The sequence below is a fragment of the Nelusetta ayraudi genome, unplaced genomic scaffold (genome assembly GCF_046127955.1).
Source record: "Nelusetta ayraudi isolate G7.1 ecotype Tasmania unplaced genomic scaffold, CSIRO-AGI_Nayr_v1 ptg000028l, whole genome shotgun sequence".
NCBI classification, from domain to species: Eukaryota; Metazoa; Chordata; class Actinopteri; order Tetraodontiformes; family Monacanthidae; genus Nelusetta; species Nelusetta ayraudi.
Window position 1 is genome coordinate 2,769,388 of NW_027466078.1, and position 67,869 is coordinate 2,837,256.

A 67,869-nucleotide genomic window follows, 5' to 3' on the forward strand; every position below is an offset into this window, starting at 1 on the left:
TACAACTGCACCCGCAATGACACAACTGGGTATACGCCCTATGAGCTGATGTTTGGACGTTCTCCTTGCCTTTCGGTCGACTTGGGTTATCAATTAAGCAAGAAAGGCATCAACCTCATTCACAGTATGTCCAAAGCCTCAAGTCCCGGTTAAAAGAGAGTTACAACATTGCCTCACAAAATGCTGCCAAAGCTGCTGGCAAGAACAAGGTCCGTGCTGATTGCAAAGTCAGTCCTTCAAAGCTGGAAGCTGGGGAAGAGGAAAACTCAAGCTCAGTGACGGGTGGGAAGAGGAAATCTACGTTGCACAGGAATCTCCTCTTGTCATGTGGGTTTCAGAATCCATCCACTGAGGCCAGTCCAGTCTCAAGGTCACAAACCCGTCAGCAGTGCCCGATACCCACCAACTCTGATGACTCTGCAGATGATGATTTCCCTCTGGAGACGACACTTCCCAGGTTGGTTCCATGTCCAGTAAGGTTCCGGACAGAGAAGGCTTATCAAATCCAAGAAGCATAATCACCCAGTGTTGCCTAAACCTGTCCTTCTCCACTCTCTTTACCTTCGAAAAGAACCAACTGCCATCATTGATTCCTTGCTAGAGTCCGCCAGTGAGCATTCACTTGAGGAGGAGATATCACGACCTGTGAGTGTCGCCTTGCCTGAATCCAACAAACCTGTACTCCCTCCTGAGCAAGACCTGCCTGAATCTGACAAACTAGTTCCTGAAAAACAGAACTTACCTGGTCACTCAGTGGATCCACCCTGCCCAGTGTCCGCTGAAGTTCCACTCATTGAACATATTGAAGAGTCTGCTCATTCTGAGACCGTCTCTGAACCACCAAACTTTGATCCCAACTCGGTAGATTCCAAAACAGTTCCTCGACGTTCTGTGCGCCAAAGATTACCACCTAACAACTAACAAAATACAGTACAGTTCGCTAGGTAACCCTCTCATCTCGGTTGTTCAAACTCTACTACATAGTTTATCTGACGCCTTAAGGCCAACCTCTACCACTGAATCACCAATTCATGTGGTTTACCATGCAACAGAACGTGCATGGATTTAAGGGGGGAGGGTGTAGCCTAGGGGAAAAAATATGTTCATATATATTTTTTATTATTTATTCATATTTACATGCCTTATGTGCCCCGGTAGCTGTGCCGCACGTAAGCATAAGTGTGGTCATGTGACGTGATTGCGCAACCTTCACAGGTGTTTCACGTTCACTAATCAGCGTGTCCTGGGGTAACAAAGCAAGGAGCTGCGAGCTTTCCAGTCTCTCACCACCTCTAAGAACAGCACCTTTGCAAACTTCTTCAACTCGGTTGTTGGTCTGCTGAGAGTCCGTAGTCACTGCCATGCACTGGTTGTCCGAGGAATTCTTGAGTGTTGAAAATGTGATTAACGTGTTGGCTAGCATAGATGCTAACTTTGCATTTGTTGAATGTTGTAATTAGCTAACGTTAGCACTTCAGCATTGTCTTTATTGTTTGCCGGCAAATGTATTATGTATTTGATTTGAGTTTGTTTTATTCTGGTAATTTACTGGTCCTGTTTGCTTAATCCAGGCCAGGTGAAACATGAACAATTTCGATTGCGAGCTATATGTACTGGGAGAAGAGCTGAAGCCCAAACGTAGCCACGAGTCGGGTAGGAGGCTGATGCAGCCTGTCCCCTCACCTTGGTATAGCTGCTTGTGCACCTTCCAGTCACTCTTGTACATTAACTTCACCGGACAATATTTACATGGACAATTTCCCACATGCATACACTTTCACCAAAGTAAAAGTTTGCATCAGCTTAATGATCTGCTCATGTTCCTGGATTTTGTTTTAAATATTATGCTGTTAATTAATTGCCTGAACTCAGCCAGTTCTGTGAGTTGATTTTCTTTTTTTCTGGACAGGTTATCATATTGCAGCTGTAAAATTATTTTGTGGTCTTTATTATTATTAATAATTATTATTATTATTGCTGTTTTTGCTGTTTATTGTTGTTGCTGCTGTTTATTGTTGTTGTTGATTATTATTATTATTTTTGGGGGGTTGTAAATATTTTGGTTTTGATTTCCACAAACTGCACAATACAGGTATTTGGTAAAATCATTTTGTTTTTTGTTTTAATTACTTACACCAGCTCCAGCAGTCGATTCTAGCTTCTGATCATAGCCCTTATTATTCTATATTTTCCCAAGTTAACTAATTCAAACGCCCGTTACAAACATCTTTGCCAGGTGGGGGTGTCCAGATGAGCTACACACGGACAATGGATAACAGTTCTCAAGTAAGGAGTTTCAAAGCTTTTCTGTAGCGTATGACTTAAAACACATCACCTCCAGCCCTCACTATCCAACAGTGAGGCTGCTGACCCACTATTGGCCCTCATGAGCTACAGAGCTACACCGCTACAAGCCACGGGTGCAAGCCCTGCCCAGCTTATGTTGGGTCGTCAGATCAAGACGACTGTACCAAGAGTCGACAAGGTTCTCTCTCCAAAGCGGCCAGACTTCATGAAAGTGCGTAAAGCAGATGCCAAGGCCAAAGAGACCTACAGGCGCACTTACGACAGGCGCTACGGCATCAGACCACTCCCACCTCTCAATCAAGGGGAGAGTGTGGTGGTGAAACTTGATGGAGAGAAGGAATGGAGTAGGCTGTTATACATCCATTTGATGCAAAATCAAATCTTCTTGTGCTGCCTTCTGAATCAGCACTCTAAGGGCGCGGCCCCACAGCACGGCCTCGCCTCGCCTCGCCACGGTACGGTTGTAGAACGGCCCCACTGGCCGCTACACGGTTGTAGGGGGTGCCGTTTTGGTACCTCAAGCGCTCAGGGCACTGGATTGATTCAGTGTTTTCGTCGATTTTCCCTTTCGGAGCGGGCACCGACGCCAACTCTTTCGACACGGAACTTCCGTGTTCGCGAGTGTGTTCAACCATATTCGCGAAAACGACGAGCGGCAAACGGCGAAGCGCTCGGAACAAACCGAGTTGCTCCTGCGTGAGGCGCGTTAAGTGAGGGAATCCCAGGAGTCTTGAGACGAGAGGAAATACGGATTTGTCGAGAGGACGTGGCTCTTCGCCGCGAGGAAGCCTCGAACACCGCGGCATAAAGTGGTCCTTGGCTCGCTAGGGCAGCTATTTCAAATAAGGAGTCGTGTTTACTGTCTGTTTGTTATTAAATAAATGCTATTTCCCGTTGTATCTGTCTCCTGTTTACTTTTGGTGAAGATATAAAGGGTGAACTACACCTTTACTCTCCCAGAAAACGAAACCAGAAATTATAAACGTTGCCTGCATAAATTATCAACTGTGACTTCAGTGAGGGAAACTGTTCTTTCTTTAACAGAAAAGCAACCACAGACCGAGCAGCAGGTATGAAACAACTTCTACTTTGTCCAACGCTGCGCTGTCGTGTATCGCACAGAAATAATGCCGTCGAAAACATTGTCCCGCTTTATCGTGTCGACTCCGCCCACGGTCTCGTGGACCCGGGGCTGTGGGGACACAATCAAACCGTGGTGAGGCGAGGCGCGGCGTGGCGAGGCGAGGCGAAGCGGTGCTATGGGGACGCGCCCTAATACTCATCAAACTCGCTGTAGGAGAAAATGTCTCCTCATAATCTTCACCCATCTTTTGACTGTATCCCTTGGCAACATATCGGGCCTTGTATTTCTCAGATCGATCAGGATTGTTTTTAATAGCATAAACCCATCTACCCCCCACTGCTTTCTTACCCTCAGGCAAGTTGTTTAGGGTGAACGTGTTGTTCTCTACTTCTGGACTTGTACTGTACAAAGTCATCTACAGGTGTTAGGTTAGTTTTCGTCTGCTGCTCTACACTTGTTTTAACCCCAAATTTTACCACCCTGTGCTTTTGCACTTTATTAGTGTCAGGAAAATAGACAATATATGCTGGACTGTTTTTGTCATACCCGATTAAAAACACAATTTTCACACCTTGGATCTAGTTTTCTTTTGTTTTGTTTATAAGCAAAACACTCTGACCCAAACTTCTGCATTCTAGATAGGTTAGACCGTCTGCCTGTCAATGGTTGAATTGGCGTCTGCTTTGTGCGTTTATTAAAACACCTGTTTCTCACCACAGCGGCAGTCTGGACTGCATAAGTCCACAGTTGTTTTGGCAGATTACTTTCAATTAACGTGCACCGTGCCATATTTGCATATCAAAACATCCCCTGCATTGGTCATCAAATTCATCATCACCATCATCATCATCATTATTATTTACTGTGTGCAAGTAATATAGTCTGTCATGTACATGAATGTGGAATTTCGTACCGTCTCTGTGGATCAAAACGTTCTTCCCTTTCTTGAAGATCACATTGGCTCTGCTTGCAGTGGTGTTTGTGTGTGTGACAATAAAGAGACACGAGACGGCAGTGTATGTTCTGTTGGTGCTGTATTCAACTGACTGCTGGGACGTAACATCGGCACACTTCCGCCCATGCCGCTGGGGCATACCATTGCAAGAGGGGGGGGCAATACCACAATCCCTAAGAAGTGGCTGCTCTTACCGAGAAAATATCTTGTGGATAGGATGGGATGTACAGGGCCTGCCTCAATGTGGTGTTCAGGTGTCTGCCTCTGCTGTCAATCAGACAGACCTCTGCATCGCCACGGCGTTCTGCTACACCCTTGCACCTTGTGCCATCAGCAAGCTCCACACAGTGTGTTTTGGCCTGGAACTCCTTTTCAAACCTCTTGAATTTGGTGAGATCTGTAATGATATGCGAGGTTGCAGCGCAATCAACCATCAGACCCCTCACGTTGACACCTGCTGCCCCCTCGCTCACTCGGAAGGCGTACTCTTTGTCCTGGTCTTCTGTCTCTCCGAAGACTTTACGTGCGTCGTCTCTGCGTTGTTTTCTTCTGCAGTTGAGGTCCCAGTGTGTGGTGCTCCTGCAGTGACTGCACCACAGCTTGCGCTGGCAGGCTCTGGCCAGGTGTCCCTTCATGCCGCTTTTGAAGCGCGCCAGGTCGACGATCCTCTCTGCTCCCCGGTCACTTGCGCTGGCGGATCTCCCTCTCTGCTGCTGCATGCACACCTTCATCCCATTGTCATCTGTTACTGCAGCCCGCATCTTCTCTGTGTCCTCGTAGCTGCGTAGCTTTATTTTAAAGTCGGCAAAGGATATGGTCTCATCACGCTATGTGACATGGACCGCAAATGGAACCATAGCCACCAGTCGTCCGTCACTTAACCAACATTTCTCAAGACTGTGATTGCCGTCTCAGCGCAAATCACATGATCAGTCACACTTTCATTGTCGGACTTTTGATGTGACGTCAGTTCTGTATAAAGATTGATTATACGGCATGGGAACTTGTGACCTAAGGCTTGTCTTGCAGCAAATGGTTTCAACCGGTCACACCGGAAGGAACCAGGGCGCAACTGCTCGTCTCCGTATTTGCAAACTTCCACATTGGTGACCCCGACTTGAGCATGCAGGAGGCTAGTTGCGACGAGCAGCCGGGGAGCTCAGCAGCCTGGCAGACTGCTGCAGTTTCCCCCGCGTTTTTTGCGGCAACTATCAAGCTGCCGGAATTTTGGCAGCACGACCCAGATCCCTGGTTCCAGCACATCGAGGAATCACGTCAGGGTCACCAATGTGGAGGTTTGCAAATACGGAGATGAGCAGTTGCGAGTGGGAGACATACTAATTTATTGGCACCACACATACAGTCTTTTGAATCTTCCGCCACCCTGTGTACACACCCCCATCCTTTCACGTTACTTCCCCTGTGCTGGTGTGAGACCATGCCCCCTAGTGTTCACCACAGATGGACCATTTGGCTCACGGCCCAATAAGGACCTGCTTCCTGATTCACAAACAATGACAATAACGCCCAGGAACCTAAGGGGGAAGAATGGACAGCCAATCACAGGACGACACTTGAGAAGACATTCAAATCAGGAGTCAGATTGTTTGTCTTTGCATTTAAGGACTTTCTTGGGAGAAATGAGTCGGTCTGACTCCGGGGACGGCCAGGACTCGACTCCAGAGATCTCTCCATCAGATTTCTGTAACAAATGTCTTGTTCTTCTTTTCAGATAAAATTATTAAGATTGACTTGTCTACTTTTCTTCATTAAACGAACACGCAGTTTGGTAGCATGATATTAGGTAAAGGAACCAAACCAACAGCCTCCAATTGATCATGCGCCCTGGCTACTTGGCCAAAGGGATATGCCTTTGGCCGACTGGTTAAGCGTGCGTGGCTATTACCTGGGAGTCTGGGGTTCGAAGCCTGCCCCAGCCCTCTGCGCCTTGCCACAGTCACAGCTCTCCCCCTCTTTTCACGGGCACGTCCCCGTGCTTCGCACAGGCTGCCACACAAATGAGGAATCCATGGACCCACCTGTAGTTCTACATGGATCCTGCCGACAACGGCAGAATGTGGCAGAAACAGGCAGACACAGATTCGAAATTACCATGGGCAGAGACAAATTTGAAAAATATAGACACCATTTTATTGTTCTTTTACAAATAAACAGTTGAAAATCTTCATGTGATAGATGGAGTAAATTTTAAAAAAGGGATGACCAGGGCTGGGGCCTTCTGGCAGGTAAAACTAAACTCAGGGAAGGGGTAATTAAAGAAAAGCACCCGTGACACTGCAAACCAAAAAAAACACACACCAGGAGATTCGTGAAGAAGGACCCCCACAGCACCTGTCCACAAAGAAAAGACAATAAAAAGTCAGGCCTCCAGCTATAAACTTAAACTCCCACTACACGCATACAAACACACACACACACGTCAATATACTTCTTACTGTACAAACAAAAATAAACAAACAATTTAACGAATAAACAAAAAAAAAAAAACTCAAGACCCACTAACTTAATACAAATGATCATCATTCAGAATAATAAAATGACAACACTCCAAAGGCGACTGGCTCGGGACAGCCCGCGGTACGATCGCCCAATCATTGAGCGGGAGAGAGAGAGGTTGAAAAACACGGAGCGCGTTCGAGAGAGCCAAAGCAGCAGGGGGTCCAGACGATGAGGCGCTGACTGCGGTCTCACCCGTCCAACGTTACGTCGTGGCGCCTCACTTGAGGGAGCTCCCGATGGGGCAACACGACCCACTGGCGCCAGCCGGACACCACACTGCAGCGAGAACAGTCGTATTACCACACTTTGGCACGTAAATTGGACAGAAGGGGCAGCGGAGCACATTACTGCGCCCTACCTGCGCGCGGCAGGACGCAGCGCCCGCCCTCGCAGCTGACACTCTGGATGGGGAAACACAGCTCAACGGCACCAGCCGTTCGTCACGCTGCAGCAAGCACAAACTGTGTCACGGCGCACACCCGACACTTTAACACTTTAAGAGGGAGCGGTGCGCATTACTGTGCCTTACCTGCGTGCTGCAAACACAGGGTGCACCTTTACAATCCACAGACTCAGATGCCTCGGAGCCAGCGTGTATTTCAAGACGACCCCAACAGCAGTGCAGCCACGGCACAACAACGTTCCCAGCTCTGCCACGCCAGGCCCACAGCCACCACGGTGTGAGCACAGCCGGAAGAGAAAGAACAGGAGCCAGGTGGAGGTGGTTCCCTATGTAGAGGCACGCTCCCTGCCCAGCAATCAAGTCAATGGGCAAACGGAGCACAGGTGCGGAGGAGCAAGCTGCACCCCGGCCACCCCCACCCCCACCTTTTGGATCGTCGCCCCAACGATAGATCCCCAACTAACACCAGGGTCTAAAAACTACCATTTGAGAAGTGGACGGAGAGTCCGAGGGTCAGCCAGTAGCACCGTCTTGAGGACCAGCTGACTGTGGAAGGTGATGAACATTCGAGTGACTACCAGCAGTAGGACGGGTGGTTCGACGCACGGGCTGTTGACTGCTGCTGGACGGGTTAGCTAAAAGCAACGAAGAAGCTTGTGGTAATGGATCCCCACTAACTCCTCCAGACTGGATCCAGCCTGGAGGAGGTGTCACGGCCAGGGCAAGGGATGCCTGTGGGCTTGCTGCAGGTGGCAACACAGCCGTAGTTGGTGGCTGAGTCTTGGACACCAGAAACCAGAGGTCACTATTGGAGGAATCGTCAGCAGAAGCCATCAGCGGGGACAAAGATTAAACCACTGTGGAGGGCGCAGCTAGGACCTCAGGCTGAACCACAGCCTTCAGCATGTCCCTGCGCACATTCCGAGTCCTGTCCGGGTCACCTCTGCGCCTTGCCACATTCTGGCGTTGTCGGCAGGATCCATGTAGCACTACGGGTGGGTCCATGGATTCCTCATTTGTGTGGCAGCCTGTGCGGAGCACGAGGACATGCTTGTGAAAAGAGGGGGAGAGATGTGACAGTGGCGGTCCTGTCACTATGCCTCCAATTGATCATGCGCCCTGGCTACTCGGCGAAGGGTATATCCCTTTGGCCCAATGGTTAAGCGCGCACGGCTATTACCCGAGAGTCTCGGGTTCAAAGCCCGCCCGGGCCCTCTGCGCCTTGCCACATCTGGGTTGCTCTGGGCCCATAACCTGTTAGCAGAGTGCAACTATACAGCGGCTTTGCATTGTGAATCCAAAGAGAAGAGAAGGATAAACACGGACAGGAAACGCTCTGCAGTTTCTCCAAGTCACCTGAATGCAGGTGCAAGGCTTTTTATTAGACACGCCCATATAAGACAGCTGGCCTGTCAATCAAGCAATCAGTCAAATCAGTCAATAAACATAACATTAAGTTTACCTATCATAAACATAAAACCCAAATAACAACTAAACATTTAATAATTAGGAGCACCAACTCAACAGTGAAAACTGATTTTTTTTTTTTTTTTGCAGGAGTTTTCAGAAAGAAATCTTGAGATTGCCAGAACATCCTGATGGCATATTATTTACCCACCTCTAGCGGGAGAGAGACAGCGATTTTCAGTCTTTGGCTGTCGATGACCTCTCTTGTTGCAGGAAAATCTACCGTCTCCTTTTTCAACATTTGTTCAGCAAACTGAAAAAGACATTTCAAGACGATTCCCCAAAGCTGTACCGATCAGACGTTGATAAAAGTATAACACTAAAAAGATTAATTACATGTTGCTGTTTACTGTTTACTTAGTTGAAACCGAAGCGTAGAAACATAGGTCCACCACCTTGCTGAGTGTGTGCGCGCTCCCGCGGCCAGGGGATACGAATCCCATCGGGGGTAACTACCTTGGCACGACACCGGCACCCCGATCTTCTCATCCTGTCTCTGACTGGCCACAAGACTCCATGTCCCAGAGTGCCTTGCGGCTCTGCGCTCCGGTGATGGGGGAGTGAGGGAGAGACGGGGGAGTGAGGGAGAGGTGGGGGAGGGGCCGGAAAGTGGGGGAGCGGGAGGGGCAATCACACCGCCAGTCAGCAGCATCCGGTCCGGACGGACGGAGCCGAGCCGCTTCTCTTCGCAGCACCGTCACCGTCCCGCCGGAGGCGCGTTCCCGTGGCCCCACCTCTTGTGCGTGTGTGTGTGTGTGTGTGTGTGTGTGAGTGTGCAGATTGCGTGGCTTGGCTCGTGCTCTTTGTGTGCTGTGATGGAGGAGGCTGCGGGCGGCGGGCTGTGCGGGGTGAAGGTGATGTGCCGCTTCCGACCGCTGAACGAGGCGGAGCGGACCCGCGGAGACAAATTCATCCCCAAGTTCAGCGGAGAGGAGACGGTGGTGGTAGCGGTGAGTGAGTGTGTGTGTGTGTGTGTGTGTGTGTGTGTGTGTGTGTGTGTGTGTGTGTGTTGTTTTTGAACAGGTGCACTTCCTATCACCGGCTCACGTCTTCCTGCCTTGGCTTTAATGCTAAGCTAATAGAAGGTGTCAGTCAGTGTAACACTGATCATACTGCTGTGTGTGTGTGTCTGTGTCTGTGTCTGTGTGTGTGTGTGTGTGTGTGTGTCTGTGTCTGTGTGTGTGTGTGCGTGTGCGTGTGCGTGTGCGTGCGCGCGCGCAGTGATTGTCATTCATTCACCTGCCCTCAGCAGCTGTCTCGCAGTTAGGGTGGCGGGACAGTGGTCGGAGCCCAACCCAGGTGATGAGGCTGAGGGCGAGGCTACATCCTAGAATAGGGGTCACCTGAACGCCCTGATGGGGCGCCCCCTGCCCCTCCCCTCTGTGTCAGTGTCCCAACATAAGGATGCAGAGCTTCAGGCGTTGTTTAGTTCCTGTTTATTTTCCGTTTGCTTCCTGCAGCTTCCCGTTTGCCTCTTGCATCTTCCCTTTGCAGCCTCTTGTTTACTTCGTGTTTGCCTACCGCAGTCTCCCTCTTTATTGGGGCTGAGCCCGACGACCGACGTGGCTCAAACGTGCTTCGAGCCACGTCTTTCTTTCTTTCTTTCCGCGTCTTTCTTTCTTTGAAGGCCGAAAGACCCATTGTCTTTGGAATGTTTTTTTATTATTATTTACCTTGCGCATCTTTTGCCACCTACAGGCAGAAAAGCAATATCCACAGGAGACAAATCCTTACGGCCAGTACGTATGTCGTAGAATCGTGGGACCAAAACCCACGCAAGCGTGTGATCCTCGGCTACATTTGAAACACTCTGTCCGAGTTTACATCTTTGACAGAAAATGTGCAATTTCGGCTTGTTTGCAGGTATGTGCAAGAATTTTTTTTTTTTTAAATGTCAACGTTTTCTCCTCCTAAACCGAAAATGTTGGCGGCGTGCCATACATTGTACAACATAGCAAAGGCTGTGATCAAATGTATAGAAGGAAAAGGGCAAAATCTCACATTTGACCCCTTTAACCTTGATCAAGTTTATTGAAATTCGGCAAGCAGGTCAGGACTGTTAAAACGTTTGTTTTTTTTTAATGCAACAATGACAAGTAAAAGGGCTCTATAGCCCCACCTACAGGCAAAAAACAATACCCGCACTGAAAAAAAAATCTCACTGCCAGTGCGAATATCCAAACATCGTGGAACCAAAACCCACACATGGCTGTGGTCTACCTACATTTCATTCTCTCAGGCTAAGTCCAACAGAAAAGGCACAAATTGAGCTTGTTTGCAAGTAGGAAGTGAGTTATTTCCACTTGTTTGAACACTTGTCAAAATCAATGTTTGGGTCTTTCCTCGCTGCTTATGAAAACACAGTGGTTCAGACTGCCTAAAGCATCCCCAGAACTTCAGCACGCCAAGAATGTTTTTGTTTTTTTCAGACAATAATGAGATAGTAACATTAATTTGTAGTCTCAGTTTCCGACTATCTTTGACTGCTCTGCATTGTCTCTCAGGGTGCAGCTAGGATCGTTGATTGATCGTTGATGAGTCGTTAAACGCCAGTCACACACACATACATGGACACTTGACAGCTCTGACGAGAGGAAGGGGGGATTACAGAAAGTAGGGGTAGCTCTGTGATGGCCAAACTTAAACCAATGGTGCCACCTGCAGAGCCAAAAACATCTTAAACTAATAATAAGAAAAAAATTATTAAGAAAAGGGTATAATTTAAAGGTGGAGGCAGTTGCGACGAGTGGGCTCAGCCCCATCAACCCTGCCTGCAGGTTTAATGTCCTCTTCATTTCCTCCAGTCTCCTGTTTACCTCCTGTTTTCTCCAGCTCATCAGTGGAAGTTTTCCAGAGCTAACGAGCTGCAGGTCGTCTTCTGTCCACAGGGTGGCGCTTACACACACAGGCAGGCCTCACAGGAAATAGCTGTGATGGCAGAGAACAAAGGAAATCATGTGACTGACAGACAGCTGCAGACCAACCTGCGGCTCCAGGCCCTGATGTGGCCCCCCGGATCAATTATATTGATCAGCATGAAACGTGATGAAGACGTCATAAATAGAGAGAGAGAGAGGGAGTCAGAGAAGAAAAAGCTGCTGTCCGTCTGTGTGTGTGTGTGTGTGTGTGTGTGTGTGTGTGTGTGTGTGTGTGTGACTGAGAGAGCAATCATCTTTGTTACATCTGATTGGTTCAGTCATCTCCCAGTAGGATGCTGTTGCCATGACAACAGGTGTCCCCTTGGCAACAGCACTCACACACACACACACACACACACACACACACACACACACACACACACACACTCTCCTGCTCCTCTGGTCACTGCAGGATTCAAACGCTGAATGACAGCTGAGTAATGTTGCCTTGGTAACAGACAGCAAGCAGGGGGCGGGGCTTCCTGCCTTTATTTTGACGAGGCTTCTACTTCCTGTTACTTCCTGTTTTAGGGGAAGCCCTACGTGTTTGACAGAGTCCTGCCTCCCAACACCGAGCAGGTCCAGGTGTATGACACCTGTGCCCGGCAGATCGTCAAGGGTCAGCAAGAGCACACACACACGTTCATAATACATCTGTAGGTTTCTATTGACACTGTGTGTGTGTGTGTGTGTGTGTGTGTGTGCGTGTGTGTGTGTGTGTGAATGTGTTTGTGTGTGTGTTTGTTCCAGATGTGCTGGGCGGCTACAATGGGACCATCTTTGCTTATGGTCAGACGGCATCAGGGAAGACACACACAATGGAGGTGAGTGTGTGTTTGTAGCTGTGTGTGTCTGTAGCTCTCAGCTGCCCCGCCCACTGACCTGCTCCTGGTCTGTGATTGGTTCAGGGGAGCCTCCACGACGGCCAGCTGATGGGCATCATCCCCCGGATCTCCAGGGACATCTTTGACCACATCTACTCCATGGACGAGAACCTGGAGTTCCACATCAAGGTGATGATGTCATCAACTTTACTTCCTGTCAGGTGTCTCCAGTCAGCCGAGGCTTCCTGAACTTCTTCCGGCTGTGGGTGTAGCTGAGGCCTTCACTGATCCTCCCACTGCCACCTGCTGTCTGACACTGAAGGTCATGTGGCTCTAACCGTCAGCTTCTGTTTTTCTGCAGGTCTCTTACTTTGAAATCTACTTGGATAAAATCAGAGACCTTCTGGACGGTGAGAGTGTGTGTGTGTGTCTGTGTCTCTGTCTGTGTGTGTCTGTGCGTTGGCGACTGATCTGCTCCTTTTTCAGTGTCAAAGACCAACCTGGCGGTGCATGAGGACAAGAACAGGGTTCCGTTTGTGAAGGTAGGTCCCTGGTCACCTGACATGAAGGGCTAAAGGTTCTGCAGGTCTGAAGATCTGAAGATTTGAAGGTCTGCAGGTTTGAAGATCTGAGGGTCTGCAGGTCTGAAGATTTGAAGGTCTGCAGGTCTGAAGATCTGAATGTCTGCAGGCCTGCAGGTCTGCAGGCTTAGACCAGTGTCAGTGACGTGGGTCTCTCCTTGCTGTCAGGGCTGCACCGAGCGCTTCGTCTCCAGTCCCGATGAGGTGATGGACGTCATCGACGAGGGCAAAGCCAATAGACATGTGGCCGTCACCAGTCAGTGCTCACACTGCCAGCATGCCGCTGTACCGTGGATGGCCAGCAGGGGGCTGACCTGCTGTCTTTTCGTCCTGCAGACATGAACGAGCACAGCTCTCGCAGCCACAGCATCTTCCTCATCAACATCAAGCAGGAGAATGTGGAGACGGAGACCAAGCTGTCGGGGAAACTCTACCTGGTGGACCTGGCCGGCAGCGAGAAGGTCACATAATCCACCAGGATAACAAATACACACACACACACACACACATGCACGCACACACTCACACAAACTGGAGACGTACACAGACCAGCTAACCAGGATGACATGAGACCACATGGTCAGCTCACACCCAGCTCCTCCCTCAGTTACATCACAACACTGTCTCTTGGAGACAGTCCAGTCTGGCTTCTGATCCTGGTTGCAGTCTGTATTCTAATTTTAGTTCCAGTCTGGGTTCCTTACAAAACTCAGTTCAGTACATTTCAGTTGGCTCACGTTCCTCGTGTGCAGTAACACAGTCCTGCAGGTGATGACAGTACTGGTGGTGACAATGAAGATGATGATGAAGGTGTTCACCATGTGCAGGTCAGTAAGACAGGGGCAGAGGGCGCCGTGCTGGACGAGGCCAAGAACATCAACAAGTCTCTGTCGGCTCTGGGGAACGTCATCGCTGCTCTGAGTGAAGGAACGGTGAGGAGGAACCAGCGACGTTAGCATGGTAGCACCAGGACCTGTAGTCACTGTGTGTGTGTGTGTGTGTGTGTGTGTGTGTGCAGAAGAGCCATGTGCCCTACCGAGACAGCAAGATGACTCGGATCCTGCAGGACTCACTGGGCGGGAACTGTCGCACCACCATCATCATCTGCTGCTCGCCGTCCGTTTACAACGAGGCCGAGACCAAGTCCACCCTCATGTTTGGACAGAGGTAGAGGCTCCGCCGTGTTGCCCTACCCATCTGTCAGCCTGCCCCGAGGCTCCACTGACCCGGTCTGTGTTCCAGAGCCAAGACCATCAAGAACACGGTGTCGGTGAACCTAGAGCTGACGGCCGAGGAGTGGAAGAAGAAGTACGAGAAGGAGAAGGAGAAGAGCCTGGGCCTGAGTGTCAGTCTGCAGCGGACTGAGGGCGAGCTGAGGCGCTGGAGGAAAGGTTTGCACCTTCGTCTCCACCCATAGCCATTGGCCGACAGACCCCGCCCACTCCTAGTGGTTTGTTTAAATCAGGCGCACCTGTCCTCCAGGTGAGGTGGTGCCTGTGGAGGAGCAGCAGAGCAGCAGGAAGAAGAAGAGCAGTGAGGCGGCGGCAGTGACAGAGAGCTTGGCCCCACCCCCTGTGGCCCTGCTGGACGAGGAGAGGAGCCAGTACGAGGCACTGATCACCAGCCTGTACCAGCAGCTGGACGACAAGGTGAGTCCCAGTCTGGGCACCCAGGCCAATTTCAAGCTGTGAGACTCAGGTGGGCGTGTCTCTCCAGGATGAGGAGATCAACCATCAAAGCCAGACAGTGGAGAAGCTGAAGCAGCAGCTGATGGACCAGGACGAGGTCAGTCTCAGCACCTTCGGTGGCCTCAGGTGTCTGTCCTGGACCTGATTTTCACCTGTGCGTCACACAGCTGTTGCTGCAGGGTCGTAGTGACCATGTGCGCCAGCAAGAGGAGCTCTCGCGGCTACAGAGGGACAGCGATGCCGCCAAGGAGGAGGTGAAAGAGGTGCTGCAGGCACTGGAGGAGCTGGCTGTCAACTATGACCACAAGAGCCAGGAGGTGGAGAACAAGAGCCGCTGCAACCACCAGCTGAACGAGGAGCTCGCCAGCAAGACAGTGAGGCCACACCCCCTGGGGGGCAGGGGTTTGATGGACAGATACCATGAGTTGGTAGCGGTGGTAGCAGTTGGTTGTATGACAGGGGGTGGGGCAATGGAAGTGGGAGAGATAGATCACATGGCACAAGGACGTCAGGATGGTAGAATGGCAGAAGGATGCAAAATTAGGACTGCAGGATGTAGGATGGTAAGGCAATAGGGTAGTAAGATAGGAGGATGGAAGGACAGTAGGATAGTAGGAAAACAGGGTAGCAGGACAGGAGGATCATAGGACGGTCGAACAGTACAAAAGTAGGACAGTAAGACAGGAGGATGGTAAGATGGTAGAATGATACAAAAGTAGGACAATGGTAAGATTGTCATACTCCATCTCAATTATTCATCGCTGACAGTTTTATCTTGCCCAATTTAAATTTTTTAACTGAACCGTACATAATGTTTTTTGTTGTGTATTACTGTCCTCCTGTTGTTTTTGTTTCGGTCGTACTATATTGACTGTCTCCTCTTTAGTGTCATTGTTTACCGGGTTTACTCTAATTTTATGTCTCCTGTGTCCCTGTTTTTCTATAATATGAGCCTTGTGTCCCGTTTTGTGTGTTTTTTATTGTTCTTAACGTCAGGCCAGAGGACTGCGGTTGAAAATTTGCTTCTGGCTAACACTGGCACATTGACAAGAATGTAAATGAATGTGCATTTTTCTCTTCAAATAAAATAAAAAAAATAAAATAAACAAATGCAAAAGTAGGACAGTAGGATGGTAAGACGGTAGGATAACAGAATGGTAGGATGATAAGACGGGAGTAAAATAGGATGCTATGCTCGTTGAACTGTAGGACAGCAGGATGGAACAAAAGTTGGACAGTTGGACAGTAGAATGGTAAGATGGTAGGACAGGAGGCAGGGGGCAGGAGCATGGTGGCAGCAAAAGATCAGGGCATGGTGGTGTTGTTTGGTTGGTTGATGGATGGATGTTGAGCTCCTTGTTCTCAGCTGCCCCTTTTCTTCTTCTTGTTCTGGTCTAGGTGAGTCTGGAGGCGGCACACAGAGAACTCTCCACGCTGCAGGAGATCAGCTGCCACCAGAAGAAGAGGTCGGCCGAGATCCTCAACCTGCTGCTTAGAGACCTTACTGAGATCGGCGCTGTCCTCGGGACCAGTGAGCTCAGAGCCGTGAGTGGAGCTGCTGGAGGAGGTTCTCCACAGGAGGCCGGGGGAGGGCAGAGGAGCTCACTCGGCTGTGTCTGTGTCCTCAGATGACGGAGAGCAGCGGGGGAATGGAGGAGGAGTTCACCACTGCTCGGCTCTACGTTAGCAAGATGAAGTCGGAGGTCAAGTCCCTGGTGAACCGCAGCAAGCAGCTGGAGGTCAACCTGACGGAGAACATGAGCAGGATGGAGGCCACAGGGAAGGAGCTCAGCAGCTGCCAGCTGCTGGTCTCCCAGGTAGCATCTGCCCATGAGTACTTTCACCAACCAACTTGACCTTGTTCTTGACCTGACCTCTACTACGGCCATAGACAATGGAACAAGGTGCGTCTGGTTTCCACCTGCTGACGTCTCGGTTTGTTTTAGCTGCAGGCCAAGATCTCCTCGTTGACCGATGACCTGCTGAAGATGGAGCAGAACAAGAGGAGGCTGGAGGAGAGCCAGGATGCCTTGATGGAGGAGATCGCCAAGCTCAGGGCTCAAGGTCTGGACCTGGTCCCACTGCCAGGCTGCTTTCTGATTGGCACTCATGTCTCACTGATGTTAGATCAAATCACGAACTTCATTCTGGAAGAACATCTTCGTCCTGGTTACTGTGTGCGTGTCTGTCCTCAGGTCAGATGCACGAGCTGACGGTAATGGACAAGGAGAAGGAGCACATGAGCAGGCTGAAGGACGTGGTGGACATGAAGGTACAGGAGGCCACATCGTTTCAGGAACTGACGTCAACACAGGAGGTGACGTCGTCACGGGGAGGAAGTCCCAACCGACAGGTCACGTGATTGGCCCCACTGTGTGTTCTGCAGAGAACCCTGGAGGAGCAGATGGAGAACCACCGGGAGGTCCACCAGAAGCACTTGAGTCGCCTCCGAGACGAGATCGAGCAGAAGCAGAGACACCTTGAACAGCTGAAAGAGTAGGTGGAGGACCTCCGATCCATCGCCCACTATTAACTATCAATCGATCGGTCAGTCGGTCGGTCGGTCGGTCGGTCAGTCACTGAGAGGCCCTGTGGTCTGCTGTCAGCATCAACCAGGTCCTGCAGCTGGAGAACCGGAAGCTGCAGTCAGACGTGGACACGCTGCAGGCTGAGGACAACAACAAGGAGCAGAAACTCCAGAAGTTGCAGTGAGTCTGAGGAAGGTCAGCAACTGATTGGTCGCTTCGACCCAGGTGAGTGATGATGATGTCATCGGTCTCTGTGTGCTCCAGGATCCTGAACGACAAGAGAGAACAAGCTAAGGAAGACCTGAAGGGTCTGGAGGACACAGTGGTAGGCGAGGCTTAGCTCTCTGCTTTTTCTTCTTCTTCCCTTGTCCGTTGTCCCTGGACGCTGCAGACTGTTTATTTCCTCCCACAGGCCAAGGAGCTGCAGACACTCTACAACCTCCGCAAAGTCTTCGTGGAGGAAATTGGAGGTCGGGTGAAGAATGTGAGTCCTGCTGTCAGGAGGAGGTCAGGCGGTCAGGTGGTGGTCAAGTGAAGGTCAGGTGGGGATAAGGTGGTGGTCAGGAGGGGTCAGGTGGAGTTTAAGTGGGGTTCAGGTGGTCAGGTGGGGGTCAAGTAAAGGTCAGGTTGCAGTCAGGTGGTGGTAAGGTGGTAGTCCAGTAGCAGTGAGGTGGTGGTTAGGTATAAGTCAGGTGGTGGCCAATGTGACCCCTTGGCTTCCTGTTCTTCTTAGAGTGAGGATGACCGTGACGAGGCCGGCGGAAGCCTGGCCCAAAGGCAGAGGATCATCTTCCTGGAGAACAACCTGGAGCAGCTCAGCAAGGTCCACAAGCAGGTGGGTTAGCCTGGACGCCAGGCCCCGCCCACCTCTCCCCCACACACTTCACATCACGACGAGTTAAAAGCTAAAAGCAAACCATGGGAACCTTGACAACACAAAGATCGCAAAGGTTTGGATTCTGGTCCTCCATGAGGTCAAAGGTCACATGACCTCCGTGTTTCCAGTTGGTGCGGGACAACGCTGACCTCCGCTGCGAGCTGCCCAAACTGGAGAAGCGTCTGCGAGCCACAGCTGAGCGGGTCAAGGCCCTGGAGGCGGTGCTCCGGGCCGCCAAGGAGGCGGCACTGAGGGACCGCCGGCGCCACCAGCAGGAAGTGGAGCGGATCAAGGAGGCGCTGCGCTGCAAAGGCGTGGCCAGGAGGGGTCACTCCGCCCAGATCGGTGAGACCAGGGTCCGGGTTGGGACACGCCTCCGCCTGGAGGGTTAGCGTTTATTTATTAGGCTGTTAGGGTTTATTTATTTTTTATCTAATTATTATTTGTTTATTCATTTTTGATATTTATATTTTATTTTTTTAGTTAATTTATTTAGCAGTTTTAGGGTAAGGGTTAGTTAGTTCATTAGTCAGCTAGTTACTAACCTGCTCTGTGTGTGTGTGTGTGTGTGTGTGTGCATGTGCGTGCGCGTGCGTGCGTGCGTGTGTGTGTGTGTGCAGCCAAGCCAATTAGAGCGGGACACCAGCATGCTCAGGCCCCGCCCTCCTCCCTGTCCGTCAGGCTGGCCATCAGAGGAGGGGGTGGGGCCAGTCCCCGGCACCACGCCCACCGACAGCAACCGCAGCAGAGCTACAGCCAGTAGACCGCCGGTAGGTTGCAGCGGGGGGGGACAGAGCCACACCAGGGCGGGCGGAGCCACAGCAGCAGGGGGGTGAGCCACAGGGTCTCCTTTGTCTGCACTGACCTTCTGTCATTTCCTGTCCGCAGGGTCAGACTACCTGTCCCTCGCCATTCTCTGGCCCCTCCCACTCTCACCAACTCTGCCTTTACTGGAAGCACCAATCGGCTCCTTCGGCCACAGTCACATGATGAAGGAGCCGGCCTGTGATTGGCTGCTGTGTCCAAAAGAACTCTAGGCTTTGCCTCCTCTGTCAGTGTTCTTATTCTCTGTGTTCCAGTGAGCGCCGTGGTTCTGTGACCTGGAGCGTTCTGACTGTGGTGACCCATGTTAGGCGTGTCCCGATTGTTCGGTGGATATCAGCTGATTGTTTCGTCAGTGTTTTTGCTTCAGTGTTTCTCTGTGGTCACTGTTGTTACCTGATGTTACCATGGCGACGACTCTCTGGCTGTTTAAATAAAGCTCTTGTGGATTGAATTCTTCACACGCAGTGCCTGCTCCCTCCACCTGAGGGCGCATCACCTCCGTCCTGATAGTTTCCTAATTATCAGTGAAATGATTGCTGATCGTTGCAAACTGATCAGATGCGATAGGAAATATCAATGGAGCAGTAAAAGTGGGTGGGGGCCCCTGAAAGAAAAGCTCGTCAGACTGGTTTGCGAGCGGGAGAACCATCTGTTTATTTCACATCACAGTCCATCAGCAGCAGGCAGCACCAAAGTCACTTCCTGTCCAGGCCGAAGATCTGCCTGCTCTCGATCAGGATGAACTCCACGATCTGGTTCTGGTAAACCATGTTGACCGCCATGTTGCCGGCATCCTGCTCCGTCCACATGAGGGTGGGGCCGAAGACGATGCTGAGGCTCTGGGCTGACATCAGGTTCTTGGTGGAGAACGCCAGAACCCTGAGGTGGAACCACATACCAAAGGAGGAGTCAGGTCAGTGGTTGGTCGCAGTGGCCGCCCAGGTGAGAACAAGTGAGTTCAGGTGTACCTGAGCAGGTGGCTGAACAGAACCTTCATGGTGTCCAGGTTGGGTGGCGGCAGCTGCTGGACCAGTTTCTTCACGGCCTGAATTTTCTGCTGGTCCTCCTTGATTCCTGTGGAAAGAATGCCAGTCGAAACTCTGTAGTTAAATGTTTTAGTTTAGCACTGTAATGTAAACATTTTAACTTAACACTGTTGTTTAGCGCTGCAGCGTAACAGTATCGTAACACTAACACTATTGTTTTACCCTGCAGTTTAAACATTATATCTTAACACTGTCCTAAAGCGCTGTAGCATAACTTTGTAGTTTAACAGTGTAATTTAAAAAATATCCCAACACTGTCCTTTAGCACTGTAGCATCACCCCCAATTTACAGCAAAAGCGTCCGCAGCACGTGCGCAGACCGAACGCATTTCCAAGCGGGGCATCTCGCACGGCGGCTCGATCGGTTCATGCGAGGATTGCAAGATCGCGTGACAACCCAGGTTATTTTGTGTCTATTTAAAGAAAACAACAGTGAAACAGAACTATTTTGCTCGTCCCAACTGGGTCTGAAGTATCGCTGTGTGTAGAAAAGAAAAATAATGAAAAACCGAACTGCTGGTATCATCCAAAATGCAGGTATTTAAAGTATACCTGCATTTTGTTCATTATAGTTTCAGGTTTAAAGTGAAATCTGATTTATTTGACAGCCGAACTGAACAGCGTTGAAGCCGATACGTCACGTCGACGTTTTCACAGTAAAATACAGCACATAGACAAACCAAAATGCCTGAATGATTCTAATTCTAGCCTGAAAAAATAAACAGCCACATTTTTACCAGGCACTTTTGGTGCAAATTGGGGGTAACACTATCTTAACACTGTTCTTTAACACTGTAGTTTAAACAATTGAGCCTAACACAGTAGTTTAACATTGTAGCTTAACACTGTGGCTTGAACTTGTTGCATTGTAGTTGTGTGTGTGCGCGTGTGTGTGTGTGTGTGTGTGTGTGTGTGTGTGTGTGTGTATGTGTGTGTGTGTCATGGCGGTGGCTGCATGACAGCAGGTGAAGTGAAGAGTGCACCATTCTAAAGATCTAACCACACCCCTGTCGTACATGTAGTCAAGTGCAATATGTTGTTGTGGAGTTTACTCCGGACAACACGAACACTGCGAAGTGGGAGACTCTACCAACAACAGTGGCTCCCCCACAATCCAACGGCAAAGCTGAATTAGAATTTTGTTCACAACAGTGCTCCATTCAACCTCATGACTGTACAATAGCGCAAATAAAAAGAAGCATGCAAAAAATAATAAAGGAAAGAAAGGAAAAGGCTTTGTGCACGGCTATAAACAGTGCAAATTAAACAGTGTGAAAAAGAATCAGTCGACTGTAAAATAGGTGCAAGTGAGTGAATGTGGTAAGCAGTGGTTTCATCTGGCAGGCATGGAGTTGCCGCAACACACGGACCTCTCTGACACAGTGCAGCCCCTGAATGAGCAGCAGTGGTCGGATTTTCAAGCCCGTGAGAGAGCTTTTAGGAAAAGCTTGGACTCGGAACACTGCGACGAGAAACACTTCGAGAGACTCTGCAAAGTGGATCCAAGTCGTAACCCTCTTGAATGGAATTTTCTTCAGGAGCTGAGTTTTTACAACGGCGAATCACTGTGGACAATCGCTTGGCTTCCCACTCCTGAAATACTCTGCTCGAGTTCTGAAAAAGTTCCTGGTGAAAGGACCAACCCCCGAGGCAACAACACCGGCGCTGATTACCGCCTGGATTTAATCGCAATTGCAGTTCCTCCGCGAGACTGTGCAGCCGCCGTTAACGACATGAGGAGTAGGCCAATGGAGGAGGACGGTGAGCCAAAACAAACTGTTGATCAACAAACAAAATGATCAAAGGCCATCCAGATTGTTCTGAACAACAGTGAATATCCCAACAACCCTCCATGCCCTGGTAACTGTGAACAAATGTAGCTGTATTATCAACAAAAGTGTCAGGGGGAAACGTCAATTAACGATGCACTTCCAGTACCACAATGGCACAAAGCTATTTTCTATACGGAGCCAGCTTGTCTCCCGGATACTGCGCATACCTAACCATAAAGCAAGTGGCATGGACGGCATTACATACAAGTCTCTCAAAGCCACGCACCCAGGTATATTAACATCTATTTTTAATGCTTGCTCGCAGAATAAAAGAGTGCCCGACTCCTGGAAGCAGTAGTCGAGTTGAGGGGGATTGAGGGCGGATGGCATCCCCCCTGAAATAAAAACAATCACCCCCCCCTGTAAAACTGCCATCCCCCCTCTCCATTACTCCCCTATTTACAGTAAATGTTGGAAATATAACTTATAATTACATATAATTATTTCATCGTTACAGAGTACGCATGTTGAGTTGCTTCTGCGACTTAGGAGGAAGTATTTCGAGCTCAGGGACAAACCTCACACACACTTCTAGCTCATCAGCTTAGAGGACAACAGGCCAGCGCTTTACAATGGTCTCTCATTCACCCATCTCACACACACATTCATACACACACACATACATACATGGGTGGCTGCTGCCATACAAGGCGCTGCCAGCCCCATTGGGAGCAAGTTGGGGTTCAGTGTCTTGCCCAAGGACACTTCAGACATGTGGACAGTTGGAGCCGGGATTTGAACCGCCAACCCTTTGATCAATGCTTTAAAGAGTATTATGAGGAGCATTACAGATCCAAAGCTACAGGTGATGTGGATAATTGGTTAAAAACCTAAACATACCAAGACTAGATTACAAACAAACAAACAAACAAGTCAATGTATTCTTAAAGATGGGTAATCTATGCTTAACATACTCTATAAAATTCAGTGCAGAGTAACATGATACCTAAGAGAAGAGACAGGAACACGTCCAACGTAAAACAGTGACCCTAAGTGACCCAGGCCGAGAGAGGATCCAGCATCTACCCTACCAAGCATCTCTACCTCGGCGGAGCTCAGCCTACATCTGGGAACAAACAACATCCAATGAGACTGGGGTGCGGAGACCAGACAGCCAATCAGAGGAGGGCGTAATCTGAGCGCACCTGCAAGAACAACTGGATCTTTTCTATCTAAAATAAACTGATCAGGGGACAAAGAGTCAGTCAGGCTTCAGGACCTGATAGCACTTGTTGATGTTAGGCTTGAACTCGACCCAGAGCTCTGTATACTTGTATTCTGAGTTTGCATACTAAAGATAAAATCAGCATTCTTCTCCTAAAACTCTTCATTAAGCAAACACGCGGATCGTCAGCACAACACTAGAAAATAAGGTGATCGAACAGACTCTATTAGATCAATGCAAAACGGGAAAAGCCCGGGACCAGATGGTTTTAGCATTGAATTTCATAAGAAATTTGCAAATCAGATAACCCCAATTTTACACAGGATGATTTTCCACTATAAAAGACTTCTTCCAACCTTGTATGAAGCCAACACATCACTCTTGCTGAAGCAGGACAGAGCTGAAACAGAGCCTTTGTTATAATGTCCAATCTCCATGCTTAACATTGATTTTAAAATACTCACTAAAGTACTTGCAAATGGATTGTGTAAGTGTAAGTGTATAGAATCCATCATTCATACCGATCGGGTTTCATCCCGAATCAATTATCCTTCTTTAATATTAGACGTGTTATGAAAGTTATGTATAATCCTTTCAACAAATTTTCCAAGCAAGCTATCCTGTGTCTAGATGCGGAGAAAGCTTTTCACTAGGTGGAGTGGCCATGTCTGATAAGGGGTTTGGTCAAGGTCAATCCTTTATTTCCTGGGTATGCATGCTATATGTTCAACCTACAGCAGCCGTTCTCACTAATCTGGACAGGTCACCCTCCTTCCATCTGCGGGGGGGGGGGCGCGGCAGGGGTGCCCCCTCTCGCCGTTCCTCTTTGCTATGGCTCTTGCACCATTGGCAATTAGTATGAGGGAACATGCCCATATTAAACCTACAGTATAACACCAGGTGTTATAGGTTCTTCTTAGAAGACTAGAGGATGTTATTGGCATTAAAGATCAAGCCTTAAATTGGTTTAGATCTTATTTTTCTGACCGCATTCAATTTGTGTATGTTCATAATCACTCATCAGAACATTAGAGGGTTAGTCATGGAGTCCCTCAAGGGTCTGTTCTTGGACCGCTCCTCTTCTCTAGCATTTACATGTTACCTCTTGGTGACATCGTTAGACAGCATAACATCAGTTTCCGCTGTTATGCGGACAATACACTGTTAAATCTGTCATTTAAAGCCGATGAAGCACATCATTAGCTAAATTAGAAACTTGCTTAAGTGACATCAAAACTTGGATGACGCAAAAGATTTTGATGCTCAATACCAGCAAAACTGAGGTTATTATTGTCGACCCAAGGGAGCTTAGAGACAAATTTCCAATGGTCACATTAGCTTAAACAATACCACTTTTGCCTCAAATGAAGCTGTAATAAACCTTGGGGTCATTTTCGATCAGGACTTGACATTCAACTCCCATATTCAGAACGTAGCAAGGACAGCTTTCTTTCCATTTAAGAAATATTGCTAAAATTAGAATTTTTTTATCTTTTAAAGATGCAGAAAAAAAATCATTCATGCTTTTGTTACTTCTAGGCTACATTACTGCAATTCCATATTATCAGGGTGCCCAAAATCTTCCCTTACAATTGACACAGGAGCTTTTTGCACGTCTACTTACTGGGACTAGGAGGAGTCAGCACATTACACCAGTTTTAGCATCTTTACATTGGCTTCCAGTTAGATCTAGAATTGGATGTAAGATCTTGCTAATAACTGACAAAGCTCTTCACTCTCAGGCTCCTTCCTACATTGAAGAAGCTATTGAACCTTATCATCCTCTAAGAGTGCTTCGCTCTGAGAATTCAGGACTTTTGGTAGCTTGTAAAGTCTCTAAAATTAGATCAGGGGGTTGGAGTTTCAGCTTTGTGTGGGGGGGCGGACACCGTTAGTTTATTTAAGAGTAGAATTAACACCTTCCTCTTCAATAAAGCTTACAGTTAGAATTCAACCACCGTCAGTTATGCTGCTACAGGCCTAGGCCGCTGAGGGAGATCTTTCTCTCCCTTTAAAGGGATTGTTGCTCTTTGCAGGTGGAGCTTCTATCACTTTTTCCTTTCCACCTGAACTACCCATTATTTGCGTGATACTGCCGCAGTCTCTGTGTGTCTCCGGCAGGTGATGACCATGTTTTATATCCTCTATACTGAATTAGTTTTTATGTCTAAGATTGTTTTTTGTTTTGTTTGGGAGTTTGTGTGATGTGAGGGGTTAGCTGCAGATCAAGAGTGCACGTGCAGGTCAAATGCAAGTTCACTTTTGACCTGTAAGACGACACAAGGGTTAAAACAAACCCAAACCTCCCACACACTCCAATACAGAGACGAACACCTACACAATCACACCAGCACAAGCACACAGTCATACCCATACACAGACACAGGCTCACATACTCACACCCAAACGCAGACTATCATTGAGAAGACATGGCTTGACACTAAGCTCTGAGGTGAGGAAGGACTACCATTGGGGGGCACACACACCGAGAGGAGTGACGGTTCATGTCTGCAGGGGGCGCCACCATGGGGACTGCCCCAGCCCAGTCAGACAGGAGGCCCCAACACCAACGTGCAGAGCGCCCCGGCACCCGCGCCAGTGCCATCCATATCCATGGTGCAGCACCCCCATGGGTAGACCAAAGACAACCAACAACCAAAGACATGAGGGGGGTGTTGTGGTGGTTAAGGAGAGTAGTGGTGAGGTGCTCATTCTTGAGGTTGGCTGTACCTTTGAGCACAGCCTGGAAGAAGCCTTCTTAACCAAGTTGCTAAAATATAAACAGCTCAAACAGACCATTTTTCAGCTGGGCTATGGATGTAAACTTTCAATTTTTATATTTGGTAGCCTAGGTCATGTGCACAAAGTAGTGGTCAGAGGCCTTCACATGGCTGGTATCTCTCAGAGAAAGGCTAAACAGCTAACAAGATATTGCTCTATATCTGCTATCATTGGCAGCCGCGCAGTAAGGAGAAGGTGCTGCTTTTTGTACCCTTAGAGTGGATGATGTATCACAGTGTTGCTGTCTGTTAGCCTCGTGATTGTATGCATACATTAACTATTTTACAAGCACAAATGTATCTAATTGACTGACAATGATTTATTTGCACTGATAGTATTTATGTCCTTATTGCACTTTGTATATACGTGGACATAAATAAAGTACTTATAATGTGTGTGTGAGAGACAGAGAGACTCACTGAGGGTCTCCACCAGCTGCTGGAAGATCCAGGAGGGGAACAGCGGCTCCGGAAGCTCTCTGAAGAACAGTTTGAGAGCTCCGGCCACCACGTGGATGTCCTCCCACTGGCTGTGGTCCAGGTCCAGCGGCTCCTCTAGGGGGCGAAACAGAGCACACGGCAGTGTCACTTCTCCGCCAACACCTGACGCGTCAACCAGTGCAACATGCGGCCGGGGTGGCCGAGGGGGCGGGGTAAACCTTGGTCGACGATGAAGCGCAGCTTCTGGATGGTGGCCAGGTTCCCGCTGATTCTGTAGATCCCATCCATCTGCAGACCTGGAGACACACTGACCATCAGGGGGCGCCACTGACCATCGGGGGGGTGCCACACTGAGCATCAGAGGGCCACACCTACCTCGCTTGTCCACGGCGTCCACACACGCCTGCAGGAAGCGCGGCACCGTGCTTCCCTCCCGCTCACACAGCGTCGACAGCTGGCAGCCGAAGACGCGATCTGAGGAGATCACATGACCCGTTCATTAATCCGGTGACATCATCAGAGGGGTGTGGCTGAGTGGGACTGGGCGGGGGAGGGACCTTGAATCAGGCCTTTCTCCTGCAGGGTCTTCATGGACGGCCTTCTAATGATGAACTTCTTGAGCCGGTTCTTCACGCCACTCCTGTCGGAGCTGTCAGAGGAGCTGTGTTTCAGCTTGGAGCTGCCGAACATATCTGGAGGAGGAGGAGGGGTCAGGGGTCAGACAGGGTGACGAGGTCAGACAGGGTCAGAGAAGCCCCTTGGTGGCTGGCCTTCAGTCTGGGGGAGGGTCTCTGGAACCAATACTCACTGATGGTGCGTCCGTAACACTGTAGTTTAACACTGTAGTTTAAACAAAGTAACTGCCTGAGGTTCATTGTGTCTACATGAGGTATATATGATTATTAACTTTTTTTCTTTTATAACAGACATTCTACTTTAAGATGTTATTTTTTGTACCTTGACATGTTTTGACGGTAGCTTCCATCTTTCTCAGAAGGTCACCTGGGTGGTGTTGTGTGACACTTATTTATCACCTGGTTTCACAGAGGTGTTTCGACAGGTGGGACCTCCCACTGTCATTCCGCTCCTCTCTTCCAGGACTTCAGCTCTACGGATAGGAGAGCATATGTGCTCTCTCGTCCCTGTTCATCATCCTCCGGCTTCGTTTTCCTATTTCAATTACCTCCCTGCTCCAGTGGAGGTGCTTGTTGTTTTCCTGTACTGTAACTCTGGAGTTGTCCCAATCCATTACGATTTCCCCTTCTGCGGTGATTAACAGTGACTGTTACTGCTGATTTGATCCGGATTTGTTCTCTGGTTGTGCTTTGTCTTTTATTGATCTTGTTTGTCTCTGTGCCGTCTTTTTCACATTTTGTTTGGTGCTCCTTTTTGCACGTATTGAAACTCCTCCCTGTCTCTCCGATGCATGTCTTGTTGCATGAAAGGCATGGAATCTTATACATTACATTGCATTTTTTGTCTTGCTTGATTTTATCTTTGTGGCGGACGAGCACCTCTCATGTACAAGTGTGTCACCACTCCATTGTTTTCTGGTGTTTTTTTCCCTTTCTTCGCTCTTGTTTGCTGGTTTTCCTTTACTTGCCGCACACCTTGTCAGTGTGGATACTGACTTGTTTTGAGTGCATTCTGTATGTGTTGGTGTTCTTTTTGCTGTGTCCTCAGAATCTGTTATGATGGCTGTCCGTTCGTGCAGCGCTCCGATGACTGTAGGTTATGTGCAATGTGTACACGGAAGCTACCGTCGAAACATGTCAAGGTACGAAAAGTAACATCTTAAAATTTGCATGTTTGTTGAAAAAGAAAAAAACTAGCGATTTCCCAATCCTATCATTTGGATCGGATCGGTATCACGATTTAGTATATCTTATTATATCGGTGATCGGCCAATCTGCATTGAAAATCCCAGATCTGGTCTTGAAATGTATCAAGAACGTGATACATTTATAGTCCGCAATGTATAAGTAAGGGGCGCATTTCTGCCCTATACTAGTCATCAGTGCCGTGCTCCGAACGGACGTGACGTATTGAGGTCGAATGTTTCCGCCCTTCGTGTTAAGAAAACACAAGTTTCCTCACGGTGGAGAGAAGGCCAGGATGATTACCCAAAGACTCACAGAGTTTGTTGCTTTAGACGACCCGCCCATTGCCGTGGTACAGAGCGCTGGCTTTCATCGGCTGTTGAAATTCTTGGACCCACGCTACGAGCTATTACGAGGCACGAGGTTTTGAATTGATACAGGACGGGGTTAGCCCCGTAATTCGGAGTTGTCTTGAACGTAACTTTATTTTCGTTGCAAACTCACGTTTTTTTCCATAGAGTTTGCGTTCATCATAACAGCAGGCAAAACTATTGTGCAACCCATTCACAACAACTGTGTGCTGGAGGCGAAGCTTGCGTAGAGTAGGCTATGAATCAGGATTGCTTGTTCTTATCAGCTTTATTTCTTTAATTCCTTTGTAAAAAGCCATCCATCTTGCACTTTATTGATTGTTGTGTAAAAATATGTTCTGTTAAAAGATTTCAATACAATTTAAACATTTTTTCGAATGAAAGTTTAAAAAAGGCAAAAATCCTCGCACATCTATTTCCACGGCCGGTGCGTCGGAGGGTGACAATTCTAACAAATAGGTCCAAACTAACAAAAAGAAATCCCACACACGTGGCCAACTGCGCAACACTAACTGGAAGTTTTCAGCGTCGCGCACAATTTTACATCATTATTTTTAATTTCATTTATATATTATTTATATTATGCTCACTGTGTTCTTCAATTTGTAAAATAAACAAAACGGTGAGGAAAAGCAACGTATGGATTGATCATTGAAGCCAACGATCCAATTTATTTTGCAATGCAAAGAGAAAAGTCTGAATCCAATGGATTCAGTTTATTCTAGATAAGAAAAAAGATTGGATCGGGGAAAAAAATCATCCGGAGCCCCGAAAAAGGGACACAATATTTTTTTTTTTTGCTCCCAGATGGTTGTTTTTTTTTAAATGAGTTTTACGTGCTCGCGTAAAGGTTTTACGCGAGCACATAAAACTTATAAGCTCTCACTTAAAAGTTTTACACAAGCACGCAAGATTGTTCTACATGAGCACGTGAAACTTTTATGCGAGCACATAAACTTATACATATACATATACTTTCGAGTATATTTCGTGATTTAAGGAAGGTGGTCAAATCCACCTCTGCTGCCATGTCCGTCACCTGATGGAACAAGTGTGGTTTAAGTACATAATTTGTCCGGCTATGGGATCTGTCTGGGGACCGACGATTTCAATGTCGTGGTAAACTGTCATTGACTGGCGACGATGTCACATACAGCAATTCTATTAGGACAAACTAAATCGCAGTCGGACGGACGGACGGACAGAGAGACGATTATATATAGGTAGATATAATTATATTATATCTATCTATTATGTCTATCTATATATAATCATACATATTTAAATTACATCTATCTACCTATCTATCTATCTATCGTCTGCAATGTAGTGTGTCCTAATAGAGTTGCCGTATGCGACATCGTCGGCAGTCAATAACAGATCCCGTGGCCGGACAGATTTTGTAGCAGAGGATGTGACCACCTTCCTTAATTCACAAAATATACCTGACCGTATATGTATCCCATATGCTTCATAATATGTTTACGCACTCACATAAAAGTTTCCTGTGCTCACAGAGAACAACTTTGCGTGCTCGCGTAAAACTTTTAAGAGAGCGCTTATAAGTTTCACGTGCTCGCGTAGATGTTTAGCACATCAAACTAATTAAAAAATAATAATAATCTGGGAGCAAAAAAAAAACCAATTCTGTGTCCCTTTTTAGGGGCTCTCTAAAATCGGGATCGGCGATTACTCATTAAAAAAAAATCGGGATCGGATTGGGGCCAAAAAAAATGTGATAAATGTGATCGTAACATCCCTAGAAAAAACATCAATTATTTCAACAAAGTGGTTTAATGCTGTAGTTTAAAAACTCACTAAACACAATATTTAACACTATAGTTGAAACACTAGCTAAACATTGCAGTTTATTGCTGTAGTTTAACACTGCAGTTTAAACACTGTAGTTTGACACTGTAGTTGAACGCCATAATTTGAAGACTAGTTCTGGAAGAGGTACTCACTGATGGAGCGCCTGTTGATCGAGTTCCGCTGCTTGGCGCTCGGGGAGGCAGAGCCCCGTCCCGGTAGGGAGCCGTGTCTGGGCAGGTACTCGGTGCTGCTGGACCTCCGCAGAGGAGAACCTACGTCGGCTCTGGTCTGTAGCAGAGAGGGGAGGAGCTCAAGCGGAACCAACAGCCAGAGAGAAGAGGAGGAAAAGGGGCGGAGCTTACAGAGGCGTGGATGGCGGTCTTTATGGCGTCATACCACTTGAGGGCGGTGGAGTAGTTGTCCACCTGCAGGAGGAGCTCATTTCCTGTGCTGGTCGTGATCTGGAAGCCAAACAGCCCGTCAGAGTCTGGAGACAGGCGCCGTGGCTCTGCCCACTTGGCCGCACTGTCACCTGGAAGACGTTCTTCCTGCTGGACTTGTCCATTGTCCAGCCAATCACAGCGCCGCAGAGCTGCACCGTGTCCGCCTTGCTTCCTTTTTTCTGACGGCCACGTCACATAGCCCCGCCCCCAAAACAGAGACAAGACAGAGGAGGCATCAGTCTCAGGCTGCTCCTCCTCCCCCCGCCATGACGTCATCACTCAGCCCCGCTCACCGCCACAACATCATCACCCTGCCCCGCCCACCTCCTCCTTGTAGAGCAGCAGCTGCTCCGAGGTCAAGATGCTCCAGACACTGGTCCAGTTCTTCCGCAGCTTCCTGCCACCCTCCAGGATCCGGGTCATGTTCAGGTGTTCCCCCCTGAGCTGGAGGCAGAGAACATCGGAAAAAGGAGAACATCGGAACGATGAGAACATCGTAAAATTTAGAACATTGGAATGATGAAAACATTGGAATGATGAGACCATTCAAACGACAAGAAAATTGGAACAAGCAGAACATTGGAACGACAAAAACATTGGAGCAAGGAGAACATCAGCAGCGACGAGAACATCGGAATGGTGAGCATATCGGAGCAAGGAGAACATCAGAACAATGAGAGCATTGGGACAGGAACACCGGACCGATGACAATATCGCAACTGTGAGAACAAGGAGAACATCAGGAACGATGAGAACATCAGAATGATGAGGCCATTGGAATGACAAGAACATCCGAACAAGTAGAATGTCAGAATGACAAGAACATTGGAACAATAGCTATGTTTACATGCGCACATTTCTCCAATCCGATCGAAACCTTGGTTGACCAGAAATTCCAAATCCACTGTTTAAATGGACACTGAATAAAATGATCTAATCGTGACGTGCGTATACATGCACCAAGCGTTTAATCAGGATGAATCATTTGGGCATGCACAGACTTGTCTAATTTTCTGGAAATAGTAGTAGAAGAAGAAACTGTACTTCCGCCTGTGTTGTAAATAAACGCCGCGTTGTCCGCACGTCCTCGACTCGTTCACAGGCCTTCAAACATTTCCAGCGGGTGTTTTATTTGGTCTACTGTTTTGTTTATGTTTCGCGAAAAAAAATTACAGGCTGCCGCAAAGGCGGCAACGCATCACGCAGACGCAGCACACATGGACAGGATCCGAATGGGTGTGTACACGGACGCCATTCGGAATAACGATCGGCGTACACCACCTCTCTTGTTCGGAATAAAATTTTGTTCCGAACGGATCGTATCAGATCGGAATCTTCCGATTGCTGTGTTTACGTGAAGCATTTTTAATCTGATTGGGCCTTTATTCCGATTATTTGTGTCCATGTAAACGCAGCTAATGAGAACATCAGAATGAGAAGGCCATCAGAACGTGAAGAACATCGGAACAAGGAGAACATCGGAATGACGAGAAAACATAAGAACGACATTGCAACGACAAAAACATTGGAACAAGGAGAGCATCCTTGTGTTGAGCGGTTGTCGTTGTGGGGTTCTTGCTAAGTGACTTGTGGATCATCTGGTGGACTCACCAGCGGTTCAGCAATCTCGGCGCCCACAGCTGATCCAAGGACATCGTGCTGCGACTGGTTCCTCCGGTGGCGAGTGACCTAAACAAAACGTAAAGGTGACTAGTGAGAGACGGAGTGGCGCCACCCCCTGGCCGGAAGAGCTCGCTTTGCTCACTGGTTTCTGGAGGACGGGGTCCTGGAGGACCATGGACCTGGACTGGCTGAGCCGGTCTGCTGGGCTCCCAGAGGTCTTGACCCGGAGCTGCACGCCTGCCTGCTGTGGCAACGAAGGCTTGGCGGTGCTCAGCATGCCGGGGGTTCTGCCACAGACACAGGTCAAAGGTCAACAGGGTCAGTAGACGTCTTCACCGACACCGTCACACAACGGACAGCCCAAGGCTTCCTGTCTTCCCCTCACTGCAGCACTTCCTGTTTACAGCTCAGCTGCACCGAGATGGCTCCACCCACTCAGTGGGCCCATCACAGCAGAAACCAGGACCAGCACCTGGGCCAAGAACCACGGCCAGGAACCAGAGCCATGACTGTGTCCAGTCTCTTGTCTGATGTCCAGCAGGACAGGGATCTGGAACCAGGAAGTGCTGCATCCGGAGTCAAAGGAACCCCAGCGGTGAGTTCAGAAGAAGTCAGGCTGAAGGTGAAGCAAAAAAACCATGTGGAGCGGTGATGAGCTCCAGTCTGGTCCAGTCTGGTCCAAGACCTCTTGCTGGTCACAGCCTCACAGGGAAGCAGGGCCACCGTCTACTTCCTGCAAACCGAGCAACCCCGACCCCAGGACCAGGACCGGTCCAGCAGTTTGCAAGAAGAAGAAGAAGAAGAAGAAGAAGAAGAAGAAGAAGAAGAAGAAGAAAAGGAGGGAGAAGAAGAAGAAAACAGTGGCGGGACACTGACTTACCTCGAAGTCGCCATTTGCAGCGTCGCCACTTGCAGACGACAGTTAGAGGAAGTGACTCGTCACGAGGCTCCTTCACTGCTGCTGTTGCTGCTGCTGCTGCAACCGTCTGGCTTCCTGTCACCAGCACGCTAACCTCACTAACCACGCTAACCGCGTTCTCACTTCCACCTCGGCTGGAGGGGGCGTGGCCTCTCACACACAGCAGAACGGTGAGAAGAAAAAAAACTGTTTTGTCTGCAGCGTCCCTCTGGAGGATGTACGACCTGAGAGAGAGAGATCACCAGCAGGGGGCGTCATGAGGGATCACCAGTAGGGGGTAATGTGAGTGATCACCAGCAGGGGTGACCTGTGTGATCACCAGCAGGAGGTGCCATGCAGCAGGAAGACAACACAACAGCAATTGGTGCATAGGCTTTTATTGTGAAAGGTTGCAGCGCACACTGACATTTCCCCCAGAGAAGGAGGAGAAGCCCAGAGAAGTCCCGAATGGGGCGTGGCCTCCATGGGGCGTGGCCCTAGGCGTTGAGGTACTTGGCATGGTGCCGGACGTGCTCGGCCATGAAGGAGCAGATGAAGAAGTAGCTGTGGTCATAGCCCTGCAGGGAAAACAGCAGAGCGGTTAACACAGGACTAGGACTGCAATTAACATCTCTTTAAGTTGTCAACTGATCTATCAATCATTTTTTCGATTAGTCACAATTATCTTCTTTATTTTCACCACCTATTTTGGACTTGTGTTTAAACTAACTTGCTTAAATCTTCACACCTGCGTTATACTGTTGTACTGGCAGTACGCGTTTTAAAGAAATATCAAAGCGTGAAGCGTGAAATATCATTGGTATATTAATTCACAATTTAAAGGTTATATGTAACATTCATCACAGTTAAATACCTTAAAAAGAGTTCTCACAACTTAAATATCAAATGAATATGCCCAAAATAACACAGCTGGTGAGTGATAAGCGAAAGAGTGCTACAATTCAGTATAGACGCTAGTATTGTCAGGGGCTGTAATTCACTAATTACTGCCATAAAGTACGAATTTACCCAAGTTAACTATCGTTCGCTAAACAAGCTTGTTCAATATTTTTCCGACGTGCGAAAAAACGTATTGTTCTGCATCATAGGCTGATGATTGGTTAACAAGTAAGCGTGTAATTCAAAACATAACTACGAAATATCCATCCTCTATGTTATTTGTGAACTCCTCTCTGCGGTGCGTGATGATACAGCGACTCCGGGGTGTCAGTGTTTAAGGCGTTCTCTTATCACCGGAGTGCTACCCGGGAATGCTAGGTGAGCTTCACAGAGTTTGGACCAAACGCGTTTTGCTGTTTCATTTTGTACGAAAGATTCCCAAACTTTAGAAACTTTGGGTCGGAGTTTTCAAGCCTTTTCAGAAAATAAGCCATTCTACTTCTCTGTTTTTTGCAGGATGTAAACAACGAGTGACATCGCCCTCAGCACTCAGAACAGCACTGCAGGTACAAATGAGCATGTAGCAGCCGGAGTGTGATTTTATCATTCAGCAATTTACAATAACAATAACACAACGCTTCAATTTCGCATCGACAAATTTATGTTGTCGACGTAATCGATTACTTTGACTAATTGTTGCAGCCCTAAACTACACCTACCATGATCCTCTCTGTCTCTATGTCCACTAGGTTAGACTGCGTTAGAGTTAGACTGGGTTAAACTGGGTTTGAGTTAGACTGGGTTATATTGGGGTAGGGTTTGACTGGGTTGAAGTGAGAATGGGTTAAACTGGGTTAGAGTTAGACTGGGTTTAACTGGGTTAGAGTTGGACTGGGTTATATTGGGGTAGGGTTTGACTGGGTTGAAGTGAGAATGGGTTAAACTGGGTTAGAGTTAGACTGGGTTAAACTGGGTTTGAGTTATTATGGTATTCAACTGAGTTAGAGTTAGACTGGGTTATATTGGGGTAGGGTTTGACTGGGTTGAAGTGAGAATGGCTTAGACTTGGTTAAACTGGGTTAGAGTTATTGTAGTATTAAACTGAGTCAGAGTTAGACTGGGTTAAACTGGGTTTGAGTTATTATGGTATTCAACTGAGTTAGAGTTAGACTGGGTTATATTGGGGTAGGGTTTGACTGGGCTGAGGTGAGAATGGGTTAGACTTGGTTAAACTGGGTTCGGGTTAGACTGGGTTAAATTGAGATGTGGACTGGGTTAGATTGTTACAGTTTGACTGGGGTAGAGATAGACTGGGTTCAGGTAAGTCAGGGTCACTCTGGGTCACCCTACACACCTCCTGCAGCCTGAAGACCACAGGGATGTTCTCCTTGGAGCAGACAGCCAGCAGGTTGTCGGGCAGCAGCTGTCCGGCCGACAGGAACTGGTCGTCGCGGCCCTGGTCGATCAGGACGTCCAGCCGGGGGCCTGAGTAGGAGGCGGCCAGGGTCGTGGCGTCATAAGCCTGGGAGGGTAAAGGGGGGGTGTCACCGTGACCACTGTGATAACGATGTGTCGCACGAGGGGGGCGGGTGGGCGGCACTCACCTCCCAGGTGGTCCTATCAGACCCCAGATAGCCCGAGAAGGCCTTCTGACCCCAGGGGCACTGCACAGGGTTGCAGATGGGAGCGAAGGCTGACACGGCCTGCGCACGCACACACACACACACACACACACACACACAGTGAGTTTTAGCAGCATCCCCGTTAACTTCCATTACCCTTCCTTAGCTAATGCTAAGCTAACAGCATTAGCTGAGGTTGGTGTTTGGAGACCTGAGCCTTTGACAAGAAGTGCAATTGTCTAAAACGACACACACGCACGCACGCACGCACACACACACACACACACTTCTGTACATCGAGACATTTCTGCATGAGGTTAGCCGCTAGCCCTGCTACCTTGTATTTCCCAGGGTTCCTCAGCGCGCAGACCAGCGCCCCATGGCCTCCCATGGAGTGTCCGCTGATGGACATCTTGTCGGGGTCGGTGGGGAAGTTGGCGTTGATGAGTTTGGGCAGCTGAGACACAAACACACACAGAGTTAGCAGAGAGTGGGCGAGGCTCAGCTGGGGGTGGGTGAGGTGAACTTGGATCTGATCAGGCCACACCTCCTCAGTGACGTAGGAGTACATGCGGTAGTTGTTCTTCCACGGCTCCTCTGTGGCATCCACATAGAACCCAGCGCCAGTGCCAAAGTCCCAGCCGTCGTCCTCGCCCTCGATGTTACAGCCACCTGGTGCATGATGGGAAACGGGGAGGAGGAAGATCAGCGTGCCTGCAACTGAGGCCCTGTTTTCACTTGGTCACTTGTAACTGTTTTGGGTGATTGGATCACGAGAACGGATCTTGCAGCATCTGTTCGCACTTAGCCATTAACATGCGTCTCGAGCGTGCCATTTGTGATCGCATCACACCCTCCCCCCCCTGCCGAACCTATGCAAATGCAACATGCGTCATTTCCGTTTTTAACGACTGGGGGCAGTAAAGCGCAAAACCACGGCGAGTTTTACATGACAGCGAATAAGAATCAACTTCCTGTTTGCAGACTACATCAAGTCACTCGTTTTAATTCTACTGCAGCTCGTATGGATCCGAACGAGGAGTAACGACTGGTGGGACAGAGTGGCGACGACTTTATTTTCGGATCAACAGTGGCACATTTAATCTCATATGTGGGGAAACTGCGACCGCTGCTCCACTGACAAAATACGCTAATCCGGAATGACATTTATTAGCATGCTAATAATAAACGAGTCTAACAAAAATGATTTGTTTTCGCTTCTTGTTTGTAACTTTATAATGACGACGCCGGAAGTTGGGGCGCCGACCAAGTACGTACACGGGAGAGGTGAGTGGAGTAGGCGGTCGTTAATGTGGACTGAAGTCGCATTCTGTTCGCACGTCCGTGACGAATGCGTTTTTATGCGATGCGATCACCAAAACCACCTCGGGAGGTGGTTTTGGTGATCGGATGTCAAAACGGATTTGGACTGTTTGCACTTGGTCATTTCATGCGTTTTTCGTAATCTGATCAGCAAAAAACGCATGAAATGACCAAGTGCAAACAGGGCCTGAGGGTGTGTGTGTGTGTGTGTGTGTGTGTGTGTGTGTGAGAGAGAGAGGGAGATTTTAGACGGGGGTGCACTTTCTGTCCTAACCTAAGGAAGAATATGGAAACAGCTGGCTAGCTTCCTTAGCATTAAAGCTAAGGTCGGCTATGGAAAGCTTCCTTAGCTTTAATGCAAAGCAAGGCTATGGAAAACTCACTGAGTGTGTTTCTCTGCGAGTATTCTTGTTAGAGAGTGTGTGTGTGTGTGTGTGTGTGCGTGTGCGTGTGTTACGGGGGCTGGTGTCCGGGGCCACGATGATGATGCCGTGCTCGGCTGCAGGAAGTTGACTGGCCGCCTTGGTGATGAAGTTCTGCTCGGTGCACGTCAGACCTGCAGGGTTATCATTAGCGCCGTTAGCACGCTAGGCTGAGCTAAGCTCCGCCTGCCAGAGGTGGAAGAGGGCAGGACTGACCGGAGAGCCAGTAGAGGACAGGACACTTGCTGCTGTCGGCTTTGGGTGGCAGGAAGACGCCGAACTTCATCTTACAGTTGAGCTCGGAGCTGCGCACGCACACACACACACACAGAAAGAGAGAGAGAGAGAGAGAAAGAGTTATAGTTGTGATCAGCTGTTTCAATAACCTCTCTTGGCATTGACGCAAAGAAAAGCTGTGGAAACCGTGTGTGTGTGTGTGTGTGTGTGTGTGTGTGTGTGTGTGTGTGTGTGTGTGTGAGAGAGAGAGAGAGAGAGAGAGAGAGAGAGAGAGAGAGAGAGAGAGAGAGATTCAGGTCTCACCTGTCATGTTCAAACACCTTCTGGAAACCTCCAGCACACTTGTTGGACGACACCAGTTTGAGCGCCATCTGGAGGCTGCAGGGGGGGGGCAGAAAGCTCACCGGTCACCAACCGGAAGCGCGTTCAAAATAGAACCTGGCAGGCACTGAGCAATCAACAACGCTGCAGTCCTCTGCTGCTCCGCTACATGCTAATATGCTGATCGTTCTCAGGATCTTTAGATCGATGCATAGCCGTTCACCTGTCAGCTGTTAGCACACTTAGCAAAAGTTAGCACAGTGAACAAACTCTCTCACTCTCACACACACACACACACACACACACACACACGGGGTTAACGAGACACCGCATAACTTTATTAACGCAGCGTTTGTCCCCAAACACCGCGTGGACCGGGTTAATGTGCACGTCCACCACGTCACACGCGCACACACACACACAGGTCCAGTCCGGTCTGGACTCTCAGCTAACATTAACCCGCAGCAGAAAGTTTCATGATTGGGTCTGCATGACGTCATGTGCGGTTATTAATTAATAATAATAACAATCGAGTCTTCGCTGAGGCTCAGTCCCGGAAAAAAAAAATGAAGCCGAACGCACCTGATCGACCAGGAGTCTCTGGAAACTGGAACAGATCCCCGACCTGCTGCTGCTGCTGCTGACCTCACCGCTGGTCCACAGTCCGCCAACGGCCGTGCCGACGTGGTGACGTCAGACAACTGACGCCGCCGCCAACGCTTTCCGTCCGCGTCGTGCAAGTAGCCCCGCGCTCGGCCGCCAGATGGCAGCAGTTCGTCGGCAGAAAACAACAGGAGGCTTTTCGGCTTTTGGAGGAGTTTACAGGTGAGGAGTGAAAGACAAAAATGATGAAACAAAACACTGCAGTTCTCTGCTGTGAACTTTCTTTCTTTCTTACTATACATATATATACATACATACATATATATATATATATATATATATATATATATATATATATATATATATATATATATATATATATATATACACATATTTTCATACATATGTGTATTTTTTTTATTTTTTTTATTAGAGTTATTATTATTATTATTATTATTATTATTATTATATAATCAGTTCGCTGAGCCTCAGTCAGTGAATCTCTGGCTCACCCTCCTCAGTCACCCACCTGTCAGTCAGTGAGTCAGTGAGTCAGTTGCTGCTCCAGGAGGAGTCAAACGTCTTCTTCCATCTGTCCATCCAGCCGACACCCCCTGGTGGCCACTCTGACCCCCGTGACCTTTAGCCGAAGCTGATTAGTGTTCAGCAGCCAAATACAACATCACAGCACCGACTCACAGCAGCTCGCCAGTGGACAGGCCCCGCACACCCGATCTCTCTCCTTGTCTTCTGCTGTTCCACCACTAGGGGGCATAAGTGACGAGGAGGAGAACCAGAGTGATTTAAGGCTCTGATCTTCAGCCAGCAGCAACTTCTGATGAATGATGATCTCATTAAAGCAGCGGCTGTAATGAACGAGCCGCCGTGACCCCCCCCCCCCTTGCTGTCAGCTGACGCACCAACAGGAAGTGAGCTCGGGCTCTGGCTCCGCCCACTTAATGAGTTAACTCATCCCCATTTATCACTTCTCATCATCAGGCTGCTTATTAAACAGTCCCGTCTCATCCATCACTGGATCTCATAATGCTGTGGTGGCACTGGGGTCAAAGGTCAGCCCAACAACGTTCCACAAAATTCAATATGAATCCGCCCCCTCGCAGCGCACACACACACACACACACGCACACACACACACACACACACACACAGCGGGAGCTGCACCGCTGGTGTGAGAGTGACGGGTGATATTTAGGAGGACAGCAGCTCTGCAGGACCAATTTCAGTCCAGCTCATCATCAAGGAGACCAGAGAGCATTAGAGAGGGGGTGGAGCTTCAGCCAGAGCATCAAAGAGAGGGCGAAGCTTCCAAACATGCAGAAGGAAGGCAGCCGGCCATCTTCTGTCTGTCGTCAAATCCTGTTGATGGGTAGCGATGGAAACGATGCAGAGTGACAGCCGATTGGTTGGCCGTGGGCATGATTGGACAAACCCACCACTGGAGAGAGGAGCTGATCCGACACATTCTAGCCAAACACAGTTGCTTAACAGTGTATCTTAACGGAAAAAAAAACAACTGTAGTTTAACAATGGACTTCAAACATTGCAGCTTCGCACTGGAGCTTGAAGTTTAACACTTTGGCTAAATGTTGGAGCTCAGCGGTGGGCAAACCTTTTTTTTAAAATTGACAGGCAAGCCGGGCCAGCACCCAATGCGTACATATCGAACATTCGAACATAAACGAAAAAGGCATTACAGTGCTTATCGTAAACAACTGCTCGATTACGACATCCTAGCACGTCTCGCACATCTTATCTTATTTCACCAAACACGCATCTGCCGTCTTATTGCAGTGCCAGCATTGTTTCTCTCAAGACTGTTTTTTTCTCAAATTTTTTTTCCATCATATTAAAAATTGTTCTGTGTAAAAAAAGAAAAATTATAATAATCCGAACTACTGGTATCATACAAAATGCAGGTATTTAAAGTATGCATGCATTTTGTTCATCGTGGTTTCAGATTTAAAGTCAAATCTGCTTTATTGAGTTGTTGTAAATCAACCAGATCCACCGTGTTTTCCAATCATTGACTTCCTGCCTGAACCATTCTCCCCGACGCGGTGGCAACGCGTGAAAAACACGGTGGATCTGGTTGATGTTCATCATGATATACAATGTGGTGGATTTTGTTTTTCTATGCGCTGTGTTTTACTGTGAAGCGTCAAAGTGACGTATCATCTTCAGCACTGCTCAGTACAGCTGTCAAATAATGAAGCAGATTTCACATTAAATCTGAAAAAATTATGCATAAAATTCAGGTATACTTTAAAATACCTGCATTTTGTATGATACCAGCAGTTCGGTTGATTATTTTCTTTTTTACACACAGCGATACAGCGGACAGGCAAAAGAGGGTTTTTTTTCACCGGATAGGCCGCAGACGCTTTTGGTATCAATCGGGGGTGATGATTGACAAGCGCTGCAGCAACGCGGAGAGAAACTGTTGATACGTGACATTAGAGTGGCAGCGATCAGCTCCGCTGACCGCGGTGCTTGGAAATAAGGCGAGTGAGCCGCCGAGTGGGATGCCAGGCATTTACAGGACCAGTTCCAATGAATGCGGTCGTAATCATGATGCGATTTGGCCAATCCTGTCAATCTTCGTTTGCCCACCTGTGGTGTAGCCTAACGCCGTAGTTGTGTATGTGTACGTGTGTGTTACAGTTACAATAGCCACATGCTAACGATGCTAACTGTCCTGCTGCACTTCACCACCAGGGGGCAGACGGCCATGGTGGGGGGCTGCATGACTCACTGCTGTGAGGTTACACAGGTGGGCTGGGAACACACACACACACACACACACACACACACACACATATAGTCACAGCAGGAGTCCAGGTGTGTGTGTGTGTGTGTGTGTGTGTGTGTGTGTGTGTGTGTGTGTGTGTGTGCGTGCGTGTGTGTGAATGAATGAGAGAGGAGCGAGACAGAGAGGGCGATTGAGTGATGAGAGAGAGAGCACCAATACGGGGAGAGGGGGCGAGCAAGGCCCGCGATGAGGGAGAGAGAGAGAGAGAGAGAGAGAGAGAGAGAGAGAGAGAGAGAGAGGACGCTGAGCTCCAGAGAGACGCAGCAGCAGCAGCAACAGCAGATCTTCCAGAGGGAAACCAGAGAAGAGCAACAGCAGCTCCACTGACCTGAGGGAGAGCAGAGTGTGTGTGTGTACACACACACACACACACACACACACACACACACACACACACACACACACCTGGGCAGGTGTGTCCTGACTGTGGAGTAGCAGCAGCAGATGACTCTGGGTCCTGAGGACTGGACGCTGCCACCTGGACGCCCCTGACGCCTGAGCCCGTCTGAGCCCAGCCCCCTCTGTGATGTCACCAAGCGTCCTATGCCCTCTCGCCAGTGCCGCCCTCTGCTGGACGAGTTGAGCAGCTTCAGCTCAGCGCTGGTTGAGAGGGGGGTGGGGCGGCGAAGGAGGCGGTGGTGGGCGGAGGGAATGGCCACGCCCCCCCGGAGTGGCTCCGCCCACGGACGGTGACATCATGGAGGCGGCGGCCGCCAACAGGTCCCAGTGGAACCAGTGGAGCCCGGCGGACCACGCTCTGCAGCCCTCCTCCGTCCTCAACGCCAGCAGCTGCCCGGGGAACGACTCTCACTGTGGCCCCCCGGCGGCAGCGATGGAGAAGCACTGGGCGGCACTGCTGGTGCTGCTGGCCGTGGGGGCCACGGTGGGGGGCAACCTGCTGGTCATCCTGGCCGTCAGCCTGGAGAAGAAGCTCCACAGCGCCACCAACTACTTCCTCATGTCACTGGCCGTGGCCGACCTGCTGCTGGGGGTCCTGGTGATGCCCGTCGCCATGGTGACCATGCTGTACGGTGGGTGACACAGACACACACACACACACACACACACACACACATACAGAAAAAGACACACACACACAGAAAAAGACACACACACACACACTCTCTCTCTCACACACACACACACACACACACACACACATTCACTCTCTCTCTCTCACTCTCTCTCTCACATACACACACACACACACACACAGAAAAAGACACACACACAAACACACACACACTCTCTCTCTATTATACACACAAACACAGAGAGATCCACACACACAGACACTCACTCACAAACACACACACATACGCACTCACACATCACATACACAGACAAACACAAACACACACAGAAACTCTCTCTCTCTCTCTTTCTCTCTCTCTCTCTCTCTCACACACACACACACACACACACACACACTCTCACCCTCACAATCAAGCACGCACACACATACAGAGGTGTTCTGGCACTGAGGTCTTCTTGCATGATGGTTTGATGGTCAGGAACCGAAGCAAAGTGCAGCCTCCAGGTCTATGTGTCTGAAGAGGTCAGAACCAGAACCTGAACCAGGACTCACTGTGGATTGTGGAAACTGGATCAAACTTGGTTTAAATTGGGTTTAAACTGGAAGTAAATTTGGTTTCAACTGAGTTTGAACTACGTGTAAAATTGGTTTAAACCGAGTTTTAACTGATTTAAATTGGGTGTAAACTGGGTGCACATTTGGTTTAAACAGGGTGTAAATTTGGTTTAACCTGGTCAAAACTCCAGAGCTGGTTGTGCTGATGTTAGTTGGCAGTTTTGTATCTGGCCAGCAGCAGGTGGTCAAGAGGCTCCTCTTCCTCGTCCTCGTCCTCCTCCGCCTCCTCTTCCACCTCCTCTGCTTCCACTCTCTCATTAATGACCATTAAACTCTCGTGTGGCTATTAAAAGGGGTGTCACCTAAATTATTCAGAGTGAGACCACTTCGCTCATTTTTCACAGGAAGGGGTGGGGCTTCACAGGAAGGGGTGGAGTTTTGGCCAAGGGGGCCCAGAGCATCACGCTATGAAATGTGTGTAGCAGAAAGTGACCTCAGGTTATGAGCCTGGAGCACCAAAGAAGGGGCAGAGCAGTGGCGCCCCCTGCAGGAGGAGCTGAGTCCGCAAGTCGCTGGAGACCTTGGAGAGAGAGGGAGGGAGACGGGCGTGCGAGCGAGCGGTGATCGTGCAGCAGTGACCATGGTGACAATGTAGCGACACTGATGAGTCATCTGACAGGAACAACACCTGGGGGGGAAAAGGGGAGGGTGGGCTCCTCCTCCTCCTCCTCCCCTCTAATCTCCTAAACCCGGCCTCTGTTTCTGCCCCTCGGGGATCAGCAGCAGCATCACTTCCTTTTTACTAACCAAGATAAACTCCCTCTCCTTCCCCCTCCCCTCCTCCTTTGCCGCAGCAGCAACTCAACAAGCCTCATACATAACACACATTGTGTCAAAGGTGTGGCCCGGGGCCCTCTGGCAGGTCACACACTGACAGTTAGAATTTGGCGCTAACGTGGAGGCTAACTGAGGCGACACTCTCTGGCGCTCCCTCCACAGAGAAAACAGGCTGCAAACAGCAAGTTTCATCACCACCTGTTGCTGCTGCATCACCTCAACACTCTGTGTGTGTGTGTGTTACTTCTCCTTTAACACCATCTGGTAATTTGTCACTGGATGTTCTATACCGGGGGTGGGGAAAAAGTTTTGATTGGTGGGCCACAATGGGTTCTACAATGTGAGGGGCCTAAGCATGAGCCAATGGATGAAGTGTTTTGGTTGACCCAAAAAATATATCATGGGATATGTAGAACACGTGCTTCAATGTCAACTGAAAATGAACAAAAGGGTTCCAACAAAATCTGTCTTTGAAGCAACAAGGTATTTAGATCTTTTATGAAATGACTCTCAAAACACTGGAAAATTGGACGAAATAGCAATTTTATGACTTGGCAACTACTGAATTACTTTCTTCAAGTTCAGTGGGCCAGATCAGAAAGCTTAACGGGCCGCATATAGTTTGCCCATGCCTACTCTACGCACTGTAATGCTCAGTGAAAACAATGGCGCTGCAGCTAATAGATGCTAACAGATGACTCTCTGTTAGCATCTATGTGGTAATGTCTGTCAGCATATGGCTGACAGACATTACCACATGCTAATAGATGCTACCACATGCTAACAATCATCAAACTTCTCTCCCTCCTCTCTGACCCCCCCCCCTCCTGTGGAACCCACCCCTCCACCAGATTACGGCTGGCCGCTGCCCTCTGACCTCTGTCCTATTTGGATCTACCTGGATGTGCTGCTCTCCACGGCATCCATCATGCACCTGTGCACCATCTCGCTGGACCGCTACATGGGCATCAGGAACCCCATGCACCACAGCCGCTTCACCTCCCACACCAGGGCCCGGATCAAGATCTTGGCGGTCTGGACCATCTCAGCAGGTGAGGGGGTGCACGGAGGAGGGGAAAAGACGGGGGCGGAGTCAATTGATTTTGAAAACAGGACAGCAGTCTTTAGGCCAGTGCCGCGGTAGGCAGGGGGTCTCCAGACCAGTTGGAGGACAGACTAGGACCAGGACCAGGAGCAGCACCAGGACTGGTACAAGGACCAGCACTAGGACCAGGACCAAATAAATGATCAGAACCAGGACCATGACCAGCACCAGGGCCAGGGCCAGCAGCAGGACCAGGATGAGGAGTATGACTAGGACCAGAACCAGGACCAGAAGCAGGACCAGCACCAGGACCATGACCAGCACCAGCACCAGCACCAGCACCAGGACCAGGGCCAGCTCTATGTGGTGTATTTTTAGATCTAGTCAGTTGTTGACCCGACTTCGACTCCTGTAGTCTCCACCTTCATCAGCACCGATCAGGCCCTAATGAGCCGGCAGGGCCGGAGCTACCGCTGCTAATTCAGCGTCCCTTCCTGCCGGCCAGATCCAGAGGCTGATAGCGGAGCTGCACTCATCGCTCACCCCGGTGGCAGTGATGTCATTAAGCTCTGATCTGCCTTCGGACAGGAGCTACTGGATGCTAGCAGAGTTAGCGTTGATAACCAGAGCAGACATTCTCATCTTGTCCACGGCCGTTAGCATTACCATCAAGTCTGGTGCTCTGACTCCACAGCACCCCCTGCTGCTGACCTGCAGTGTGTCAGAGTGTCATTAGCCAGATGCTCTCTGACGGCTCCACTGACTCGTCTCGTCAGGTTAGCAAGCTCCCGCTACTCATTTCAATGTGGCTCCAGGCTAAAGGCCAGTGAGACGGCCAGGAGGAGGCGTGTGCTAATGTGATGATGTCATCGTGGCTAGCAGCAGATCCCGCCCCCCAGGCGGCAAATTCACAGGTCAACACACACGCTGGCTCAGTGACACGCAAGGCTGCAGCTGTGCACAGCTAACAGGATTAACCAAGAGTGAAGCTAGAGGTGTTAGTGGACACAGCCGGAGGCGGGGGACTGGAGCCGAGACAGCCCTGCTGATGTTCCTTTGTCTGAGATATTGGTTTCGGTTGTGACAATAGTTCCTGAGTCAAGTATCTGGTCCTAGTTCTAGTCCATGTCCTTGTCCTGGCCCTTGTTCATGCCCTGGTCAGAGTCTTGGCCCTGGTCCATGTCCATGTCCTGGTCCTAGTCCAGCAGCTAGCCCTGAACTAGTAACCACCTGTGGTCCTGGTCCTGGTCCAGGTCCAGTAACTAGTCCTGGTCCCTGTCCAGTAACCAGCCCTGGTCCTGGTCCAGCAACTGATACTAATCCAGTAACCAGCCCTGGTCCTGGTCCAGCAACTCACCCTGATCCAATAACCAACCCTGGTCCATGTCCTGGTCCTTGTCCAGGTTCAGTAACTAGCCCTGGTCCTTGTCCAGTAACCAGCCCGGTCCTAGCCCAGGTCTGGGTCCAGTAACCAGCCCTGGTCCAATAACAAGCCCTCTTCCATGTCCTGGTCCTGGTGCAGGTCCAATAACTAGCCCTGGTCCAGGTCCTTGTCCAGTAACCAGCCCTGGTCCTGGTCCTGGTCCAATAACTAGCACTGGCCCTGGTTCTGGTCCAGGTTATTGGAGGAAAAAGTAGTATTATTTAAGCTGATTTGACCATTGGAAATTTGGTCCAGAAGCTCCCTTGGGCCCACAATAATAACCGCAGTTTTAGTGGTATTGAGCATGAGGAAATTTTGCATCAGCCAGGTTTCAATGTCACTTCGCGCAGTTTCTAATTTAACTGTGCTTCATCGGTTTTAATTGACAGACATAACTGTGTATTGTCCGCATAACACGAGGTAACCAAGAGGTAACATGTAAATGTTCAAGAGGAGTGGTCCAAGAACGGGCCCTTGAGGGACTCCATGACTAAACTTCTTACATTCTGATGAGTGATTGCAAGGGGCAAAACCTGTGGTTAATATCTGATTAATTATTGTATGTATAAAACTATTAAGTAATGATGATACCTCCTTTAAAACTTTAGTAGGGATTGGGTCCAACAGACTAGTGGTCGACTTTGCAGAGGAGATAAGAGAGTTAAGTTCAGGGAGTCCATTTTGCTGAAAACTCTCAAGATGAATACCAGCATTGCTATGTTTAAGATGTTCTTCTATGGGGCCAGTGGATGACAAGGAATGGTGGATCTCATGTCTAATAGTTACTCTATGCAGGGACAAATCATGAAGTCGTTACTAGACAGAATAACAGAGATACAGGGCTCAACACAATAACGGTTCCTTGTCAGTTAAGATACTGTATTGAAAAGAAATTTTAGATTATTTTTTATTGTCATCAATAAGAGTGGAATAGTAAGTAGTTCTGCTCATACGCTGTGCCTTTTTGAAGGACCTATATCTATTTTGCCAAGCTGTATAGGATAAGGCCGTGGCGAAGTGGTTAGCGCTGCCGCCTCACAGCAAGAAGGTCGTGGGTTCGATTCCGGGGCCCGGGCCTGGGACCTTTCTGTACGGAGTTTGCATGTTCTCCCTGTGTCTGCGTGGGTTCTCTGCGGGTTCTCCGGCTTCCTCCCACACTCCAAAAACATGCATGTGAGGTCAATTGAACATTCTAAATTGTCCGTAGGTGTGCATGTGAGTGTGAATGGTTGTCTGTCTCTATGTGGCCCTGCGATGAACTGGCAATTTGTCCAGGGTGTCACCCTGCCTTCAGCCCTAAGACAGCTGGGAGAGGCTCCAGCAGACCCCCGTGACCCTGAATAGGAATAAGCGGGTATAGAAGATGAATGTATAGGATAAGGCCGTATTTGATGAACGCCAAATTCTCTATAGTCTTCATGAAGATTGTTTTAATTTACGGGTGGAGGCGTTAAGCCAAGGAGCTGATTCATCCTGCTTTTTATTCTTACTTGTATGGGGCCAAGTCGTCCAAAGTTGATTTCAGTAGACCAGAGACAGTGTCTGTCAAAGAGTCAATATCTATGTTTACCATATGAGGAACTTCTTCCAAACTCATGTTGGAAAGTACAACTGCATCTAACACCAGGGAGCCTCTCTTTGAATTTGGCTATGACAGTGTCCAAAATGTTTCTACTTATTATAGATTTATCTTGGGGGATATAATCAGCCAGAATAAAATTAAACGTGATTAAAAACTGTTTGGAGAAAAGGTTATTATGGAGAAAAATGACTTTGGTTAGAATTAGATCTGAAGTATGATTATGTTTATGAGTGGGAGCATTCACGACTTGGAGGAATCCAAAGGAGTCCAAAATTGATTTAGGTTAGGAACTCAGACTGTCTCTCTCAACGTCAACATGAATATTGACTATTGTCTCCAATCTTTATAATCTTATCCTTTGGTAAAGCAAAATTAGCCAAAAATTCTCAGAATGAATCTAAAAAAGAAGAATATGTCCCAGGCAGACGATAGATAGTGATGAATTAAACAGAATTTAGCAATTTATTGCATGACAGCAGATACTTAAACTTTCTAATGACCTATAATTACTTTTAGGGTTAATATTAATTAGCAAATTGGAATTGTAAATAGTTGCCACACCACCTCTTCGACCACGATCGCCATCTACTGTTTATGAGCATTAATGTGACTGGGGGGAGAGACTTCATGAAGACTAACATGTTCATCTTGGTGTAGCCATGTTTCTGTTAGGCCGCAAAGATCGATATTATGTTCACTTATAAAATCATTAACTAGAGCACCTTTCCCACTGGCCAAAAAAACGTAATGTAGTCCCGCTACAAATCGGCATTTGGTGGCAGTGGGAAAGGCTCACTGAGCCGCTCCGAAACAGGTCAAATGGCTCGACATCATACCTTTTAACTGCCGCACGGGGTGACGTTGAGCGTTACATGTGCTAAATTATAATATGGCGGCAGTTGCGGCGTACATCACGCACCGAAGCAAAGGTGTTCGATTACGCTCCATCAGCGCTCGAACGTTGTTCATTGTCCTCTGGCTTTTTCGCTCGCGCACAAAATAAACCAGACGGCGAAAACGCTAGCTGCACGGCGCGAGCCGCCCGTCCGCGGAGGTGCACGCCGCTTCAAGTCTGGTGTGAACGACGCCATCGTTCGGCGGCTATTCGCGGAACGATTTTACAGTCGAAAGTGCCCAACAAGAAAGACGAACACTGGCCACTGCCGGACTCGCTTCCGTGTAGCTCTCCATTGTTTACTTCTCTGAATTCTGTCGCACTTCCTCTACGCTATCTCAATGCAATGACGTCAGCAGACACGTAGCGGTGAAAGCGGAGGGAGTGCAGTTTGCCGGCGGGGGTGAGACCCTGGTGGTTTTGGTCAGTGGGAAAGGGTGTAAATGCCGATTGATTGAGAGTCGTTCCGCGTTCAAAAAACACAGTGTCAACCCCCTAATTTTAGTGGGAAAGGGGCTTAGAATTGCTTTTGATTGTTGTGACCTAATGTTTAGAAAGCTACATTTAACTCTCTTATCATGACTTATCCTATTTTACAATCTATTCAAATTATGCTATATAATCATTGGAGCCTTTATACCAGATTTAGGTAGTGTTCTAAGATTAAAGTAAAGCAGGACTTACTAATGCGTGGGAACTGCGGTGAGGGAAGTTCAGAGTAGCGGGTAGGGCTGCAACTCTTTTGCAGGCAACATAACCTTGCACATGCACTCACGTGTTCCTTGTTTTTTTTTTTATGCCTTTTGTGTGCCCTGTCAAAGTTAGACAGATCCCCAAAACCCACTTTTGACCAGACAACACATCCCTGAGATGGTTTCATCAAGAGGCAAGACATTCTATTTGTGACAGCACTTCCAGTCAGCCAGCTCACTTTGTTGTACCAGGACAGCTGAAAGGACCTTTTACTTTCCCCCACCTTTTGCACCAAATCAGTCTGAAGAGTTGATCTACCCTGCTGTCTAACTCTGAGTTTCTCTTTGTAAGGAAGACAATCACATGGCTTCGCCAATATCCAGTCAACAACATTCGTATGATCTGCCAATATGTGCAGCTTGCTGGCAGCTTGCTGGAGCTGCTGCACGTGGCTAGTGTGAAATGTGGCCGCCTGTGAGTGCTTTGTGACGGGGGAGAGGCTCAGCAGCTCCCGCTGCGACAGAAGTCAGTCTCTAAACACAAGCAGCTACAGTCTCCAAAAACACCAGAAATACATGCTATATTTGTCGCAAGTCGTTTTGAACAAGACAAAGTCGCTAAGAGGATCAGTATGTCTCCCTACACATTCAGAACAAAAAACTTGAAAAATGCTTTGGTGGATGTTTATATTTCAAGATCGTTGATTCGCTCATTTCGCTGTCAATCAAAAAGGGGCTCCGTCTCAAACAGATCATCCAATCATCATCCAGAAGCCGAGCGTCCAGGCCAGCCGAAGCCAGCCCACTGCTCCATAGACCCCCATAAACGCTGAGCATCCAATGGGCGGGACAAAGCCCAACATTTTTCCAATGACCATCTAGTTTTGCTGCAGTGGAACGACCCACTCTTTGCTCCCCCATTGAAGTCAATAGACCCTCAGCGTCTAGACTGTCTAAGCATTGTGACGTTCCGGCAATGAATGAGAAGGAAGTCGTGTCACTGTCAGTTACCTGTGATAAGTCGCTGGTTCTGAACAAAAGATAAACGCGTTCTATCGCATATTTAGTCAATGAAATGTACACACAACAGTACATATGTGACCACTTATTTCTTTGACATTTTAGGGCAGTGGTTCTCAAACTTTCCCTGTCACGCCCCACCTTGGAGGAAGAACATTTTTCATGCCCCATTGGTACACCACTTTTTGTGATGTCAAAACCAACATTCTTTTATTTAATCATGAACATTTATTTCACATTCATTTCACTTTTCAATTTATTTATGAAATCATTTATGTTGCACAAATAAACTTTAGCTGGTTTTGTGACATCAAAACCTGAACATTACTTTTTGAACAAGAATACTCCTTTCACTTTTCCGCTGTGAAAATAACTTTTTTGGCAAACCACTTTTGTAACATCCAGTGAATAAAATCTCCTCACAAAGTGCAGAGAATAGCCGCGCTTTCAGGGGTCTTGTTTTGATGAAATTGACCACATCAACAACGTCAGTCATGCGACAACATCACATTTTTTACCTGCCACACGGGATCATAGATAGATATATATATATACAACTAGCCCCCTGGTCCATGTCCTGGTCCTGGTCCAGTAACTCTGCTACTCCCTCCTGCCCTGCAGGGATTTCGACCCCAATCCCAGTCCTGGGCCTGCGGGACCCATCCAAGGTCTTCAGGGACGGCAGCTGCCTGCTGACGGACGACAGCTTTGTGCTGATTGGCTCGCTGGTGGCCTTCTTCCTGCCACTCACCATCATGGTGGTCACCTACTTCCTGACCATCTGCGCCCTGCAGAACGAGGCCTCTAAGATCCGCCTGGGCCAGCTGGTCCCCCGGCCCAGGTGGAGCTCCTCCTCCACCCCGGGGGGGGTCCTGCCGAGGAGCTCCCCATCCTCCCAGAGACTCCTCCTCTGTGGGGGTGGGGCCGGTGGGGTGGTCTCGGGCTGTCTGATTGGACGGCGCACCCTTCAGTCCATCAGCAATGAGCAGAAGGCCTCCAAGGTCCTGGGCGTGGTCTTCTTGCTCTTCGTGGTCATGTGGTGCCCGTTCTTCATCACCAACGTGCTGGCAGTGGTGTGCAGGCCAGCCGCCTGCCCGCCGGGGCTGATGGGAGTTCTGCTCAACATCTTCGTGTGGGTGGGCTACCTGTCGTCGGCTGTCAACCCACTAGTCTACACCCTCTTCAACCGGACCTACCGGGCCGCCTTTCTGCGCTACGTCCGTTGCCGGTACCGGCCCGAGAAGAAGAACCTGCAGCTCATCCTGGTCAACACCATCCCCCCAATGGCCTACAGCGCCACCCGGCTACCGCTGGGCCATGGGGTGGTCGGGGGGCGTGGCCACCAGTCAGGCCCCGCCCCCTTGCAGGACAGAGGCTGCAGAGACAAAGACGAGAGCTGTGTCTGAAAGTCCGACCTGCAGGGGGCACCACCTTGGGTCCAAACATCTGTTTTGTCTGTGTCGAACTGAAGAGAAGACCAGCTGGCACTGACCCTGGACCCCACCAGGACACTGAACCTGAACCTGGTCCTCACACCAGGTCCCTGAACCTCATCTACACACCAGGTCCCTGAATCTGAACCTCGTCCTCACACCACGACCCTGAACTTGCTGTACACACTGAGACCCTGAACCTGGTCCCCAGAACCCTGAACCTATACCTTGTCCCCACACCGAGAACCTGAACCTGGTCCTCACACCAGGACCGTGAACATGATTCGCACACCAGAGCCCTGATCCTTGTCCCCAGAACCCTGACCCTGAACCTGATCCCCACAGCAGGACCTTGAACCCGGTCGCCACACCAAGACCCTGAACCTCGTCCTTACACCAGGACCCTAAATCTGGTCCCCAGGACCCTGAACCTGTTTGTGTCTAGAGCAGATGCTGTTCTACCTGAAGCTGCAGGTATCTGGGTCCAGGCTCCGCCCCTTCAGTGTGACTGCACCACCATTGGTGGAGAAGTTGTTGGTTCTGTGTCTGCTGTTGTGTTTACTAGTTTGGGATTTTCATGTCTTGACTTTTAAACTTCTTGTTTCCATCGGATAGAAAATTAAATCCAATATATTTCAGTTTTGAGTAACTCAATAAAAATAGCAGCTGAATCTTCATGTGTCTCATCTTCTGTTGGAGTGAAAGGAGCAAGAGCAGGAGGAGGAGGAGGTGAGAAGTTCTCCAGTGGAGGAGTTTCACTGGCAGCTTCTCAGATTTTCCTGCTGATGGAAAGATGATGGCGAAGACGAAGGCAGCTGAAAACGGTGACAGCAGCTCCACCTCCTCAGAAACTGAAGACAACAGAGCTTCTTCTTCTGGGTGACAGCTTCCATCATGCATCAGCAGCTGCCAGAGTGGGAGTAGGGGAAGTAGGAGGGGGTTCAGTAAGGAGAGGAGGAAGAGCCGCGTGGAGGAGGGAGAGGAGAACAGGGAGGGAAGGAAGAGGAGGATGAGGAGGGAAGGAAGAGGAGGATAAGCAGGGAAAGAAGAGGAGGAGGTGAGTTGTTTTTTTTTTTTATGTTCTCGTATTTTGGTAGTCGGGATGTTTGGCTGCAGTACCTCGCATGGCCATTGCAACAGAGGAAGCGCTGCACCGTTCCAGCACCGTCCGGTGTCCAGGTCTGATGATAATGATACATCTTCCTCTGTAGCTCCACTGCTGGCTGCGATGCTCTGGTTAGACCTCAGCAGCGATGCCCTCCAGTGGCCAAAATGAGCAACGCTACAACAAATAAACTTCTCTGCTTTTGTCTAAATGTTCATGTTGGTTCACAAACTTCATCTGTGAGGTCTGATCACATCCATCCCATCTTCCAGATTATAATCTTTGGAGTTGTTTTTTAAATCAATTTAATGGAGGAGCAGGGAGGCAGCGACGCTCACACACCACAGAAGAAGAAGAAGAAGAAGGAGGAGACGACGCCACCAGGTGTTCTCTGTCTTTATTGATTCTCCATCGCAGGACGTTAAATACTTTACAGAGCGAAGAGAATGCCTCAACGTTATTTACAAGATAGAATTATTGTCACATGTCACAATGTGGCCGTGTGATTGGAGCGCTTCGGGGGTGGGGCGACAGGCGAGGGGGCGGGGTCAGGGCGGTGTGATGGCGAACTGGAGACGTCAGCTGACCACGGTCCAAAACAGCAGAACCCAATAAATAGACCGTAGACGGGCGGCCACACCCACCATGGGGTCATTTGACCCCAGGAGGGAGGGGGGGGGGCAAAGCATGATAGCGAGGGCACGTTAGAGAACCGTTAGCAATACTGCAGCAACAGTAGCAGCAGGTGTACCTCGCACTTCCTGTCTGATGGAGAGGAAGACAGCAGGAAGTCGAAGGCTACCTACTCGCTGTTGGTCGGAAGTTGACTACTAGCGACTTTCTGTTGGTACAGTCAACTTCCTATTGGTAGTAGTCAACTTTCTGTTGGCTTCTTCCCCCCCATTATTGTGCCCCACCAACAACTGGCGGGAGCAGGAAGTGCTTTCAGCGGAGAATCAGACAGGAGGTGACCCGAGCCAGCCTGTGTGTGGGCGGTGGGGTCAGGGGTCATGGTTGTGCGTATCAACGTTAAGTGCAACAGACAGTTTATGACAGACGACGACGACAAGAGTCACACCATCACACCACAGAGAGTGGACATGGGTTGGGGCAGGGGAGGGGGCGGAGTCGGAGGAGGGGCCAGAGTCTCTCAGATGGGCAGTTGGAACGTGATGTCCACCTGAGCCTCCTTGGCCAGAGAGACGATCTCAGAGAGCTTCACCACCTGAGACACACACACACACACACACACACACACACACACACACACACACACACACACACACACACACACACACACACACACACACACACACACACACTCTATTAGCTTAGCACCCTCTCCTATTAGCTTAGCATCATAGTACTAGAAGCAGCTAGTAGCTATGCTGGAACTCGTGTGTGTGTGTGTGTACCATCTTGGCGGCCTCGTCCAGGTCGTCGCAGGCCAGGATCTTCAGCGGACTGGCAGCGATCAGAGCCTTGGCGTCATCCACTCGGGTGCCTTCAAACAGTCTCAGGTCAGACCACGCCCACCTCACTCCCCTAGCCAATCGCATTCTCCCCCTCCCTCCTACCTTGATCTGTGTGTTTGTGTGTGTGTGTGTATGTGTGTGTGTATGTGCGTTACCTTGTAGCCGCACCACGATGGGGATCTTGAGGTCCAGGTCCAGAACGGCCATGATGATGCCCTGAGCGATGACATCACACCTCATGATGCCTCCGAAGATGTTGACCAGGATGGCCTGGACCTGCGCGTGCATGCGTGTGCACAGACAGCCAGCCAGAGACACAAGCACAGACAGAAAGACAGAAACAAACAGTTTGTTAGCATTAAATGCTCAGCTAACAGAAGGAAGTGCAGAGACACACAGAAATCTAGCATAGCTACTGGCTGCTTCCACAGCCTCCCTTAGCGTTAATGCTAAGCTAATAGAAGGTGTCAGTCAATATAACCCTGATCACACGGCTATGTGTGTGTGTGTGCGTGTGCATCTCCTCACCTTGCGGTCTGACGTGATGAGCTTGAAGGCCTCGGTCACCTGATGCGCTGTGGCTCCGCCCCCGACGTCCAGGAAGTTGGCGGGCGTGCCACCGTGCAGCTTGATGATGTCCATGGTGGCCATGGCCAGACCAGCGCCGTTCACTGAGAACCAGAAGGTGGAGCGGGTGAGTGACGTCGCCCCCACCCCTGCAAGCGAGTCTGGGTCAGCGGCACCCCAGGCGTCACTCACCCAGGCAGCCGATGGTCCCGTCCAGGCCGATGTAGTTGAGGTCGGCCTTGGCAGCCTGCCGGTCCCGGGGGTCCTCCTGGCTCCAGTCCCTCAGGGAGAAGACCTCCTTCTGACGGTACTCAGCGTTGGAGTCAAAGTTGATCTTAGCGTCCATGCACATGACTGGGAGGTGGGTGGGGGGGTGGAGAATAGGAGGGAGGAGAAGAAGGAAGAGGAGGGAGGAATAGAAGAAAGATGAGGAGGAAGGGAAGAGGAAGGAGAAGAGGGGTAGGAGAAGGGAAGAGAAGAAGGAGGAAAAGGAGGGGGAGGAGGAGAAGGAGGGATGGAGAGAGGGAGGAGGAGAAGGGGAGATGAGGAGGTAGAGAGGGGAGGAGGAAGAGGAGGGAGGAGAAGAAGGAGAGGGGGAGAAAGGTGGGAGAGGAGGAAGAAGAGGAAGAGGGAAGAGGAGGAAGAGGTTGAGAGGAGGAGGAGGAAGAGGGTGGGAGGAGGAAGAAGAGGAGGAGGGAAGAGGAGGAAGAGGTGGAGAGGAGGAGGAAAAAGGAGAAGAAGGTTAGGGAGGAGGAGACATCAACAGGTTGACACACACACAGTTATTAAAGCTCAGGGAGGTTATAGCAACAGCCAGTGGCTGAAAACTGTGTGCTTGTGTGCCCACCGATGCCAGACGAGTCCTCCACCATGGGGTTGATCTCCAGCATGGAGGCGTCGCGCTGGATGAACAGGTTGTACAGCTTTATCATGTTGTGGGCCGCCGCGTCCACCAGAGCCGCCGGGAAGCCCATCTTCTGGGCCACCTGACACACGCACACAGTGTTAGCATCACTGCTAGTTGCTTCCAGGGCCTCTTAGCATTAAAGCTAAGCTCCTAATAGGAGGGTGGACACACACACACACACACACACACACACACACACACACACACACACACACACACACACACACACACACACACACACACACACACACACACACACCCTGACGGCCTGCTCCATCTTGATGCCCTCCACGATGTCGATGGGCTCCTTCACAATGGCGTCGGGGTTCTCCGCCGCCACGTCCTCAATGTTCACGCCCCCCTGCGAGCTGCCAATCAGGACGGGGCCCTGTGGGGCAAGGGGAGGGGCTTCAGTAAGGGCCACAGTGTGCGACCAGCGATGCCTTCTGTTGGCTATTAAAGTGTTACATATGCGGCTAGCAGCTACACTAACACGCATAGGCTGTGTCTCAATTCAGGGTCTGCATTGTTCGAAGGAAGCGTCCTCCTTCTGAAGGAAGCGTCCTCCCAAGGACCCGGCCCAGAAGGACGAACCCAAACCCGCCTCCCCGGTAACCACACGGGACGGTCTCGCCTTCGGTGTATTTCCTGGTTGCGTCACTGCCGTTCCCTCCTGCTGGCCAACCCCAGAAGTGACCTTTTTATAGCATCAAGCTAACCATTGGTTGACCATGTAACGATGGCGTTGGATGTTCAAATAAGTAAAAACCCTACGGTAAAAACTGAATATTTTATGTGAAATTTTAATTACTTAAATTTATACGAAGTGTCTTTGCCAGTAGATGGCGCTAATTTCAGCTGACTTCCCAGGATCCCAGGATGCTTTGCAGCAGCACGGGATACAGAAGGATGCGAAGGATAGTAGCGGTGTAGCCTTGAAATCGGCTAAAAGCAGGGTGCATTTGGAGCGTCCTTCGGACTTTTGGGAATTGGGACAAGCCTTTGCGCAGTGCTATGACGCAACTTCCTTTCAAATGCAGGCTTGGAAGGATGCAGACCCTGAATTGAGACACAGCCATTGTATGTGTGAGTGAGTGTGCGTGTAAGCGTGCGTGCGTGCGTTCTAGACAGGTGCACTTCCTGTCAGAGAGTCGGGTCTCAAACACTGTTTGGTAAGAAGTGCTGTGGAAGCTGCGCAGAGCTACGCTACAACTGTGTATGTGTGTGTGTGTGTGTGTGTGTGTGTGTGTTGGTCTCCCCCACCTGGAAGGACCTCTCCATGGTGATGGCGAAGTAGTACTCCCTGCGCGGGTAGCGCCGCTCGCAGATGAACACCTGGTTGCAGATGCGTCCCGCCTCCCCAGTCTGCTTGGTGTACAGCTTTCGACCAATCATCTGAGAGGAGATGTCCCGGGCCTCCTCTGGCCTGGGGGGGGGGGGGGAGAAACAGTAGCGTCACTTTGAGTCGACAGTCCAACGCCCGCTACTCTACTTCCTGTCTCCCGGCTTGTGACGTCACTTCCTCGCTGTCAGCTGAGCCTTCCTGCATTGCAACTTCCTGTGACATGTTTAAAGGTCCAGTGTGTAAAAATTTATGATTTCTGTAGGGAGGGAACAGGAAGTGGGCCGAGGGGGAGGGACCAGGAAGTGAACTCACGAGTAGACAATCCTCACGCCGCCCTTCAGGCCGCCCTCGAACGTCCCCTTCCCTCGACCTCCAGCCAGGACCTGAGCTTTCACCACCAGGTCCTTGGAGCCTGACACACACACACACAGAGTGAAGAGCGTTTCCTCTACTAGCAGCCTCGGTGTGCTAATGTTGCTTAGCTAACTCCGCTCTCAGGTGAGCAGGAGGGGAGGTCAGCTGATCTCTCAGCCTCCTTTGATTGGTCAATGATTTATCAGAATGTTTTCCAGATGTTATTGTTAAAGAGCCATGCAGGATGTCGCACAGCAACACAACATCTTCCAACTGGTTCCTGCTTCGACAAGCTGAGTGTAACTGATTCCCGTGAAGTGGGAGGCTATGTTTAGAGAGTGTGTGTGTGTGTGTGTGTGTGTGTGTGCCTCCTGTCAACAGCTGTGGCCTCAGCTATTTAAACAGCGCCACACTGAGGTCAGGAGGACACAGCAGGTGACTGACACAGTCAGCAACTGGACTGACTGCAACCAAAGATAGTCTGAGGAGAAAATACAGGAGGAGGTGTGAGGAGGTGCCAGAGGGTTAGGTGCTCTCACCGATCTCCTTGGCCACGCTGTAGGCCTCCTCGGGTGAAGAGGCCACCAGGCCGGCCGGCACTGAAATCCCGGCCTCCTTCAGCAGCCCGATGCTCATGTACTCGTGCAGGGAGAGAGTCCTCTGCTGCTGCTGCTGCTGAGGGATCACATGACCTCCTAGAAGACCACCACCACCAGCCAACACCTGGAAAACACCACCAGGAGGTCAGTAGGCCTGCAGACCCCTGGGACACAGGTCCTGAGGGGACACCTTCCAGACCTGGACCTGGACCAGACCCTAGAGCCACTGGAAACCCTGTGAGGATGTGAAACTGACTGGACTTCCTGAGAAGAGCCACTGGGATCAGACACTCCCTCTGATTTGTCACCAGCTTCTCTCTTCTGTTTGCCTTCACTTGTGACCGAGATAAAAATAAAATAAAAAATTATTTATTTTAACTTGTCCAGGTTCAATAATAATAATAATGACAATAAACACACAACTAATCCCTGCTGGACTCAAATGAATGAAGTGAACAGACCAAACACGAAGACTACATGTTTTATATTATACACTCCTGTATATATTTTTAGATTTATTTATTATTTTCAGATTAAGCGTATTGACAGAAAACAACAACGACGACGACGACGACAATCCGGAGCCCAGCTAACCTGACCCCCGCAGCTCCACCGGTCCCGGTCGCGGTGTGTGTCCCGGCAGGAGCCCAGTGAGCCGCCGTTCCAGCCGGGACAGGAGAGTTAGCTGAGGGCCGCCGGCAGCTGGAGGTCACGGTGGTCGCTCACCTCCTCAAACACAGCAGCCGCTGCTAGCGCCTCTCTAGTCGCGAGCCGAGCTAGTTAGCACGGATGCTACTGGGCGCACTAGTCGAAGCCCAGTGCTACTGCTAATGTCAGATATGACCCCGCCAGATTTTGGGACGCCGCCACCGCGGGGGCTGGGACCAGGCTGCGGGCTGCGGCTGCCCGGGGAGCCCAGCTTTTCTACTACCGGGCGGCCACACACTCACCTTGGATGCGGAGCTCAGCGTGTTTCTAGCCCCGGGGTTCCTCAGGCTAGCCGTCAGACGACCGCAGATGAGGGACGTCGCCATGTCTGCCTCTACGGTGCAGTCAATCAGCAACGCGCATGCGTAAGGCGCATCAAAGCAAGCTTCGTGCTGCCTTCAGGGACTGTCAGAAAATGACGGCGCCGTTTCGATGCGCGCTGACAAAACTGGGCAACTGCTAAAAGTTCGGCCAGTGGATTCTAGAAGGTGACTGGAATGGAACTGGTTGTAGTTGTCACGAGGTCGTCTTTGTTCATATTCAAAATAACCTAATTGGTTCATAGTTTTTAGCTAATTGCTAGCCAGCTTCTTGATTGCAGCCTCATCATTGCCACTTTTACATGCAGTAAAAAAGTTTTGTTTTTTTTTTTTTTTACAAAAAAGCGCAACATAAGTGTTTGTCTAGTCCTGTGAAGGATGCAATGTCAGGAATTTCCTTTTAATCGGCATGTTTGAACACATGGCTGCCGACAGCCTGAGGCTGAAAACATCCAAACGTCTGCTGCCAATCAGCGCCTTATGACTCAATGTTGGCGGGTTTATTGATTTTCCCCAACTGGTCATAGGCAGATGAGCGCCCTCTGGAGTCTGGATCTGCTCTAGGTTTCTTCCCATAGGGGAGTTTTTCCTGGCCACTGTCGCACTTTGCTTGCTCTGGCGGCCCAGTTGGTTGCCTTTTCTCTGACTGTACAAAACGCTTTGGATGTGATTTGGCGCTGTACAAATAAAAGTTGACTGATTGATTCATTGAGCTCAGTGAGACAGAATGTGGCACCTTAACAATGCCGTTTGCATCTTCATGTCGCCTCGGCAATTCCAGCTCTTTGTCACATGCTTGTTATTCAGACTGAACCCGTTTCAGCAGCAGCAGAAAACACACAAACACTGTCTTCAGCAGCAGTTTATTAAAAAAGAAAAAAAAAGGTTCCAGTCTGTACAAGTTTATTTACACTCAGCGGATGAAAAAAATCCAGTCAAAGTTACAAAGACTTGAGGAAACATTTTCACACACACACACACACACACACACACACACACACACACACACACACACACACACACACACACACACACACACACACACACACACACACACACACACACACACACACACACACACCCCTGCGCCAGTCCAAACAGGAAGTTTCCTAACGCACATGATTTCAAGTTTTACTTCCTGTAGCTGGCAGCAATCAACACTGTGATGACGCCAAGACAGACACACAGAGAGAGAGAGAGACAGACAGACAGACAGACAGAGTTTTAGCTGCTAGCTGCTTCCACAGCCTTTCCTAGCATCACAGCCATCCTCCCTTAAGTGTTGATGCAAAGCTAGCAGCGGGGTGGTGTGAGTCAGTCGGAGTCGCTGCTGCTGCTGGACGAGTCAGTGGACATGGCCTCCACGTCATCCTCGTTCTCCTTGTTGTGTCCAGGAGGCTCCAGGCTGAAGTCGCTGCTGGCCTGGTGGTGAGGAGGCAGCATCCCCCCACCCACTGCTGACACGTCCGACGACTGCCACGGGTAGTGGGGGGTCAGGATGTCTGGGGGGGGGGGGGACAATCAGTCATCAGCAAATCAGTTCAGAAAAAGTGCATAGAGAGTAAAATAATGATTAAAATAAAGAAGTAAGATCATAATAAAGATTTGAGGTAGAAAAGTCAGTGGCACTGAGGTTGGTGAGGGGTGGAATAGATTGGGGGGGGGGGGGGGAGAGAGACTGGTGGTGGTGGGGTTGATACCTGGCAGGCGTCCAGCAGCCAGGGCATCCCCCGGCAGGTGTCCGTTAACACCGTTGCTGGGCAGGTTGGCCATCATGCCCAGCAGGCCGCTGCGCATCTCCAGGTCGGTGGGGTATGGACGCCGAGGGTCACCTGGGGGGGGGGGGGAGGAACCATTCAGCTCGCTCGGCTCTGGAGGAATCAGCCCCACCCCGTCTGATGCCTGGGGGGGGGGGATCTCTGCCTTCTACACTCAGGTATAGTTACTATACTATACTATATTATGTTAATATATATTTTTAGATATTATATTATATATAACATTTCATAAATCATGAAACTAATTATATAATATTGTTTATGTTTCTTAAATTATACTGCACTATTACTACGACTGCTGCAACTACTACTATTGTGCTACTGATGTTATTATTACTATTACTGTTGATAGTATTATTATATACCAAATGGAATAGTGTCATAGTTTGCATTCCATTCGTTGCAACTAATTATATTATATTGTACAGTATTGCATCATACTTCAAACACCCGTACCAGTACTCGCCACTTCTTAAATCTTTTTAACGTTGTATTTTGTAATACTTTTGTTTTTGTTGGTTTTGATTCGTTGAATCCTACCTGGGACCCAGTTGAGCGGCGCACACACGGCGTTGCTGGCGCTGATCCTGTGGGCGTACTTGATGATCTCCTCGGAGGAGATGCTTCCTGTGGGGGAGATGTGGTGGGAGGGTTAGGAGGAAGAGGATGAGGAAGAGGGGAAGCTCACAGATGTGTCTGCTCACCTTTGCGGGCCTTGTCGATGGACCTGAGCTTCTCCTTGGCCTGGTACACAGCTGTGGCCTGGACAGAGGTAGGAGTCAGACAATTCAGGGTCTGCATCCTTCGAAGGAAGCGTCCTCCGTCTGAAGGAAGCATTCTCAAAGGACCCGGCCGAGAAGGACGAACCCAAACACGCCCCCCCGGTAACCACATGGGACGGTCTAGGCTTTGTCGTATTTCCTGGTTGCGTCACTGCCGGCCAACCCCCGGAATTGACCTTTTTATAGCATCAAGCTAACCATTGGTTCACCGATAAGTAAAAAAAAAAAAACTACGGTAAAAACGTAATATTTTATGTGAAATTTGAATACTTAAATTTATACGTGTTTGTCAGTAAATGGCGCCATTTCAGCTGACTTCCCAGGATCCCACGATGCTAAGCAGCAGCACGCAAAGCATCCTGGGATACAGAAGGACGCAACTGGCCTTCAAATGCATGCTTTGAAGGATGCAGACCCTGAATTGAGACGCAGCCAGGGTCCCACTCAGGAAGGGGGCGGAGCTACAGTCAGAGTCATCAGCTCAGAGAGCATCTCAGGCGCATGAGTGACGTCACACTGTCTGTGGACAGGTGAAGGATGGGACCCTTCCAGCGAAACAACTGACAGACCGACCAATCAGGGCTCACCAGGATGTGCTCCGCCTCCTTCAGCTGCTTCTGCAGCTGCTGGATGTCGCTGTCCCTCTTTTCCACCTCCTTCTCCAGCTGCTGCATCTCCTGGTGCACCTTCCCCTGTTGCTGCGCCACCTGCATCAGATCCTGGAAGTCCCGGTCTCTTTGCACAAGCAGCTCAAGGACCTGAACACACAGCACACCCGGTCCACACTCGAGGTTCATCAGTCCGGCCAGTTCTCCTAATCAGGAGCTGCTACTTCAACAGCTAGCTACAGGAAGTTACAGGAAACTAATGGAAGCTAAATTAAGCCAGACCACCGTGATATTAAAGATGTTGTGGCGGACGTACCTGGGCGTCCTCCCCGGGCTGGGGCAGCTTCTGAGTCCGGGACAGGGCCAACATCTCGATCAGCTCCCTGACAGTAACACACACACATCACACCAGTTAGCGGCTAACGTGGCTAAGCTAACAGAGATGCTCGGTCTCCTTTAACTGCTCACGCCGTGGCCGAGCGCAGCTGGAACCGACCGAGACCGAGCCGAGCCGAGCCAAAATAGAGGGGCGGGACTTTACCGGGACAGAACCTCCAGGTCGTCCAGTGCCGACAGCAGCCGCTCCTTGGTCGACTTCTCCGCCGCCACCGCCGCCGCCGCCGCCATGACGGAATAACGTCCGTGATGCGCAAGACAGGAAATGGCGTCATGCGTTTATGGCAGCAATGCCATCTGGTGGACATTATTTGGCATTACAGTTCTATTTAGGCCGTCTGATATATTTATTTTTAACACTTATAACAGCAAAATGTTAACGTCTGTGAACTTGACTAGAACAACAACAGCTTGTCTTTCATAACTTCATTTTTTTAATGTGACAATATACAAAAGACATGAATTTACACGACTAACTAATGGAAATAACTTGAATTTTGTATTTTTCTCGAGGCGTTACCCTTCTAAAAAAAAACATATTTTTGACTTATTGTGTTACGTCAGTGTTGATCGCAGGATCAACGACCGACATGTCTCAACCTCCCCTGTCGTCTGACGGGTTTGTCAACAGGAGATACTGCAGGGAAGCTTTTCAAAAGAAAGGTACACACACGCTCAAGATATTTCAAATACGCATTTACGGTTGATAAGGCGATGAACATTCTGAAAACGTAAAAGGTCATGATAATTAACCATAGAGCGCTTCAAAGTGGTACTTTAATGTTCGATATAAAAATAAGTTCAGTTCCGCTGTTTGCAGTGGACTTTAAAGTTGTGTTCGAAAACTTTCGAAAAGGTCAAAGGCGGCTCTACTGTTTCTTTTTATTGTGAAACTAAACCGGAAGTGCCACCTCTACCCTGCTTGTTATCACAACAACAGAGTGTGTTCTCGGGGAAAGTGCGAACCATTGCCCCGAAGCTCCTAGCCTCTTGTCGGCCCTGAGTGTGCGCGCGCGTGTGTGTCTGTGTGAGTCCGTGTGTCCGCCACGATGGTCAAGGTGTCGTTCAACGCCACTCTGGCCCAGAAGGAGGTGAAGAAGGACGCGGAGACCCTGCTGGCCGCCGCCGCCACCGACGAGCCAGTAAGTAGAAAATGGCCAACGGCGGAGCTACTTCCGGCTTCAGCTCGGACTTGTTGAGCCGCTTCAACTCGACGAAAACTCGTTCAGCAGCGGTTCGAGTTCTTCGGCTAGTTGGGTTGTTCTTTTTTTTAGTAGTGGTTGTGGTGGGGGGTGACTTTTTAAATAGTTCCCTGATGTTCGTGTTTGTTTATTTACAATTTATTTTTACGTTCTCGCCGTATTGTGCAGTAGTTGCTGGTTTTACGCCGCTCAGCTCAAGCTGATCCTTTTGTTTTGTGCTTCCACTTGGTTTCGGTTCTGAACTGCCTTGTCTCCACTGTGTGGCGCGCTAACGACCCGGCAATCAGTCACCTCTGACCCGGCCCGCTAATGTACACAGGTGACGTCACACCAACTCCGACAACAGGGAGTCCATCAGACTATTAAAAAAATCAGACTGGTAGTAATTCGATTGTGTGTGTGTGTGTGTGTGTGTGTGTGTGTGTGTGTGTGTGTGTGTGTGTGTGTGTTCCCTAATGCTAAGCTTGTCTACCTGCTTGAGTGCGTGTGTGTTGAGGCTCCACTTGGTCTAATTTTACTAATCACAGCTTAATGTTTCCCTTCTGGAGCTGAAGCAGCAGATTCTTGATTTACTCCTTCTCTGTGCTTCTCGGTGTGTGTCTGTCTGTCTGTTAGACTGTCTGTCACTTCATTACTGCAGACAATAGTGGCACATGCTGTCTCCCTGTCTATTGTGTGTGTGTGTGTGTGTGTGTGTGTGTGTGTGTGTGTGTGTGTGTGTGTGTGTGTGTGTGTGTGTGTGTGGGGAGGTCTTTATCAGCACTGGGACACACACTGACCATTCAGCAATCAAGCCAGTCCCAACCGGTTCATCAGACAGGAAGTGGTGTGAGCTGAAAGAGGAAGTTCCTCTGCTGACAGGACGAGTGTCTTTTGGCAGTGTCTGTTGTTGTTGTTGCTGCTGTCTACTTCCTTATATCTGAGACTGCCGTCCCATAGGGCCGCCACTTCCTGTATTTTCCTACAAGCTGCCCAGCAGCAGTAGTAGTAGTAGCAGCAGTAATAACAGCAGCAACAGTAATAGTAGCAGCAGTAGTAGCAACAGTAATAGTAGCAGCAGTAGCAGCAGCAGTAGTAACAGCAGCAGCAGTAGCAGCAGCAGCAGCAGTAGTAACAGCAGTAGTAACAGCAGCAGTAGTATCAATAGTAACAGCAGCAGTAGTAGCAGTAGTAACAGCAGCAGCAGTAGTAGCAGCAGTAGTAACAGCAGCAGCAGTAGTAACAGCAGCAGTAGTATCAATAGTAACAGCAGCAGTAGTAGCAGTAGTAACAGCAGCAGCAGTAGTAGCAGCAGTAGTAACAGCAGCAGTAGTAACAGCAGCAGCAGTAGTAACAGCAGCAGTAGTATCAATAGTAACAGCAGCAGCAGTAGTACAACAGTAACAGCAGCAGTAGTAGCAGCAGTAACAGCAGCAGTAGCAGCAGTAGTAACAGTAGCAGCAGCAGCAGTAGTAACAGTAGCAGCAGCAGTAGTAGCAGCAGCAGTAGCAGCAGTAGTAACAGTAGCAGCAGCAGCAGTAGTAGCAGCAGCAGTAGTAACAGTAGCAGCAGCAGCAGTAGTACCAGCAGCAGTAGTAACAGCAGCAGCAGCAGTAGTAACAGTAGCAGCAGCAGTAGCAGCAGCAGCAGTAGTAACAGCAGCAGCAGCAGCAGTAGCAGCAGCAGTAGTAGCAGCAGCAGTAGTAACAGCAGCAGCAGCAGTAACAGTAGCAGCAGCAGTAGCAGCAGCAGTAGTAGCAGCAGCAGTAACAGCAGCAGCAGTAACAGCAGCAGCAGTAGCAGCAGTAGTAACAGTAGCAGCAGCAGCAGCAGTAACAGCAGCAGCAGTAGTAACAGTAGCAGCAGCAGTAGTAGTAGCAGCAGTAACAGTAGCAGCAGCAGTAGTAGCAGCAGTAGTAACAGTAGCAGCAGCAGTAGTAGCAGCAGCAACAGCAACAGCAGCAGCAGCAGTAGTAACAGCAGCAGCAGTAACAGTAGCAGCAGCAGTAGTAGCAGCAGCAGCAGTAGTAACAGCAGCAGCAGCAGTGGCTGCTGGTCCTCAATCACCCTGCTCCTCTGGTCAGATTTGCCATTCAGTAGACCCACGGCTGCCCCCTGCAGGTAAACAGAGACCAGTACAAGGCTACTGACGCTCTCATCAAGCACAACAGTTGATTTGCCTTCAAAGCTGGAGGGGCGTGTTCACACACGCTTAAACCTGCTCTCACTGCATATGACTGAAGTTCACTGCCACAGCAACCGAGGTTTGTGCTTGCGTGCATGTGCACGTTATCAGGAGAAGTCATCTGTGATCTGCCATTGCAGTGCATGTTTCAGAAGAACCTTCAAACTGCATCACGGCGACTACCACCATTATTATTATTATTATTATTATTATTATTATTATTATTACCATCATTATTGTTTTATTATTATTATATTACCTGCCGCTATATTAATAGTAGTAAATTCATGACTGTAATCATTGAATAAAAAGGCTTGCCATTAATAATGTGCACTGCTGCCATTTTCAATTCATCCACCAGGTGGCAGCAAGTCGCATCGACAAATTAAATTGCATTCTTAGTGTGTAAGTCATATATTTAGTATATGTATATATGTATGTGTGTGTACATACATACATAAATACAATTGTGCTTCATGCAATAGTGGCACACCAAATTTCTGACATTTTTTTTTAAACTTTCAATCCCTTCATTTGTATACAAATATATGTTGTTTCTTTTTCTTACATTGGAAAAAACGTGCTCGTTACTTTTGTGTTTAAAAGATAAAATACTGTTCACAGTAATTCATTTATCTATCATAGCTGTAGCTGCTTGAAGTACAGCTACAGTGAACTCTGCTGTTTGGAAGTTCATTATAAAAATGGATCATATGTATTTTCCATTATTCCAGCTTCAGAGTCACTGTTCTGTTCAGTAAGTTTCCGGTAGAAAGAAAGATTTAAAAAAAAAAATAGGAATTAATATTAAAAGTGTAAACATCCAATGGTGGCTAATAACTATTACCCATCACAATTTGGTTGTGCTGCAGTTGAAACAGAAAAAATATAAATTGCAAGCTTCAAATTATCCAGATGTTCCTGCAAGAGCTCTGCTCAGTTCACATTATTCTGTCACAACTTTTTCAAATTTTCTAAATCATCAACAGATGTTTCAATGAATGGCTTTTTTTTTTTTTTTTTTTTTTTTACTGAAGTGCATTACACAACCTGTACTTTCTTACTTTAACATCAGAGAAAGCAGTTAAATCAGTACTGTGACTTTTACCGGACTATTTATTCATACAAGTATCCATACTTATACAAACTTGTACAGAATAAGAATACTTTTCCCACCCCTGCAACAAAATAGGTCAACATCTTCGGGCTTTACAGCTTGGTCAAAATGTTGCTCTGTGGCGACGTTTGCAGCGGTTGTCTGAAATGGTAGCGTTTGCTTGCGATTATTTATCTTTCTCTCATGTATTTTCCCACAAACAAACAAAAAATGATATGTATTATAATAAGCATATCAGATTTATTATACACATTGTTCTTTTTTTATAGGCTAGGCTAATGTTAAGATAAAAGCAAAATCAAGCATGAATTAATATGAAAGAGCCTTTATTTATCTACTGGTGTTTTTGTTTTGTTTTTTGCAAGACCTCTTAATAGGGCTTAGAATGATTTTGTTTCAGTCCACACACAGCACATAACAGCGACAGCTTCATTCAACCGATGTTAACACGCTAGCAG

At 49.1% G+C, this 67,869-nt stretch overlaps 7 protein-coding genes across 8 annotated transcripts in view; 3 read left to right on the forward strand and 4 right to left on the reverse strand.

The window, feature by feature from the left end:
- Positions 1 to 9,370: 9,370 nt before the first annotated feature.
- On the forward strand, positions 9,371 to 19,428 carry kif5c (kinesin family member 5C). Its single transcript, XM_076030439.1, has 26 exons — positions 9,371 to 9,686; positions 12,186 to 12,273; positions 12,405 to 12,478; positions 12,563 to 12,667; positions 12,840 to 12,888; positions 12,965 to 13,020; positions 13,228 to 13,315; positions 13,396 to 13,520; positions 13,887 to 13,991; positions 14,078 to 14,226; positions 14,302 to 14,450; positions 14,542 to 14,708; positions 14,776 to 14,844; positions 14,915 to 15,121; positions 16,146 to 16,292; positions 16,376 to 16,564; positions 16,694 to 16,811; positions 16,943 to 17,019; positions 17,134 to 17,243; positions 17,354 to 17,455; positions 17,540 to 17,600; positions 17,688 to 17,759; positions 18,009 to 18,110; positions 18,281 to 18,497; positions 18,773 to 18,922; positions 19,041 to 19,428. The coding sequence occupies exons 1-25, from the start codon at positions 9,552 to 9,554 to the stop codon at positions 18,913 to 18,915; spliced, it is 2,904 nt and encodes a 967-aa protein (XP_075886554.1). The 5' UTR covers positions 9,371 to 9,551; the 3' UTR covers positions 18,916 to 18,922; positions 19,041 to 19,428.
- A 178-nt stretch (positions 19,429 to 19,606) lies between these two features.
- LOC142891102 (rho GTPase-activating protein 15-like) lies at positions 19,607 to 33,428 on the reverse strand. The gene is made up of 13 exons (XM_076030440.1): positions 33,191 to 33,428; positions 32,453 to 32,597; positions 32,299 to 32,376; positions 31,012 to 31,131; positions 30,777 to 30,866; positions 30,607 to 30,705; positions 30,397 to 30,532; positions 26,799 to 26,933; positions 26,617 to 26,715; positions 26,460 to 26,537; positions 26,221 to 26,355; positions 19,946 to 20,051; positions 19,607 to 19,856 (listed from the first exon to the last, which is right to left on the reverse strand). Exons 1-13 carry the CDS (start codon positions 33,202 to 33,204, stop codon positions 19,673 to 19,675), a joined length of 1,419 nt encoding a protein of 472 aa, XP_075886555.1. The 5' UTR covers positions 33,205 to 33,428; the 3' UTR covers positions 19,607 to 19,672.
- Positions 33,429 to 33,590: 162 nt separating this feature from the next.
- Positions 33,591 to 38,761, reverse strand: esd (esterase D/formylglutathione hydrolase). The gene is made up of 9 exons (XM_076030441.1): positions 38,616 to 38,761; positions 38,016 to 38,090; positions 37,692 to 37,780; positions 37,511 to 37,609; positions 36,278 to 36,402; positions 36,068 to 36,187; positions 35,713 to 35,811; positions 35,463 to 35,630; positions 33,591 to 33,786 (listed from the first exon to the last, which is right to left on the reverse strand). The coding sequence occupies exons 2-9, from the start codon at positions 38,081 to 38,083 to the stop codon at positions 33,706 to 33,708; spliced, it is 849 nt and encodes a 282-aa protein (XP_075886556.1). The 5' UTR covers positions 38,084 to 38,090; positions 38,616 to 38,761; the 3' UTR covers positions 33,591 to 33,705.
- Positions 38,762 to 41,981: 3,220 nt separating this feature from the next.
- htr2aa (5-hydroxytryptamine (serotonin) receptor 2A, genome duplicate a) lies at positions 41,982 to 51,957 on the forward strand. The gene is made up of 3 exons (XM_076030444.1): positions 41,982 to 42,497; positions 44,746 to 44,946; positions 51,173 to 51,957. The coding sequence occupies exons 1-3, from the start codon at positions 42,164 to 42,166 to the stop codon at positions 51,955 to 51,957; spliced, it is 1,320 nt and encodes a 439-aa protein (XP_075886559.1). The 5' UTR covers positions 41,982 to 42,163.
- Positions 51,958 to 53,473: 1,516 nt separating this feature from the next.
- Positions 53,474 to 59,437, reverse strand: sucla2 (succinate-CoA ligase ADP-forming subunit beta). The gene is made up of 11 exons (XM_076030443.1): positions 59,287 to 59,437; positions 58,277 to 58,460; positions 57,696 to 57,795; positions 57,302 to 57,464; positions 56,298 to 56,426; positions 55,979 to 56,117; positions 55,324 to 55,485; positions 55,093 to 55,235; positions 54,720 to 54,840; positions 54,505 to 54,593; positions 53,474 to 54,314 (listed from the first exon to the last, which is right to left on the reverse strand). The coding sequence occupies exons 1-11, from the start codon at positions 59,368 to 59,370 to the stop codon at positions 54,240 to 54,242; spliced, it is 1,389 nt and encodes a 462-aa protein (XP_075886558.1). The 5' UTR covers positions 59,371 to 59,437; the 3' UTR covers positions 53,474 to 54,239.
- Positions 59,438 to 60,211: 774 nt separating this feature from the next.
- med4 (mediator complex subunit 4) lies at positions 60,212 to 63,679 on the reverse strand. The gene is made up of 7 exons (XM_076030461.1): positions 63,074 to 63,679; positions 62,849 to 62,915; positions 62,512 to 62,682; positions 61,847 to 61,904; positions 61,683 to 61,769; positions 61,065 to 61,196; positions 60,212 to 60,866 (listed from the first exon to the last, which is right to left on the reverse strand). The coding sequence occupies exons 1-7, from the start codon at positions 63,157 to 63,159 to the stop codon at positions 60,679 to 60,681; spliced, it is 789 nt and encodes a 262-aa protein (XP_075886576.1). The 5' UTR covers positions 63,160 to 63,679; the 3' UTR covers positions 60,212 to 60,678.
- Positions 63,680 to 63,837: 158 nt separating this feature from the next.
- LOC142891108 (integral membrane protein 2B-like) overlaps positions 63,838 to 67,869 on the forward strand; it is an 8,957-nt gene continuing 4,925 nt past the window's right edge. For both annotated transcript variants that reach the window (XM_076030459.1, XM_076030460.1), the window contains exon 1: positions 63,838 to 64,070. In XM_076030459.1, the coding sequence (XP_075886574.1) occupies positions 63,978 to 64,070 (93 nt within the window). In that variant the 5' untranslated portion in view covers positions 63,838 to 63,977. The remainder of the gene's footprint in view (positions 64,071 to 67,869) is intronic.

Excerpts from the sequence above, each read along its gene's own strand:
- kif5c (XM_076030439.1), top strand. The coding sequence starts at position 9,552 with ATGGAGGAGGCTGCGGGCGGCGGGCTGTGCGGGGTGAAGGTGATGTGC. Across the intron at positions 13,992-14,077 it reads CTGCTCTGAGTGAAGGAACG|AAGAGCCATGTGCCCTACCG; the intron begins GTGAGGAGGAAC and ends GTGTGTGTGCAG. Across the intron at positions 17,020-17,133 it reads AGGACGTGGTGGACATGAAG|AGAACCCTGGAGGAGCAGAT; the intron begins GTACAGGAGGCC and ends TGTGTTCTGCAG.
- LOC142891102 (XM_076030440.1), bottom strand. Across the intron at positions 30,706-30,776 it reads GCAGGAAGAACGTCTTCCAG|ATCACGACCAGCACAGGAAA; the intron begins GTGACAGTGCGG and ends TTTGGCTTCCAG. Across the intron at positions 26,356-26,459 it reads GCGCTTCATCGTCGACCAAG|AGGAGCCGCTGGACCTGGAC; the intron begins GTTTACCCCGCC and ends TTCGCCCCCTAG.
- med4 (XM_076030461.1), bottom strand. The coding sequence starts at position 63,159 with ATGGCGGCGGCGGCGGCGGTGGCGGCGGAGAAGTCGACCAAGGAGCGG. Across the intron at positions 62,916-63,073 it reads GACCTGGAGGTTCTGTCCCG|GGAGCTGATCGAGATGTTGG; the intron begins GTAAAGTCCCGC and ends TGTTACTGTCAG. Across the intron at positions 60,867-61,064 it reads GGCTGCTGGACGCCTGCCAG|ACATCCTGACCCCCCACTAC; the intron begins GTATCAACCCCA and ends CCCCCCCCCCAG.
- sucla2 (XM_076030443.1), bottom strand. The coding sequence starts at position 59,370 with ATGGCGACGTCCCTCATCTGCGGTCGTCTGACGGCTAGCCTGAGGAAC. Across the intron at positions 55,236-55,323 it reads CGGGACCATCGGCTGCCTGG|TGAACGGCGCTGGTCTGGCC; the intron begins GTGAGTGACGCC and ends TCTGGTTCTCAG. Across the intron at positions 54,594-54,719 it reads CATCGTGGTGCGGCTACAAG|GCACCCGAGTGGATGACGCC; the intron begins GTAACGCACATA and ends GACTGTTTGAAG.
- esd (XM_076030441.1), bottom strand. The coding sequence starts at position 38,083 with ATGGCGCTCAAACTGGTGTCGTCCAACAAGTGTGCTGGAGGTTTCCAG. Across the intron at positions 37,781-38,015 it reads AAGGTGTTTGAACATGACAG|CTCCGAGCTCAACTGTAAGA; the intron begins GTGAGACCTGAA and ends GTGCGTGCGCAG. Across the intron at positions 36,403-37,510 it reads GGCCCCGGACACCAGCCCCC|GTGGCTGTAACATCGAGGGC; the intron begins GTAACACACGCA and ends ATCATGCACCAG.
- htr2aa (XM_076030444.1), top strand. The coding sequence starts at position 42,164 with ATGGAGGCGGCGGCCGCCAACAGGTCCCAGTGGAACCAGTGGAGCCCG. Across the intron at positions 42,498-44,745 it reads CATGGTGACCATGCTGTACG|ATTACGGCTGGCCGCTGCCC; the intron begins GTGGGTGACACA and ends CCCCTCCACCAG. Across the intron at positions 44,947-51,172 it reads GGTCTGGACCATCTCAGCAG|GGATTTCGACCCCAATCCCA; the intron begins GTGAGGGGGTGC and ends CCTGCCCTGCAG.